The sequence below is a fragment of the Dipteris shenzhenensis genome, chromosome 10 (assembly GCF_047967505.1).
Source record: "Dipteris shenzhenensis isolate YYH24624 ecotype China chromosome 10, Dip_SZ_1.0, whole genome shotgun sequence".
Classification (NCBI taxonomy): domain Eukaryota; kingdom Viridiplantae; phylum Streptophyta; class Polypodiopsida; order Gleicheniales; family Dipteridaceae; genus Dipteris; species Dipteris shenzhenensis.
In genome coordinates, this window is record NC_141605.1 from 43,018,700 (window position 1) to 43,090,788 (window position 72,089).

General features: G+C 42.7%; 1 protein-coding gene across 1 annotated transcript; it reads left to right on the plus strand.

Moving 5' to 3' along the window:
- Positions 1–18,202: 18,202 nt before the first annotated feature.
- On the plus strand, positions 18,203–55,961 carry LOC147897861 (Transducin/WD40 repeat-like superfamily protein). The gene is made up of 9 exons (XM_087380217.1): positions 18,203–18,616; positions 23,707–26,757; positions 26,992–27,095; positions 38,594–38,663; positions 49,366–50,181; positions 50,275–50,462; positions 53,737–53,860; positions 53,978–54,184; positions 54,813–55,961. Exons 1-9 carry the CDS (start codon positions 18,449–18,451, stop codon positions 54,954–54,956), a joined length of 4,872 nt encoding a protein of 1,623 aa, XP_087236343.1. The 5' UTR covers positions 18,203–18,448; the 3' UTR covers positions 54,957–55,961.
- Positions 55,962–72,089: the final 16,128 nt, after the last annotated feature.

Sequence of the window (72,089 nt, forward strand, 5' to 3'; positions counted from 1 at the left end):
ACTATCCACATTCCCTGCATAACCTAAATATGTGTACCCAAGCACATGCATCTATCCTCGGCCAAAGTAGATGCACATCTCCATGGTACCCTTCATGTACTTCATGATGCACTTAACTTCCTCCCAATGCATCTTTCCTAGATTACCAACGACTAACAACTCCCATTGCAAATGCAGTGTCTAGTCTAGTAGAGCTACCATAGCATACATAAGACTCCCACCACCACTGATGCATAAGGAACCTTGGCCATCGTGGCTCTCTTCTCATCTGATTTGGGACTATCTACCTGACTCAGTTTCACATATGGAGGCAATGGAGTACTTACTGCTTTCCCCCCTCCATATTAAAATGTTGTAATACTTTTGTAACATGCTCCTTCTGTGAAATCCAAAGGGGTTTCCTACTCCGATCACGCATGAATATGACCTACAAATCCCAAATCCTTCATGTCAAAGGCCTCATGCAACTTGTACTTCAATGCATCTAGCTCATAAGTGTTCTTGCTCGCCAATAGCGAGGTAGTTAGCGATAAAGCAAGTGACAAAAATCGAGCGAGGTAAGAAAAGCGAGCAGTGAAAACCAAGAGAGTACACTTTACATAGTTAAAGTCATGATTCTAACATGCAATTGAAAACATGATGTTGCATGCCTATCCTATCAAGTAACACATTTAACATGGTCCATCTAAGAAATACATGGTCCATTAACAAATTAAACATTAATGTTTTGACTAGAAGGACATTAAGATAAATCGTGATGTTGTATGTGAAGTCATGCAAAAAGGCAAAATTAATAAAATAAAGCAAACATTTGCCTTCTTGCAAATGGGAAAATAATAGTCCCATCATCACCAGCCCCATGTGGCTATATTGTAACTCAAGTGTTCCTTTATGACTTTGTTCCATGGAGGGATCCCAACATTCCCTTCCATCTTAAAACTATTTAGGAAGACAAACAATCCACCCAAAAAATTTGCAAGTACGATCTTATTGGACCTCTATGAAACAAAGGTTTAAAGTTGAAATAGGCTATATCCATTTCATTCCACCGGGCATCATTTTTACATTCATAGTGGCCATATAGTATTTACAACAATAGCCATTCACCCTTCAAAATTTTTCTATCCAATTTATACAAGAGGAAAAAAGGATGCATTATAGAACATTATTTGGATGTTGACATCTGTCCTTCAAGCATGGTGATGGAACTCCATGAAACAAATTGAAGATAAGAAAAAACCTAGAAAGATTGATCACAAACTATGCTAAGGCCAAACTTATGCAAGATATACCATAAAGGATGGTATGCTAGTTAGAAATGGCAAGGTTGTAGTACCTGGTCAGAATGATCTCAGGCAGGGACTCAGTATGAGCACCCGAGAAAAAAGGATGAGGAAAAATCATGAAAAAATGTACGTATTGAGACGAATCCTATCTGGAGAGTTTGGCTGGGTGGATAAATGAGTTGCCAACGCCCGTGACTACATGAGTCTAGGAATTAACTTGGAGAAAGTGCAAGAGTGCACTGTCTCAGATTGGGACGCCCTTCGCAGTGTGGCAAGAGGGGAGTATTTTTTTTATTAGAGGCCATTTTGGGACCCATTTTGGTGGCGGAAGTTTTTCATAGGCACTCAGAAAAGTGCCCTGTTTTTTGTTGTACGACCACTATTTCGCAGGTCGATGAAAACTTGCCGCAAAAATTGCATCATATGCCTGTGCGCAGAGATATTGGGAGTCACAGAATCATTCTTATTGCCTATTGATGCAAAATTGTCAGTAGGAAGTGACTTGTGGTCAAATACCACTTTCTCAATTTTGCAAATTTGCCCTTGTGAGGTAGAAGTTGTGTTTTTTGTAGTGACAGAATATTTTTGCAGTGTTTTGTAATGGCGTCTGATGCTCTTTCACAGATAGTCACTGAAAAGCTTGCCAAGAACAACTTCCAAGCATGGAAGTTTAGAATGACGAATTTCCTTAAGGGAAAAGGCTATTGGGAGTTCATTACTAGAGCTGAACAAGAACCAGTTATCCCTAATGTTCCCAATCAACAGGAGTTGTAGGCATTTAAAGGCTATCACGAGAGAGCCATAAAAGTTATGTATTGGCTCTCTATCAGTATTTTAGATTCTATGATTGTGCATATTCAAGATGCAAGCACGCCGAAGGAGGCATGGGATACTTTGACAAAAATGTATAGCACAAATACGCAAGCCAAGAAAATGCAACTCAAGCAGGAGTTGCATAATGTGCAGAGAGAAAATATGAGCATCAATGACTACCACATGAAGGTGAAGAAGATTGCAGATGCTTCTATTGGGTCGCCAGTGGAAGATGATGATTTAGTTTCTATGACCTTGAATGGTCTAGGAAAGGATTATGCACAATTCCATACATCCATTGCCGTCCGTGAGAATTTTCCTGATTTTGAGGAGTTGATTGCTTTTCTAATTTTTAAAGAGCAAAGAAATGGTGGTGCATCTTCTTCAAGAGGAACTTCAAAAGAAACTGTCTTCTACTCAAATGCTAGAAGAGGTAGAGGCACAGGTAGAGCAGGTTGATCTGAAGGCCATGGCACAAATCAGAACATGCAGCAAATTCAAGAATACCAATCCTATGGAGGAGGACGTGGTAACTTTAGAGGCAAGGGGAGCCAAAGAGGTCGTGGTGGATGGCAGAGAGGCCAAAATGCAAACAGCAATGTTGAATGCTACTACTATGGTAAAATGGGTCATATGGTTAAAGACTACTATAAAAAGCAAAATGACATCATGACTGGAAATTTGCAGCAAGCCAATTATGCATCCTCTAGTAGACAGGGTGATGACAGAAATGAGCATTTGTTTATGGTGCAGCACATGACCAATTCTATGACAAGTGCAGAAGAAAGCAATGATGTGTGGTAAGTTGACTCAAGTGCATCAAACCACATGACAGCTCATGCAGAATGGATGCAGGATGCAAGGAAAATGGAAAGACCAGGGTTTGTGGAGACTGGTGATGATACTGCACATCCTATTGTGTAGATTGGTAAAATTCCTTTGTCTATGCAGGATGTGTTGAGAGTTGTGGTGCCATAAGCACATGTAGAGCAAAGATATGAGTAATGGGCAAGCTGCCACATGGGATGGAGGAGATATCCCACATGTGAGCAAGCATATGGATGTAAGTACCCTCACCTATAAAAGGGAGGTTCATTTGAAGTAATATCAATCAAACACTTTGCACTATCTCAAGATTCTCTTTATGAGTCCAAGCTTAATCTATCTTGGAACCTAATTGACTTGAGGTACATGTCATGAGCACTCTCTTCATCATGTTTGCACTTAGGTTGCATCCACCTTAGACTAGTGTTGTATTAGGATATTGTCTCATGACTAGGAGAGCTCGATCCCCCGATTTGACATGGTATCAGAGCTTAGGTCTAGTTCTCCTAGATTAGTTTTAGATTGAGAAAACCATTCAATGAAAATTATGTTCATTGCTTTAAGATATTTCCATCATTCCTAATGAGAGAGAGAGACAGAGAACTTCATTCTTGATTGAAAACCACGAGTGGCACTACAGCGATGACCATCTACAACTCTACACTCCTATTAGTGCTCCAGCCTGCATGTCTAGCAGATGCCTATGACTCGGACTCCCTCTGTGTTGAAATGTGCAATGTCCAATTGTTGGGATATTGTGTTGGTACCCTAGAGGGCTATGTTTGTGGGAATTATGGTAGCCACACAAGAGGATGTGGACTACATAAATGGATGTGGGACATTGGTCACCACAAGTTGGATGTGGCTCAGAGGATGCCACACAGTAGGCTTATGCCTTGAGACTCTCTATATAAGAGGTCTATCATTGTATTGTTCATCAAGCATTGGAATACATTGCTGAGTGTTGCCTACATTGTTGTGTTTCCGTTATGGATTTTCTTGTATGGTTCAATCCTCCATGATTGTTACACTAATCTCATGTAGCCCTAGGCTTAGTGGCGGTCTCATTCAGTTTCTTATCATGGTATCAGAGCTGATCATCGCTAAGCTTAGGTAGATTAGTGTGTGTATACTGTTATTTCTGAGTTTGAGTATGATTAGTTGAGAAAAAGAAAAATGGCACACTCATATCATTTTAGGGAGAGTTTATGTGAGAGCTTATGCTAGAACTGAGAATCAAGTTGCTGCTTATGATGAAGACCATTGTTGAGATGCTACAATGAAGGTTGCTGGAAACAAAGATTACTGTCAAAGAGGGTTGCTAAATATTGGAGCTGCCCATGGAGGAGGAGAACTGATGCTGCAAAGGAAGGAAGGTGCTTGGAGAAAGCACAAGATTGTTGCTTTACAAATGGAGTCTATTGCAAACGAATTGCTATCATGGTATGGTTAATCCATTATTTAGTTGTTGGCTATGTTACTAATAGTCGTGATAGTTTTGTCGTTGGGTTGTAATCCTCAAAGAGTAGAGTAGGCATGTCTTCATGATCGAGGAAGACACATGTTAAGATTCTCTCATGAAAAGGAGAGCACAATTTTGTGAGCAAAATGAGGAAGACCAAACAAGCGAGCTGGTGGATACGCTACTGTAGACAAAGACCTACAATTTATGAGCAAGAAGAGAGAGAAGAAAAGAACCTGTCGAAGATTGCCACTATTTGAAGGAAAGATTGCTGGTGCAGAGAAAGTAGAAGCTGTGAAAGCTATTACCATGGTATGCTAACTGGTTTCATGGTTATTGTGGTTTTGTTGTTCATGGAATACTTGGACGAGAGAGCAAGTGTTTTTCATATGAACACTGCCACGGTAGGAAGTAATGATGATACTTATCTACCATAAGAAAAAGTTGCTGAGGCAGTTGTGAATCCCATCTGTGAAGGTTTAGTTGTTGATAGAGAGCGAATGAAAGAAACTGAAGAGTTTCGACATGCAGAGGAGGAAGAATGGGCAAAGCGGCAACTAGAGCTACACACGCAGGCACAAGAAACTCGACGTCAATGGAAAAGGAGGAGAGTTGAAGCTGACAATCCAGCTGAGAAGGCTGTATCCGTCGTTGAGAAAGCTGGAGGCGAGAAATGGAAAGCTCTGAGTGAAGCGGAAAAAGCTCCTTATGTCGCCAAAGCTGCTAAGAGGAATGCCGAGTATGAGAAATCCATGCACGCTTACAATTCAAAGCAGGACAAGCTGCTGAAGAGGAACCAGTAGAGGAATCAAACAAATCCAAATTTGAGATCAACGACGATGAGGAAGAAGATGAAGGAAAGATTGAAGATGATCGAAAGCAACAAACGAAAGATGCTCGAAACCGTAAAGGGAGAAGAAACCCGGTGAAGGATGAGGAATCTGTAGATGTCATTTCAGAGCAGGTGGTAAAGCAGGTTCATGCTTCCCCTGAGGAAATGAAGCGAGCTGCACTCGATGCTGCAGTAATCTTAGCAAAGGTGGCTGAGGAGTTGAAGAAGAACAGAAGCAGTTCTGCAGACGATGGATTCGTGATGCAGTCGAAATGACAACCTAGAGAATGATTATCTTCTTTTTGGGGCTGAAAACATAACTTGGAAACCCTATTTTCCATGGCCGACCTAACTTGGTGTGTGGTCATCAAAAGAAGCTTTATCTTTTGAGGAACATATGACAATTATGTAAACCCCATTCTGCATGGAAATTTTTTCTTTCCCCATATGCATTGAAATTTTTTCATACGCCTTGAAAAAATGGCACAGCATTGGCTTATCTGGCAAGCTGTGGATATATTTAATTTGTGACTAGCATTTGCGGGTGCTCTGCCCTTGCGTTGACATAAAATGGATGTAATTTTCTCTCACCCATGTTTATGAGGTTCCTCTGCCCGAGCCCACGGGTGCTCAAAAAGATATTTGATTGTGGTGTGTAGGAGTAGTGTACATTGATGCACTACTTGGGTTGGTTCCTTCTCCCTGACACATGGGGTGTCTAAAAAGCACTTGGGTGTCTCGCCCGCACAGCATGATGTGTAAAGTGGATGATAAGGTGTCTAGCTTGCTAGACACATGCACACACATTTGTTGAACACTCCAATTTGTCATTGAGGGGGAGTGTTGAGAGAGTGAGTTTGGCAATGCCAAATCATTGGGGGTGAGAGGTGAGATGGTCACATATGATTGTACATTGAGGAGGGGTGTTGAAATGTGCAATGTCCAATTGTTGGGATATTGTGTTGGTACCCTAGAGGGCTATGTTTGTGGGAATTATGGTAGCCACACAAGAGGATGTGGACTACATAAATGGATGTGGGACATTGGTCACCACAAGTTGGATGTGGCTCAGAGGATGCCACACAGTAGGCTTATGCCTTGAGACTCTCTATATAAGAGGTCTATCATTGTATTGTTCATCAAGCATTGGAATACATTGCTGAGTGTTGCCTACGTTGTTGTGTTTCCGTTATGGATTTTCTTGTATGGTTCAATCCTCCATGATTGTTACACTAATCTCATGTAGCCCTAGGCTTAGAGGCAGTCTCATTCAGTTTCTTATCACTCTGCTCCATAGAGCCTTCAACCATCCACAACATTAAAGCCAACAATCCATCGACATGCATCGGCTCCTTCAAACAACCCTTGCTTCTCCAACAACCTTAGCAAACACTACGATGGCCTCCCAACGGCTGGTGGCTCAGGCAAATTGTCGACTCCTCAGCATCAATGCATGACAAGCACAACTGACTGTTTCTTCTACAACAACAACCAGCCCCGCCTTGCGTCCAACTCTGTCATGGCTCACAGCCAAGGTAGCCTTGAGCTGCAATAAGCAAAGCTCCCTGAGCCCCAGCAACTCCAAGCCTCACAGGCGGGCCCACGAACTGCAGTGACTCCAAGCGTCTTGCCAAGACTCTCCGTCAAGCCAATCTCTAAACCTACGACCTTCAACCAGATAGAGCCTCTCCTTCACAAGCGATGCCTCTACAAACTACTGACAAAGCTCAGTGACTCCAGCGAAGCCAATAGCTCCATCAAGATCCAAAGCACCCAGCTTCAATGACCGTATGCAACACGGCACCTATGCCAATGCCATAGCCTGCAAACCAACCTCAAGGAAACTTTGCATGCCTCCTCAAACAACATAGCTCCCATGTTCCAAGACTCCATGTCCATAGCTGCCTCATCTCCGCCTCTGACGACCAACAAGCATCGGACCCGGACACTTGATCAGCAGCTTCCACGACTCGCTCACAAAACACGCTCCAAGGTGTCATACGCACACACAGCCCGCTCTGCGTGCCACCGGCCATCGATCAGAAATGACATTCACAGGCTTCTCTCCTCCAAGGTTCTGCCAAGGTTCCATTGACTGCCACATGTCAAGATTGGATGTGACTAGGGTTAGGTTTGTTAAACTTTGGGTTAAACTCATTTGGTTAAAAAATAGACACATGGTGGATAAGATTGTGTGTGGGTGTGGCTAAGTTAAACCATGGTTAAGGCTTAGGGTTAGGCTAATGCCACATCATCATGCAACCACATAAGCACACAGTCCCTTCATAAGCACAGTGTGTCTGCAGCATATGAATAGCCTCTGCCACATCATCAAAGCCCCCTCTTCTTCACAAAAGCTTCAACAAGGCGTAACTTCCAATCCAGGAAGAATTTGGACATGCTCCAAAAAGAGAAAGTGATCATCTTTTTGAGCTCTACGCGCCTATTAGATCAGAATCATTGTTTAGCAATTAGACACTGCCATTGAAGCAAAACAAATCTCATGGTAAGACCTTTGCAACAAATGACAAATCAAAGCATGAATGCACACATCATTGTCATAAGTATGCCAAAAGCTCAAGTGCATGAGATGACCATAGAACAAAGCATGGCATCTACACATAAAGCATCAAGGCACATGGAAGAACAAAGCATCATGCATCAAGCTACATCAAGCAACAAAGACAACGACATTGACCATGCATTGAGAAGCAACTACCTTGCCACCTTTAGCCCACATGTTTGTAAATCAAGCCTGACCACCTCAGAGTAGCTATGAAAGCACCCAGGGGAGGTATTGACACGTAAAAGCCACACTTTACCACCTTAAGTAGCAATGTATGCACTAAGGGGAGGTGATGGATTTGTAACTCACATCTGACCACCTTGCCCAAAGGATCATGGCACCTAGGGGAGGTGTTGAGAGTTGTGGTGCCATGAGCACATGTAGAGCAAAGATATGAGTAATGGGCAAGTTGCCACATGGCATGGAGGAGATATCCCACATGTGAGCAAGCATATGGATGTAAGTACCCTCACCTACAAAAGGGAGGTTCATTTGAAGTAATATCAATCAAGCACTTTGCACTATCTCAAGATTCTCTTTATGAGTCCAAGCTTAATCTATCTTGGAACCTAATTGACTTGAGGTACATGTCATGAGCACTCTCTTCATCATGTTTGCACTTAGGTTGCATTCTCCTTAGATTAGTGTTGTATTAGGATGTTGTCTCATGACTAGGAGAGCTCGATCCCCCGATTTGACAGGATGGGAAAAAGAAATATCTGTCTGATGTATTTCATGTCCTGAATATCACCAAGAACCTGGTTTCTGTTGGTCAAATGGTTGAGCAAGGCTTGCAGGTCAGATTTAATCCTCATGGATGCTTTGTTGAGGATATGAAAAATAAAGGTCGCTTGATAGCAAAAGGGAAGAAGAAGGGCAGGATGCTTACGTTGGATGCAGACATGCCTGAATTGAGTGCAGCAATGTTTGCACATGGGACTGGTGTAGTTGCAGATATTGATATCTAGCATAAACGCATTGGTCATGTTAATGTACATCAACTTAAATTAATTCAGGCCCAAAATATTATTGTAGGATTGCCTAAGTTCAAGGTTGCAAAAATGCATAAGGTATGTGAAGCCTATCAATTTGGAAAACAAGCAAGGAAACCATTTCCTAGACATGTTCAAGAGAGTAAGAGGCCATTGGAGTTAATCCACTCTGATGTGTGGACTACTAAAGCTGCATCTATTGGACGCTGTCATTAATTTGTCACTTTTATTGATGACTATAGTAGAAAAGTTTGGGTGTACTTTATGAAAAAGAAAAGTGAATTGTTTGGGCATTTCAAAGCTTTTAAAGCTATGGTTGAGAAAGAAACATGCCTGCAAATAAAACACCTAAGGTCAAATGGAGGGGAGAGTACCTTTCAAATGAGTTTGCAAGGTTCCTGCAGGAGCATGGCATAAAGTAGCAATATTCATGCAGTCATACCCCACAGCAAAATGGACTTGCAGAAAGGAAAAATAGGCATATTGGAGAGGTATCTCATGCCATGCTCAACGAAAAAGACCTACCATATTATTATTGGGCTGAAGCAGTTGCTACAGCAGTCTACATAATGAACAGGACTCCCACTGCAGCAATACATGGCATGACGCCAGAGGAGAGGTATACTGGTAGGAAACCAGATATTTCTCATTTGAAAGTTTTTGGTTGCATTGCCTATGTTCATGTGCTAGATGAGTTGAGATCCAAGTTGGATCCAAAAGCTGAGAAGTGCATCTTTATTGGTTATTCTCGGATCCAAAAGCTGAGAAGTGCATCTTTATTGGTTATTCTCTGCAGCAGAAAGGGTATAGATGTTATAACCCTTCTACTCGTAAGTTTACAGTAAGCAGAGATGTTGTTTTTGGTGAGATGAGCAGCTGGTATAAACCAGTAAATGTGATTGATGATGTAGATGCACAAAATGGAAATGCTGCACAAAATTCATAGCAGCAATCACAAAATATTAGTGGACGTGTCCTCTAGCAGTGGTTCACATACTTCGCCATGGACAGGCAGATTGAGATCAAGAGGATCTCCTCAAAGCAATGCAGATAGTGGTATGCAAGTATCACAAAAAGGAAAAGAGAAAGTAGATCAGCCCATGTTTGATGTGAATGCAGGTCACTCTTATGTGGATGGTGAATCCATTGGCTCAGAACAGAGCCTTGATGATGAGTTGGGTGTTCCTTCTATTGTTACACTTGGAGTAAGGAAGACAAGGGATGTTTTGAGAGCACCTGGTACCAGGGTTAAGGCACAGTGGCCTTTAACCCTCACACCATCATGGTACATCTTGATCTAAAAGGTGAGAAGGGTCAATAAACCACTCCTTATCCAAATGACCCACTACCTCGATCATTTTCCAATGAAGCACTTCGGGGTTCCCATCCATCTTTGAACATTGAATCGCTAAACGAGTCCTCCAAGACCCTAGTATAAAGAAAATGTCTTGGTCTTTGTGTCTAACAATAATTCTTAGGGGTACCCTTGTCCTAGAGTACTGACCTAAATAACTGCCCCACATCTACATTCCTTGCCCCACCACAACTTAGGAATGCCTTCAGCAATCTCTCTCATCCTCAAGCCTACCCGTCAAAGGTGGGAGATGGCACCCAACCATGCCTCTGCATCCTTGGGGAGCCTACTACAAGTCCTAAAAGAGGCATCTGGGCCACTATCCCACTGTGCCCAACCTATGTGAGTCACTAACCAAGCATGAGACCATCCTAATCCTAAATCTCTACATTCTTTGGCACTCAAACTCCTCTTGACATCATTGGTGAGGCCAAATGAGTCCTCTTGCCAATTATTGCTAGAGCCTATAAAGACTCTCCATCAATGGGAGGGGAGGCTCAGAAAAGATCCATTGATGAGATTGTTTCCATTGACCAGCTGTGCATGAAGCCCCCCCTGAAGTGGGAGCTTTCAAGGCTCTACACCATGGGTGGGACCACACACAACTAGCTTGCCCAGGAGGTCTTTCATCTATGTCCTTGCATCAATTATGTAGAAGGGATTTCTTCTACTACAATGATGCCCAGGAGGGATTTCTTCTACAACAATGATGCTCAGGAGGGATTTCTTCTACATCAATGATGCCCAAGCCTCCTAGTTCCTAGGTCATGATCACTATTTGTCATCCAACTTTGGCTCTAGTATTCCACATGCCATCTAATTCTACCCATAAGAAGTTGCACACGAAGCACCTAATCTTCCCCTAGGCCATGCATCCCCTGTGAAAGCACCAACAGGAGGCTATGTATCAGGCCCTAGCAAGGAGGACCTAGTTGGCCTCCAGGTCCCTACTTGCTAAGGAGAGTTTGACTAAACTCTAATAAAGAAGCTTGTGCCACACACTCTCAAAAATCGGGCAATTTGTTGCTCTGCTGAAATATCCATACCCACCTATCAACCAAGGTATCGTTCTCTTTGTACCAAAATTGAGAGCCTCATACCAATGAGGCTTGCAGCCTGTGAGCACAGAAGGTATCCTAATGTCTGGGCTACAAAGAGAAAGAGAAAGGGGCCAAGGGGACAACCCTATCACATTGAGCAAGAGAGGGAAAATGCCTGATGCATGTGGCCACCAATTAGCATCTGACAAACTTCTTGCATATAAGGTCAAGGCTCCTCTAATCCATCTATCCAAGAATACTAATCTCTACATGGTGTCCTTTAAAAATAACCACTCCACCATGAAGATGTTGTCCAAGATGATGCATTCTTAAACAACCTATTTGTGTGTCATATATGATGTCCACTAGATGGGGCCGCAAGCTCAAAATCAAGACCTTGGCCAAGATCTTGTACACGATGCCCAACAACATAATCACTCTCCATTGATGAAGATCAACCGTATCCCCCCCTTCAAAATCAAACAGATCCCCAACCTTGGCTCAGAGACTATGGAAGAGAGCTTGAGTTGAAAATCTCTTGAAAGACCAAAGAAAGGGGGGTATGAATGAGCTCCCAGAAGCTCATAAAGAAGGGTGGTCTAAATCCACCATATTCAAGGAACTTTGGTGGTTGGAGGGCCTTGAGAGCCTCCAAAATCTCATCATCAATAAAAGGCTCCTCTACCTACTCATGCTCAGAGAAACCATTTCCAAGACATGGACCCAAACCACCTATCGGTCTACATGTACCTAGGGAGACTCCTCCTCGGGCTAGAATGATTGTCAATAAAAGTATGCGCTCCTAGGGGGGGAAATAGAGAGAGGGGGGGTAAGGGGGAGAGAGAGAGAGGGGGAGGGTGGTAGAGAGAGGAGGGGTATGGGGGAGAGAGAGAGGGGGGGAGGGTGGTAGAGAGAGGGGGGTATGGGGAAGAAAGAGAGAGAGAGAGGGGGGGAGGGGTAGAGAATGAGAGAGAGAGAGAGAGTAAGAGAGAGAGAGAAAGAGAGAGTGTGTGTGTTAGAGAGAGAGATTGAGAGAGAAAGAGAGAGAGAGAGAGAGAGAGAGAGAGAGAGAGAGAGAGAGAGAAAGAGAGAGAGGGGGAGGGAAAGAGAGAGATAGAGAGAGAAAGGGGGAGGGATAGAGAGTGGGGGGGGGAGTGGTAGAGAGAGGGGGGGTAAGGGGGAGAGAGACAGGGTGTGGGGGAGAGAATGAGAGAGAGAGGGAGGGGGTGGTGGAGATGGAGGGGGAGGTGGAGATGGAGGGGGGAGGGGGAGGGGGGAGGGGGAGGTGAAGATGGAGGGGGAGGGTGGAGGGGGTGGTGGAGATGGAGGGGGGAGGGGGTGGTGGAGATGGAGGGGGAGGGGGTGGTGGAAATGGAGGGGGAGGGGGGAGGGGGAGATGGAGATGGAGGGGGAAGGGGGAGGGGGAGGTGGAGATGGAGGGGGGAGGGGGAGGGGGTGGTGGAAATGGAGGGGGAGGGGGGAGGTGGAAATGGAGGGGGAGGGGGGAAGGGGAGGTGGAGATGGAGGGGGGAGGGGGTGGGGAAAATGGAGGGGGGAGGGGGAGGGGGACGTGGAAATGGAGATGGAGGGGGGAGGGGGTGGTGGAAATGGAGGGGGAAGGGGGAGGGATGGAGGGGGAAGGGGGAGCGGGAGGGGGGAGTGGTGGAAATGGGAGGGGGGAAAAAAAGAGAGCAAATAAAAAACTTGACGGACGAAAGGGAGGGAGAGGTGGTCACCTGAACGCTCTCCAAGTCTTTCTCGATGTAACGGATTGTTGTGGAACAATGGACGGTGGGTGGAAGGCTGGGTTATCGCTGCGAGATGGGCTCGAAGTCACTTACAATGTGAGGATGGGAGTAAGGTGGTGGTCGATGGAGAGGGAGGAGTGTCTTGCGTAGGGCTCGAAACGAAGAAGAGAATGGAGGCAAAAAGTGAAAGATGAAGAATGAAGGGGTGGAGTTGGTTTTTATAGGATTTGAGTTTAGGTTTAGGGTTTAGGTTTAGGGTTTAACCCTAAACTCTTCCCGAGCCATAACTCTTTATGGATAGCTCAGTTTGCTTTTCTGCAAAAAGGTGAAATGATCGAAATTGCAAGCTCTACGCATTCGAGTCCACTACCTAGCCTGATTGTTTATCATGTGTCTTCTATTTAAGAAATAAAGAAAATTTCTTCAGGTAGTAATCCAAGGTTGATGCTTGGGGTTGATATGTTTGGCTAGAAATGGGAAAAACAATTTACTCTCCTTGCCCTTGAGTGTTATGTTCATGAAAGTTCGAAGTAGCTTGTTTTTTACACATACCTACATATGTTTACTCACTACTTGAGACGCTAGTCTCCCCGACAACGGCGCCAAATGTTGACTCTTTCCTACTGCTTTCGTAGGAAGAGTTGGGTTCTCTCAGTATGCAGGGTTCCGAGGCTTTTTGTCACCTACATATATATTGGGGTTGTCGGTTGTAGTATATGTGTAGCTTAGGACCTCGAGTCGTGTTCCAGTGAGAGACGTAGGCTTAAGTGTGGTAAGCAAACAAAGTGCATGCATGTGTAAAAGGAACGTAAATCATCTTTGTTGAGGTAATGAAGGCTTTCGCCTTCATTGGGGGTTGTAGGGTTTAGGAGGAGTTTAAGGGTTAGAAGGAGGTTCCAGGGTTCAGAAGGAGGTTCCATGGTTCAGAAGGAGTTCCAGGGTTTAGAAGGAGGTTCCAAGGTTAGAAGGAGGTTCCAGGGTAAGAAGGAGGTTCCAGGGTTTAGAAGGAGTTCCAGGGTTTAGAAGGAGGTTCCAGGGTTTAGGAGTCCAGGGTTAGAAGGAGATTCCAAGGTTCAGGGTAGAGTACATGGTGGAGAACTCGTCTCCCTCATAGATCATGGAGTTTTAAGGGTTGAGAAACAAAGGGTTTAGGGGGAGCATAGGAGTGGGAGAGGAAGAAGGTGTAAGAGCATGGGGGAAAGAAGAGAGAGGAGGGAGGAGGAGGAGGGAGGAGGAGGAGAGAGGAGGAGGAGGAGGGAGGAGGAGGAGGAGGGAGGAGGAGGAGGAGGAGGGAGGAGGAGAGGGAGAGGATGGGTTGCAAGGTTGGAGGAGAGGGGAGGAGGAGTTGCAAGGTTAGGACATGCTTTTGGACGTGGAGTGCAAGGAAGCATGGACACTTGAGACAAATGCTTGGAATACAAAAGTAGACTCAACACAATGCCCCAAAGAGTGTGGGCTTCATTCCATTATGGGGTATTTATACAAGTTGGAGAGCTTCTCTCTCTGCACAAAGTTGTATCACAAAGTTGTAACACAAAGTTGTATCACAAAGTTGTAACACAAAGTTGTAACACAAAGTTGTATCACAAAGTTGTAACACAAAGTTGTAACACATTCTCTTTCTACATGTAGAAGTTGTAACACAAAGTTGTATCACAAAGTTGTAACACAAAGTTGTATCACATTCTCTTTCTACATAAGTTCATGTGGCATAGAGTCAACACCTACCTGCCAATAGGTCCAAAGATGAGAAGATTAATCTGGTAACAGCAAACCTCCAATTGCGCTGGAGAACGTGCTAAAGACAAGAGTGAATCCAAAGGTTCTCTAGGTGGCATAGGAAGAGGTAGAGGCTTTGCGAGCGGAGAATCCCAGGCTTTGCCAAGCAATTGAAGAGGTTGAAAGCCTAAGGGGGGAAATGCTCTCCTTAAGGGGAAGCTGGAGAGTTATGCCCAACTCCAATCCTTGATTCGGCTACTCCTAATGAGCACCCACCCAAGCTGCCCCAAAGACAAGAGCTTCCAGACAATGATGATTCGGTTGCAGGCAATACGGTTGTGCACCACCTATTGCAAACTACTTCCCAGCAGGTAGGTCCCTCAGAGTAGAAGCTTGCTAGCAATGCCAACATTTCAGGAAATTCTAAGGCGGCTAAAGTTGCGATTGCACAGGCCCTTTTATTACTGGATTCACTAGGCCAAGCAACATATCTGGGTCGCGTAAAGAAGTGGGAACTCAGACCCACACCAGTTTTGTAGAGGCGGGACTTCAAGTGTCTTTTTTAGCGGAGAACAATTTTGAGATGCGGACCCAAACGTTGCCCGAGGGGGCTCTTAAAGCTGAGCCCATTTTGTTAGGACAGGATCTCCTAGATGTTGTGCCGCTACCCCAAGTCCTGCACCGAGTACCCAGCCACAAGCTCTTACCTCCTGCTTGCTATAGGGCTTGGTGATAGATTGAGGATATTGAGATCAATCCCCTTGCTCCACCATAGCCTCTCCACCAGGGTGTATTAGGGACAATCCAACCCGAAATCTCAGTATACAACCTTGCCATACGTACCTTTAATCTTTTTGTTCAGGACCAAGTAGCACGCAACACAATGCTTTCAAGGTTGAGTGATGCCTTATTGTTGCCTAAATCTGTGAGTTCCCTAAGCCCTCTATGCCCGAGCTATCCCACTATTATGCAAAAATACTCAAGGAGTTCGAACAATTCATTAGTAGCCACACCACTCAGGCGGCAGCTATGCGGAACAAGATACACGGTCTATGTAATGATATACTTATGAAGTGGCAGGAGCGAGTCACACCCATTTGATGGTATGTGACTCATTTTGATAACGCATTGGGTATCTCCAACCCCGACGAGGACCCCATCATTGAGTTGTGGTCATGAGTTGTGGTCAATGGATCGGCTAACTCATCTAGATAGGCCACCACTGGGGACATCAGTTCACTCTACCGGTGGCCTTCCCTTGAGTAATGCCGAAGGTTCAACCCCTTCGTCCTCCCAAGCTCCTACCCCTAATGACCCTGGAACCTCATCTGCACTAGGTCCATTTGCTGCCCCTTCTCGAGGATGTTGCAATCCTATGCAGGATGACCCTGTGGCTTCAACCCTCGTGCCTCAGCATTCGAGCAGCGGCTGCTACCTGAACCATGAGGACCTAGTTCAAGGAAGACGAGGTGAAATGTTGGCCCTCAAGTTAAGGCCAACAAAGGAACTTACCAATACAGGAGCGAGCATGGTACCTGTAGGTGGTGTCAAAGCATCTCATTGGCTAACTCTTGTCCGCAAGCAATCGTCACAGGCGATGCAACCTTAGTTAACTTCTGAATGGTGAGTACCCATAACAGAAAATGGTGATCCCTTTAAGGGTTGTCGCCCAATGACGAGCAGCAGCGGTGCAATGGGCCGAACACACCAACTTTAGAAGGCAATTTTGTAGTCGTTTAGAAAAAGCATTGTAACAGGGAGAAGCGAAGAGAGAGGACATTGCGAGTTGACGCTCTCTCTCTCACCTAGCTTGTTAGGCTAGGAAGCTTGTCACTGAGTGTACATTGCAAGTTGAGGTGGCTTGGTTGTACTAGCTTCTTCAATGTGGTTTTCCATTTCTATTTGTCTATGATGTGTTATATACTTGGTGTGGTGTTAAGTTTCTGATTGTTGGTAACTCGATTCCATTGGGTTTCTCCTTCAACAACAACCCCGACCTCCGAGTTTTCTTGTTGACATTGTTTTGTCACCCCAAGTATGCACATTCTCGAGTTAACGGATTGCAAGAGCGAGCATCTTCACCTGAGCACTGCACATGGTTGGGTTGTTTACGAGCATCGAGCATCTATAAGTGAACCTATTAGGAGTGAGCAAACCAGAGCGCCAACATAAGACATGATGCAGATTGCTTTGTATAGAGTACTTTCCAATATGTGAGACTAGTTTGCATCATGCTCTTTGCACACTCACAAAAATGGTGTAGTTCTTCCTTTCCATTACACCATTCTATTGTTGTGCATTAGGCAATCAAAGGGAACTCAATACAATTGTGGGGTTTCTCCTTTTTGCTACACCATTTTGCTGTTGTGCCTTAGGCAAACAAAACTCTCTATTGATTCTCCATTGCCTACAAGACTAAAAAATGTTTTGGAAACATTTTCTCCCCCACTGTCAAATGAGTTCCTACCATTGTCTTGAACTTAGTTTAGACATTGTCTTCATAAAGTACACAAATACTTTTTGTTATGGTCATCAATAAAGGTGATAATGTGTTTGTTACCACTAAGTAGTCATGTACCTTACAAAATCATTGTCCATCATCTCTTGTTGTGACCTCTTGGCTCTAGTAGATTGATTCTTGGGAAAGTGCTCTCTGTGTTATTTCCCATAAAGGCATCTCTCACATAAAGCTCACTCTTTGATAGCTTGGAGCCCCTTGGCCACCAAGTGGGATACAGCTCTTGCAGAGGCAGTATGGATTGGACATGTGTCTCTGTTGACCTTGAGTGCTCTTGTGTAGTCAAGTCTTAGAACCACTATATTGTGCATTTTTGTGTAGTCAAGGCTTGGACCCAATATGTTGTGCATTCTTTTAAGACTTCTTGCAAATGAAGTGTGCATGACGCATCTTTGCCACTAATGCACCTTTTTCTCTGATCCTCCACTTGGATAAATAGGCTTATCAATTCATCTAAGTTGATAGGCTTTCACAAGGGATGGCGGTAGACTTTGGAGCATGCGTTTCACAAAATTAGAGTCCTCCATTCCAAAGCCATTTTAAGACTACTAGCCAGCTTGTGCTACATATGTGGATTCATGGTCTTTTGCTGGAGCTGGTGCATTTTCTATTGTGCATCTTGTATCCAATGATTAGCATTCTATTGCAGCAATTGACTTTTTGTGCATTGTGTTCCTACCTATATGTGGAGGGCTTTGTAATCTAGCAAACCTCCCATCTTCTTTCATAACAAGGGATGTTGGATCCCATAAAAAGGTTCGATGTAGACAGGGTGGATTATACATATAAACCACACCCCATTGCCAACTACGAGGGGCAAACTGCCGTGGCCTACACTAAAAGGCAGCACAGGAGCTTCCTTAGGAGGTGGATGGAGCGATATTGATATAAGCTTGGGAATGAGCCGTTAAAGCATGGTTGAGGTTAAGATCGTTAAACCAGGGTTAGTGTAACACAAACACGAGAGAATCTGGAATCTAGAAATCACGATCTAATTGGACGCTTGAGAGAATCTGGAAGAACCCAGTTTTGTTCTGCAATCGATTGCTCAAAGCGAGCATTTTTGATGCAGATTGGATCATCATCCTGCTCAAAGCGAGGATTTTGCTGAGTCGATTTTGCTTGGATATGGTTTTCCGATCTTCAAGCTTTCCTCCCTCCCCCTCGAGCTCTGTTCAAGTCCCTCGTTTTCCCAGCTCCAACGCCCGATCTCACTGTCTGGCCACTTGGTCGTACTTTTGATACCCAAATTCAGATATAGACGATTTGGGTGATTGCCCTTCAATAGAAGAAATGCGGTGCCACTGTGTCCAGGCTCTTTGGGCTCCTACTCCTCCTCGGCACGAGGTTGTTACCATGGTGGCCTTGGACAACCCGCCTTCGCTCTGGACTGGAGGTTCTCGTGGCGATATAGTCTACTGGAAGCTGCCTTCTCGTCCTCCTGACGAGGATTCTGAAGAGGTCAGTTCTTAGCTGTTCTTGTACTGTTCTTGTATTAAGTCAAGGATTATGCGGTGTGATGTGTATGTATGCGTATTTCTCGGGCGTGATATAGAGAGAGTAATGAAAAAGTAATAGCTTACGGGATTTTTGTTTCCTAACGCTCATCATACGTCCACTATAGTGTCGTCTTACACTGTGGTTGCCTAATTAAACTGTGATGTGATAACGTGAGAATATCAATGATAGGTAGAACCGTTCTATAGGCGACTAGCCTTCGTCACCTTGAATTTGAATAGTTCTTTGGCTAGACTTAGCTTAATTTACTTAGGTAAAAGAACATGACGATTTGAGCAGTGCGAAAAGCTAGGAAGTCGTTCACATATAAGATCCTCAAATTATTGGATTGAGAGAACTGAGGACCTCCAGTGTATGCGAATTTCATCTCGTGACGTAATGGCAATCCGTATATCTGGTAAGTGTAACTTACTGTTAAGGACGCTTAGTGGTAGTGGTTTGGATGGTCAAACTTTAGAGCACACCTTGCATAAACCGTGGAGGCTTTCCATTTCGGATGAAGGAACAATATCCACTGATGAAGGCTGAAAGTTATTGCTTTTTGTTAGGGTTTGCATCTCCAAACGATGAACCACTCTGTTAGGGCTGTCTTGGAAGTGACTTGTGGTTGCTGAAAGTGAGGCCAAAAAGATCACATCTGGAACTAGAAATTGCACTTTACGGCTTGCTTCTTCGCAAAGAAGATAGATATAGACGTTATGTCTATTCACAGATTTGGCTTCTGACTGATAAATAGAAAGAGATAGTTGTCAACAGAGTAGCTTCCCATTTTAGTACTCTAGCATAAGTAGTATTTCTAGAAAAAGACGCTTGTCAATGCGGTCCTGACAAGATTTCACAGCACGTCATAGTCTTACTTAGTGTGATTTAATCACACCAGCTAGCTAATTCTCTCTTGAGTACATCAATGTCAAAACTTTCAAGTTGAATTTGTAGTTATTGATGGACATTCACTCTTAGTACTCTAATGTCAAATGTTCAGATTGGATTGGAATGAAAGGAGGGCCTATTTATAAGGTTATGTACTCGTCCTTGTATACTGCATAATCTATATTTCATTCTACGTGTAGTTAATCGTTGGACATTTTCTTTATAGTACTCCAGTGTTATTATAACACCACAACCAAGGCATATAACATGTAAGGGAAGGGAGGGGTATATATTGTTTTAGAAAGGTAGAGTCATACTAAATTTGGGGGTCAACTTTGTTTCAAAATAGGTCATCAATGAGGCCTCCTTTGCCTTCCAGCTGGAAGCCACATAACATGTTTCAAGCCTCATGAGGAGCAGTTCCTAGCCAACTGGTGATTGAAGACTAGCCTCAAATCGAGGAATCAGTGCGAATGCAGGACTGAGCAAGAAAAGTATAGCTAGTATACCGCAGATTTCAAACTGTATGGAGGAACAATGCAATTCTATTCCTGCATACTTTGCATACCTACCTTGTCTTTAGGACTCTCTAGGCTAGTCCTGGCATGCAGCAAAAGGGAGTCACCCTGAACTCTGAGCTGGGTCAGTAAGGCCCTCTAGTTCCCCGTAAACCTATTATAACCTACCGCAACACAGCCATTTACTGAAATTAGCTCATAGTTGGATCTGGTGCTTGACTCTAGCCGTAAATGTCTTTGTAGCCTTCCTAGTATGCCTCTTACCTGTTTTTTCTTCCCTTATTTTCCTCTTACCTGTCAAAGGCCCCTTACAAGATCATGCTCTTACATGTTATTGGCCTCTTACAAGATCATGCTGTATCAGGTTAAAATATTATGCTCTTACCTGTTAAAGTATTACCTTGTTTTTTGGAGTCTTGAAGGTCTCCTACATGTTAGTCTCTCTCTCTCTCTTACCTGTTACAGGTTAAATATTATGCTCTTACCTGTTAAAGTATTACCTTGTTTTTTGGAGTCTTAAAGGTCTCCTACATGTTAGTCTCTCTCTCTCTCTCTCTCTCTCTCTCTCTCAGAGAACACCGAAACAAAGTACTTGGGCTAGACGAACTAGCCCAACAAGTACTAACTAAATAGCAGTCTATAGTATTCTATTTCACTGGATGTAAAAAGATCGTTGATAGTAATCACCAGTCTCATAGATCCGAAAGGTCTCAAGAGGACTTTAATACAGTTATATCATGTCATCTCTCTCTCTCTCTCTCTCTCTCTCTACTGATTGATCAAAATATTTTTATGTGTGTTAAAATCGACTCTAATTTACTCCTACATGCAAAGCAATAGGGCACGCTACTGTGTCAAACCAAAAAGAAACCATAGCTTTATTATCGTGAAAGAGATCACTCCACACACAAGATCTCTCTCAATGGTCGATCCTCCTCATCCCGACCAGGCTTGTTGGAGGATCAAGATTATTACAAAGCATGTATGTCCAAGAGTGATTCCTGCTTCTCGGTCACCGCAAGGGATCACAGAGAGATTCCAGGAGAGGTAGCCGAGTGATTCCAGGAGACATAGGTGCCATGATCGTTGCTGGGAACACAGAATTCCTTTGAAGACTTTCACCCTAAATTACCACATGTAATATTAGCTCCATGCAGTCGCCACATGGCAGTGATCTTACTTACCCCTCAAACTTAACCTACACACACTAACACAGTCGAAGTTTGCCTGCAACACCCCCCTCAAACGGAGAATGGGTGAATCAAAGGTCCAAAACAAAGGACCAAAACAAAAGATCATCTGTGAAGACTTCCTGCTGACAAATTTACAAAGATCCAAAACAAAGAACCTTGCTTTCAAGACGACACTTAACCAATTCGGACAGCTACCAAATATTTTTCACAAAACTGAGTGAATGCCCAGAAATATTCACAGTTATCAAACTGAGTAGATGGACATCGACTGTAAGAGATTTGAACAGACAAACACATGACTGACTAGATAGCCTCAACCCTATGGGGTATTGTTGGCTTTATTACAACTGTTTAATTTTACTACTACCATCCGAGTCCTTTTCACAGCTCTAAAATGCATATTCATCATAAGGTAAGTCTTCAACTTCGCACAATCCTGCAAAATGATCTGCTACTACATGCGCTGCTTCTTTTGCTTTTCTAGCCTCCTTGTTTCGTTTCTCGGTATCCTCTCTTTTGCGATAGCAATACTCTTCACGGTGACCCAGCTTACCACAATAGTTGCACTTAAGTTCCGTGTGATTTTCCTTGCATTTGCCTTTTCCAGTGGTGGTGAAGTTTGAAATACAGGCATGGTCTATAATTGTGAATTCATTGCTTATATTGCGACAACTTCATCATCCTGTAGTGTAGCAATCAACTCGGCCAGAGAGATTTCACTCTTGACACGCAAAATCTTATTAATATCGTCAAACGCTGGAGTCAGACTAGTCAGCAGCACTGCTTTTGTGTCTTCATCCTCCACACGGACTCCCACATCAGCGAGTTGAGGAAGAATCGCTCGCATGTGATTGAGATGTTCTCCCAAGGTTTGTTGCTCAGACATTCGCAGACTATAGAACTTTTGCTTTAACAACACCTTCGAATTTTCGAGTCGTGAACCAAAAAGTGTCTCTACGACCATCCAATTCTCGCTTGCGGACTTAGAGAGGTCGAGATGGTGATTGTAGCTTCCGCCTAGGGCACGGCCAGTAATGCTGATAGCGCGTTCATTCCTTGTCTCCCACTGAGTCGATGTTTCTGGAGATTCTTGCTTTGCTTTCCCTGTGGGCTTCTTCTCTGTTCCAGTGACCACAGACCACAAGCCTTTTTCCATCAAGTAGAGCCGCCACGCAGGAAAGTTAGAACCGTTGAACGTCACCAGCTTCACCTTTTCGGATTTCGACTCTATCCCCAAACCTGCTCTGATACCAACTGTTGATTTTCGACTCTAATTTACTCCTACATGCAAAGCAATAGAGCACGCTACTGTGTCAAACCAAAAAGAAACCGTAGCTTTATCATCATGAAAGATATCACTCCACACACAAGATCTCTCTCAATGGTCGTTCCTCCTCATCCTGACCAGGCTTGTTGGAGGATCAAGATTATTACAAAGCAAAGCACAAACTCATAGCTACTACAACCATGAGAGCTCACAATGAATACCGAGACACTGAGCAACATATGTATATCCAAGAGTGATTCCTGCTTCTCGGTCCGCCTTGATCACAGAGAGATTCTAGAAGAGGTAGCCGAGCGATTCCAGGAGACATAGGCGCCATGATCGTCGCTGGGAACACGGAATTCCTTTGAAGACTTTCACCCTAAATTACCACATGTAATATTAGCTCCATGCAGTGGCCACATGGCAGTGATCTTACTTACCCCTCAAACTTAACCTACACACACTAACACAGTCGAAGTTTTGCCTCCAACAATCTGTACATTTAAATATCTATCTATCTATTTCCTTTTTTTAGAGTAGGAGATGCCATTCCCCCCTTTGTTGCAGAGGCAGCATTAGCGCAGACCTACTCTCAATTCACATTTGATAGTGCCTTTTTCATCCTGTTATGGATCATCCATGCAGACTGTCTCTTGCAGGTAAATATTTCCTAGCTGAGATCAATCTGTGACTGGTTTCATATGTTTATGCCTTTAATTCTATCTTATTTTTTGTTAGACATATTTGTATAGTACTTTGAGGGTCAAGGATGGTTCTAAATCTGGGAACATTTTGATGAGTGATGTATCATGATGCTTACAGGTTTAGGCAATCAATTTAATTTAACACCAATTCTGATAATAGGTATATTGCATTTGCATCATGTGCTCCAGTCTTTGAGAGTTCTTTGCAGCTTCCCAATCTCAATGTCTGATTCTTGTTGTAGTAAATGTATGCGTCACAATTCTGTCACCCCAGGTCAATAAGACAGCAAATAGTTAGTTGGTCATTTTTTTGTAACTTCAGCCTTGGTTATGTTATCAGATGGCTGCAGGTTTGGATGTCCCTTCATTAGGGTGTATTATCGAACTTTATTTTCCTAAAAGGGGGGAGCCTCTTGTACGCTAGTCTCTGCTGGGTTTTGATTTGATGAACCCTTATGCAGTGGATTTGGATGCATAGCAGGAGTTGTGGCCGATTGCAATACTTTGTGGACATGCAGCTGCAATTGCTGGTCTTGTGACATGCAAACTTCACGAGGTCAATAACAATGGAGTAGAGAGTAACAATGCTTTGGGTGATAAAGATCTGTATCATCAGTGTGGAGCCTCTGATGCCAATGTGATTATCGTGAGTGTATGTGTTGAAGGATGGCTTTGTGCATGGGATAGCTTGACTGGACGCTGCAGGCGGAGGAGAAGATTGCCACCATGGGTGGGTAGTCCTTGCATGATGACAACCCTACCCAAAACCCAAAGATATGTCTCTATTGCTTGTGATGGGGCCAACACAGGTCTTTCAAGGAATTCATCCATTGTTGATGACGGGGATAATGAAATAAGGAAGCTTGTTGACAATGCCAGAATGCTGGCTCTTGATAAGTCTGGAAACATTAAAAAAAACGTGAGAGGCAATATAATAGTTGTCGATTCTTTAAGCCTTGGCATTTTGCAAGTTGTATATAATGGTCTTCTTGGCATGGGACCAATAAAGTCAATCATAGCTGTGGCAGAGGGAGATAAAATGCACAAACTGATGCTGGCAGACCTGGTTGGGCAAATTCGGACTTGGGTTGTAGAGGATGAAAAGCATGGGAAGCAGGATTCTGCTGGAATCTCTGCTAGAAGTGAGCAGTTGGAACAGGCTACTGTGTCTTATCATAAAAGTGATGAAACAGCACAAACTATTTCTTTTTCACCAGATGGAGAACACGTACTGCTGGTTTTCACTTCATATTGGGTCATACAGTCAACAAAGGACCAGACTATTGTCCAAGAATCGGTTCAGCAAGAGGTAAAATCCTTGTGTCCTGATTGGGTTGGTGGATTTTTTTATATTGATTCTAGCATATCATCGGACAGTACACACGTCAAGAAGGCAGGCTGTCATAACTGCATGTTCCTTGTCTGGGATGCATTTGGAGGTGCAATGCTTTATTCTTTGGAGAATAAACCCGACCAGACCTTTACTACAAAAGATATTTGTCAAATACCTCCTGTTGCTTTCAACTGTGATATGCATTGTAACATCAAGTTCTGTCAGCTGCGTCACTTTATTATCTGTATAGGGTACAATAAGTCACGCTTGAGAGCTCGTTCCACATCAGACACATGGGTGAGATTATGGCTTTTGCCATCAAATGTTGTGACTAATTCAATTTCTCAAACACCAGGTGTAATACTGAATGACTCTCAAACAGAGAATGGGTTTTCGATGCAGGATCTGGCTTGCTCTTCTGAAAAGCCCTCTATCTGTGGGCAAGGTGGGTTGAGAGCTCATTGGCTTAGTCTTTCTGATGACGGTTTTCCAGAGATGTCAAGTCAGAGAGAAAAATGGAGGGAGCAATTTCAAGCAGAGCCAGAGAGTGTTTTATCCGCTGAGGATTTGAAACTCCAAAGTCTGGACGTTAAATCTGCCTCGGATTCTGCGAGGGGCAAATGGGTCACAGCATCTATGCTTCTTTTTGAGAGGCTAGCCCTTCCTTTGACGTTGATACTGGGCTTCAACTGTGGAGAAATAAGACTTATTAAACTCAAAGTCTTTAATGATTCACTTTTAGAGAAAGAAATCGGTGATGTGTTGAATGATGGATACACCGTGCAAAGTTTGTGCCAACATACAGGGCAAGTCATTTGTCTTGCAGAACACAGTATTGCTGGTGACACTTCTAGTTCAAACTCCGGTGGAACTATGGAAAGATTGCTCATCTCTGGTGGTATGGATTGTTTGACATGTATATGGGATCTGCAGAAGGGAAACCAGCTCCTAGTGGTTCTGCATCATCATGTGACACCAGTGCATGAGATTTTGTTGCCACCACCAGGTACTGATGCGACCTGGTCAAATAGTTTTATTACAGTAGGGGAGGATGGATGCGTTGCATTGATATCACTTGAGACTTTGCGGGTGGAAAGGATGTTCATTGGACATCCTGTTCGACCTAAGATGGTAGCTTGGGATGGGATTAGAGGTTACCTTTCTTGTATGTGCTCTAGTATTTCAGCTCAAGAAATGTCAATCGATGTTCTGTTTATCTGGGATTTAAAGTCCGGTGCACTTGAACGCGTCCTCCGGGGAGCTGCTGCACATTCAATGTTTGATAATTTTTTGAAACAATTACAGGGAAGCTCAGCTGCAAATAATTTACTTCCTGGCAAGGCAACTTCCATATCATCACTGTTACATGGAGATGCAGACTCACCTAATAGACACTCTATCCAGAGCTCTTTAAATGATCAGTTTTCAGGAGTTCGCACCAAAACAGACACAGAGCACTTGGCATCTAGTGCATCTATAGATAAACATCCGGGAGATTCCATGCTGGCTTCTGTAGAGGGTGCTTCCAATAAAGTTATTGGAAGCCTAGAGAAACTATCTTCCAGGCTTACTCAGGCACTGACACAGGGAGCAAAGGCCATACCATCTTCTTTGAAAGAGGGCTATGGTGGAGGCAGTTCTTCTCAGTCTAGTTCATACCGCAATCTTTTTCATAAACAACCGCCAATTAAGGGAGCATCCCCTTTTCCTGGCATTGCTGCTTTGCAATTTGATCTCTTTACTCTGATGGCTCCAGACTTGGGACATCGAGGCAAGAAAGAGAAAGAGTTTGAGCAATCAAAGATTGATTCTGTCAGACATGGAACAGCCAATAACAAAGCCAATGGAAAGATTGATTCTGCCAGACATGGAACCGCCAATAACAAAGCCATTGGAGATGTAGCAGAAAAAGGTAGTAAAGGCAGTAATAAAGACAATGATCTAGCACTGCAGGAAGTACCTCTGGCAGCAACGTCAGATAAGTGTGAACTTGCCAGCTCATTAGGCTCATTTGAAGGGTGTTTATTACGTACGAGCTTGGCATTCCTACATTTGTGGGGGGCAGATGTGGAGCTTGATAGATGCCTTCAAAAGGAGCTGCGGGTTTTCCAACCAAGGAATGTTGGTCCTGCTGCAGGCTTTGCTGGAGACAGAGGTGCCACCACCCTATGTCTGCCTGGCTGGCGTCCTACCTTTGAGGTATTTGTAGATTAATGCACAAAAAACTGGATAATGTGCACATGATGAACTCAGGTCATTTGTGTAGTATTCACACATTGGTTAAAATGAAAAATATGCCCTGGCTGTTTCTGTTTTGGTTCTTATAATAACACACGCATGCACATGTGTTTGACTATGCACACGTGTGTGCGCGCATGCGCGTACACACACACGTGTATACACCCGTAATATCTCTTCTCTCATCCCTTCCAGCTGTGGACAATATCACCGGATTTTTGTGCATTGAGATCTCTCACAATTGTAGCTACAGCTCTGCGCATGACAACGCTTTCACGACTCACCTCGACTGCTAGCAGGTATTATCTTATTTTCTTTCCCATCCTGCTGCGAGTCTACTTGATTTTGCCATGTTTCATTGGAATTTTGAAATTTGGCACAAAGATTTCGATTACTGAATATCTGTATTTGCATCTATCTATCAAAGTCAGATCTGCATAATAGTATCTCATTTCACACGATGATTTGAATATGCCAGCTGTGGATTCAACCAATATATTCCGGATCTTTTGAAATCTAGATGGCAGCTTATGCCTGCGTCCTGATGAGAACATAAGCGTAGCCTTGCTTACTATCTGGTTCTCTTTTCTATGTTTAGTGTCCTTTTATAAAGATGCTGTCCTCTCTCTTTCTCTCTCTTTCTCCCTTTGTAATGATTATAAAGATGCTCTCCTCTCCCTATGTGATGATTTGAATATGCCAGCAATGGATTCAGTCAATACATTCGCGAATCGTTTGAAATCTAGATGTGTACTGATGAGAACATAAGGGTATCCTTGCTTACTATCTAGTTCTCTTTTCTACGTTTAGCTTTGTGTAATGTCCTGCTATAAAGACACCCTCATTAGGGAGTTTAAATCCAAATTAAGAAGACCCTCAGTCTTAAACTGAATGTACTTTCAGACTACAACATAGATACTTTAAATAATTTGGAGTTGCTCCTTCGCACTCATTGGGAGATTCCCTTGTGACCTCCCTCAGTGGATTTATTAGCTGGTTTTTTGATTGTCACATAGACTTGTTGGTCTCCCGTGGACATTAATAGACATTTGTTAAAGAACCATACGAAAGAGGAGAGGAAAAGGTTAGACACAATTTTTCTGTCAAAGCAGCATACCCATAACGGAAGAAGATGTGGAAAGTGGGCTGAAAAAACTAGCAAATGGAAACGCTCCAGACGGTGGTTGAAATGCTTAAATGGGGTGGGACAAAGACAAAGAGGATGCTTACCTTGATCATGAATAACGCTCTAGAAGAAGGTTTTCCCACAGAATGGCAACTAAGTAGAATTGTACTAATCCACAAGGGAGGGGATCGTAAGATGGCAAAAAACCTATAGGACCATCATGGTGAGCAGCCTGATGGCCAAACTATATGGAACCAGCAAAAGTGGGCAGAGGCAGAAGGGGTCAGAGCATTGTCATAGGCGGGGTTCCGTCCCAAACACTCGACAGTAGATCATCTAGTAGCCATAAGAGCAGCAACTGAGGGTGTCACCACAATGTAAATATCGTAAGTCAAAGTATAGTTGACCATTTATTTGATCATAATCAAAGAGTTTTCCATCTGAGTTAATTATGATCAAAAGAGTTTTTTTTTAATGGTCAAAGAATTGACTACGGTCAAAGATACTTGACTCTGGTCAAGTAAACCTGACTTCGGTTGGGGAGACTTGGTTTATTACCAAGAGGGTTAATTGCGGTTAACCAGAGAACTACAGAGCTGGAGAGTGTTGACTTCGGTCAACGAGACTTGGCATGCGCCAAGAGGGTTGACTACGGTTAACCAAGATGTGCCAACTTCGGTTGGAGAGACTTGACTATCATTAAGGCGCCTTGACCCTTGGTCAAAGCCCCTTAATTATGATCAAGAGCGTTGACTTCGGTCAACCAGAGAATAAATATATATTTTTATATTTGTTGTGTGTGCACATGTGTTCAGTGGGGATGCCCACCGTGACTAGAATTAGTCCACAGTGTGTTATTTGCATGCAAAGCGCGAACAATTAATGGGTGCCATGGTGGTGCGCTTTAATTAATTGTTGCAGGTACTAGGAAGGGTTATTTTCCTAAGCGCTACGGAGCCTAACAAGAGTCTAGGAGGCGGTTCGCGTGACCAAGTGCTTCGAAGACTCCAGAGTTACCCTTAGTGGCATGTAATTAGGAAAGTAATGTAGATGCCTTACGTGTCAGAAAGTGAAGTATGATAGACGAAAGGCACCTGGCCTACTTATGCCTCTTCCCGTGCCTCAAGCACCGTGGGAAAGTATTACAATGGACTTCATTTTTGATTTGCCAAGATCAAAGTCAGGGAACGATGGGATTTGGACTATCATTGATAGATTCAGCAAGCAAGCTCATTTCATTCCGGTTCGCAAAACCATAAAGGCAGATCATATGGCTAAGATTTTCATGGCACAGATCTTTAAGCACCATGGTATGCCTAAGTCCATTGTCAGTGATCGAGATCCCAGAATGACCAATCTATTCTGGAGTGCTTTATTTGATAATATGGGGACGAATCTGAATTTTTCTTTTTCTTTCCATCCCCAAACAGATGGTCAAAGTGAAGTAGCAAATTCTACAGCATTGGATATGCTGAAATGCTACGTGGGTGACCAAGGTTCAGACTGGGAAAAGTACCTACCATTGGTAGAGTTTGCTTACAATAATACAGTACACAGCTCTACAGGGAAAGCCCCCTTTGAGGTCATTTATGGGAAGGTGATTCTGCCACCTATCTTGAGGACCAAGGATGAAATATTTGCAGCTGATCAGTTTGTGAGAGACCTCCAGACAGCTTACAGCCAAGTCCGGACAGCAATTGAAAGGTCTCAAGAGAAGCATAAAAGAGCTGCAGATAAGCATAGGAGACAGTTAAATCTCAAGGAAGGGGATTGGGTACTTTCAAAGTTCGAGAAAGCTAGGCTCCGCAAGTTTAAAGGCAAACAGAAAGTGTATGCAAAGTTATCTTTCAGATATTATGGCCCTTTCAGGGTTACAGAAAGAATAAATAAGGTTGCATACAGGTTGGCATTACCAGAGCAATGGAGGATTCACAATGCATTCCATGTGAGTCTTCTAAAGAGATTCCAGGGGCCAGATCCTACAGAGCCAGTATCAGAGGATCCACCAGAAGTGGATGAGCTAGAGGAGGTCCTTTAGCCAGAGCAGATTGTGTACCATATTGTACGCAAAGGCCTTCAGGGCAAAGAGTTTTACAGATATCTTGTAAAATTCAAGAATTATACGGCATTGGATGCCAAGTGGATGGATGAAGACATGTTGTCCGATCATCCACAGCTTTTGGATGTTTACAAGGAAGCTTTTCAGTTGAGGTCAACTGAATAGAAGCCGAGGGGATGTCACCACAATGTAAATATCCTAAGTCAAAGTACAGTTGACCATTTATTTGATCATAATTAAAGAGTTTTCCATCTGGGTTAATTATGGTCAAAAGAGTTTTTTTTAAATGGTCAAAGATACTTGACTCTGGTCAAGTAAACCTGACTTCGGTCGGGGAGACTTGGTTTATTACCAGGAGGGTTAACTGCAGTTAACCAGAGAACTACAAAGCTGACTACGGTCAGAGAGTGTTGACTTCGGTCAACAAGACTTGGCATGCGCCAAGAGGGTTAACTACAGTTAACCAAGATGTGCCAACTTCGGTTGGAGAGACTTGACTATAATTAAGGCGCCTCGACCCTTGGTCAAAGCCCCTTAATTATGATCAAGAGCATTGACTTCGGTCAACCAGAGAATAAATATATATTTTTATATTTGTTATGTGTGTACATGTGTTCAGTGGGGAGCCCACCGTTACTAGAATTAGTCCACAGTGTGTTATTTGCATGCAAAGCGCTAACAATCAATGGGTGCCATGGTGGTGCGCTTTAATTAATTGTTGCAGGTACTAGGAAGGGTTATTTTCCTAAGCGCTACGGAGCCTAACAAGAGTCTAGGAGGGGGTTCGCGTGACCAAGTGCTTCGAAGACTCCAGAGTTGCCCTTAGTGGCATGTAATTAGGAAAGTAATGTAGAATTTGACAAGTGGCTTGTTGCCAAGAAAGAGAGCCTAAGAGCTCATGTAATTTCATTCATGTTTTGAATCTTGTATCAGGCAGCTCTACGCTGAACTCTTGTAGCAGATTCTCTCTTCTAGAAATAAAATACCTTGGGGGGGGGTCCAGCCCGACATGTTGTCCTGGGCCCTAGCTGTGTGTAGAGAGAGGGAGAGAGAGAGAGCTCTTATGAGAGTGCTTCTACAGAAAATTATGAGTGTAAGGTTCCACGAGAGAGAGAGAGCGATTGCATTGGTCATAGCGATTGCAGAGGGAGCAAAACATAGAAAAGGGGCCATTTACTGCTGTTTTGTAGACTTCAAGAAAGCATTTGACACAGTACCACATAAAAAACTATGGGAGAGACTCCAAGCTCCCCTAGAACTGAGAGAAGCCACGGATAGACTCAATGAGAAGGTACTAGCTGAGCTAGCACAACCACGTAGATGGATCCAATTCCAAAGGAAAGGTCATCATAAGTAGCAATATAGGGGTCAAGCAGGGATGCCCCTTGTCACCAACTCTCTTTGGTCTCTTCATAGACGAGTTGGAGGATTGATGACAAAAAAAAGCAAAGGAGGAGCTTAGGTGGCTAGCTACGCACTGCAATTGCTCATTTATACGAATGGCGTGGTCTTCTTTGCAAAAGATAAGAGCGATATGCAGGCACACTTGGATGCCTTATATAATTTCTGCCAATATTCAAAAATGCAGGTCAACATAGCAAAAACCAAAGTAATGGTGATCGGGTCTTGAAATAAAGACTTTGGAAGTAGTTGCTTCATACAAATATCTAGGGCTGGATTTTGCAGATAATTACAAGTGGAATGCATGTGTGGAACGTAGGATTCTGGGAGGTTTAAAAGCATTGTACAGCTTCCAAAATAAATGCAGAAAGGCACATTTGTGGAATTGGGAGATGAGGAAATTTTTATACACCATGCTTGTGCAAACAGTGGTTCTCTATGGATGTCCAGCACGGGTGCCTGGGCTCTCCAGGGCTTATTGGAAAAGGATAGAAACAGTGCATAAATGCTTTATTGTAGGCAAGTCGGGAGTTAAAACATAGACACCATATCCCATCCTGTTAGCTCAAACAGGTATGATACCATTGGAACATGAAGCACTATGCCATTATCTGGGATACCTCAACAAGGTTAAGAAGATGGATGCACACCGGATACCACATAAAGCAATGGAAGCCACTAAGACCACGGGCTGGTACAAAGATGGGGAGGAGTGGATGGAACTATGGGGGATAAAGGCGGCTGATATACCTGAAGAATCATGTGAAATCAGAGACTTAGTGATGCTGAAAATGATACAGAAGATATGGCACAAATTACAATCCAGGTACAAAAATGCAGTTCTACAAATGGGAAATCAACCTGATGGACAGCTATGCAACGCAGAAATATCTTGGGGAGGACATCTCAATATGCAAACTAAGGACCAGCTTAATGATCTAGAAGTGGAGAAGGGTAGATGGATACAACCCTAGATGTGAGGACATACTAAATCTGCCCTACAGGGGAGGTAGAAGACTAGCAGCACATGCTCCTAAAATGTCGAGCATACGCACACATAAGGGAGAACCAACAATAGTTGTAATCTGAAGAATCTATTGGAACAGCTAGCCCACAAGTTTGGAAGCTACTTAAAAGAAATCTTGGAACATCGCAGAAAAATTCTCGGACTAGCACAGAAAATAGTCCAGCAAATACTCACAAGGAGGGTCTCAAAAGGACATTAATACAATCGTATCATATTATATCATCTCATCTCTCTCTCTCTCTCTCTCTCTCTCTCTCTCTCTCTCAACTTGCTGCCGTGCTCAGCCTCAACTCCGTGGGCACCCCCGCCTCAGCCCCACCCTCGCGCTAGCCCTCAGCCCCCGAGGGCATTTCCCTTGCTGTCGCGACCTGCCACAGCCCCCCCACGGGTGTCCTCCAGCCTTTTGCAGCCCCCACGGGACCCCCCTTGCTGCCGCGATCTGTCACAACCCCCCTCAGGCCTCTTCCAGCCCTCAACCTCAGCCACGGGCACAGCTCCTGCTGCCACGACCCCCTGATTGGAGGGCTGTCTTGCTGTGCACCTACCACCAGGCCCCTACCGAGGGGCTGCTCTTACACACCGCTGCCACAGGCAGCCAAGAAACTGACTTAGGCAGCAAGAAGCTGCTGGGTGTCTGCCCTAGGGTGTCACGACCACTCTAGGCGCTGTCCAAGTCACGCGAGGCTGCAGGAACCTGCAAGAAAGTCAACACAACAACACTCAGTAAAGCTGCTTCCTTCCAACAACTTCGTGGGCATTCCATGGTAGTACTTCCCTCAAATACTGGGACAGTCCATAGGTAATGGAAGGTATGGAGGGCTATACGCCCTCTCCCCCTCCATGAATGTCAGCAAGACATTCAATGTCATTCAAAATAGCAGATATTAGAAAAAGAAAATGGCCAAAGGGAAAAAAGGGGAGATAAATAATGTGATACCCAAGAAGGAAGGGAAACCACAAAAGCAGCTCACTATGGATGATGCGAACCAGCGTAGCAACCGTAGTGGCCTACAGGTTGACAGCACTGCCACACAAAAGGCAGCCAACGGACCCTCTTTCCAAACAGTTTCTAGCTCCACTTTGGCCTCCACATCATCACAGTGTTTGGATCAGGAGGAGCCCCTCTCAGCTCGACTCACTATCCTACCACTACACACACATAGTATGCCTCAGTTTTGTCACCCCTACCCCTCACTCAGCCATCTTTCTCCTTCTCACTCGGTCCTGCCGCACCCACACTCCAGATATCCCCTCACCATGCCCCACATAGTCCAGAGCGCCCTTCACCTATAGTCAGTGGATATACATGGGAGATAGTGTATTCGCCAGGGACCTACGCGAGGAGGTTGAGACCTTGCCATACATAGCCCTCTATCCTGACATCATGGATTTTTTGAGCTGCGAGGAAGTTCTCCTTGTTACAAACTTCATCGCGAGGACAGGTACACGCCAGGTATCACTTCTGGATTTCGATGATTCTATCCGGTTACCATATGTTGATATAGATGAGGCATGGGTGTCTCAAGTCTTCGTAGACAAACAGGCCCCAATCACAGCTTATAGACATGCACTACTAGACATGGGTAGGATACATGATCTTATCATCTATAATGGCGTGAGTTGTTGGCCTTCCTCGGGTGGGTTCACTTGTTTTCCCCACGGAGGGGGGTCTAGCGAAGTTGACTATCTCATGGGATCTCTTGCCTTCACTTCACACATTATTGATTTCTCTGTCTCACCACCACCTCCAGGAGTAGATCACAATTATATTTTTAAAGGTATTTCCACACCATTGCCCCCATCACACACTACGTCATCATTTAAATACACACACTACCTATCATGACATATGACCACACTAATACCTGCGTGCTCCACTCGCCTCCTCTCCGACTTGTGCAGAGACATTGCTCTTAGAGTATCAAGCCACCTTGATCACACGATCTCTCCATGAGGCTATCCTACACACTTTTCCACACACCACTCGATCCACGCACCCTCCACCTCTTGGCTCGGTACCCTGCAATTGCTGGTACGATGACGAGTGTAAGGCTTTACGCCGACAACTCCGACTCAAAACCAAGCATCATTTTTTGGGAGAGGCAGAGACGATATGTGAGTACGGCGGCCTAGTTCGTCGGAAGAAGTAGGCTTTCGTCCACCGGAACGAAGAGAAGTTATTAAACATTTTGTTTAGTAACAACTCTAAGGACTTCTTGGGCGGAGGTTCCTCGAATGGAACCCCATCCCCTCTCATAGTCACCAAAACCTGGCACTCCTATGCACACACATTGCATGATGCCCCTAACCAGCCATCACCTGATCTCTCACATGTGCCATGCCCACTTCATACAGACTTTTCACAGCCACTGTTGTCAAACGTGCAGCCCAAAAACTTCATAATGGCCGAGTGAAAGATCGTGAAGGTCTACGCACTGAATTCATTGCATACGAGATGGATACCTTGGCCCCAATCTTAGCAAAAGCGGTTTGCATAGGCTTCCCACACACTTGGACCCTTAACACCCATACTAGGTAGGAGATCCCATGAGTCCTGGAAACTTCAGGACCAGTGTGATTTGACATGTTATGTCCAAGATCTATGCATCGGTACTTGACGCAGAGGTTAGCCTACTCGCAGAGCTTCAAGGATTCAGAGCCATGGGATAGGCAGGCTTCTAGTTAGATCTGGGTAGATCAAGGGGATCATTGAGGAGGCCAAGGCACGGAGACAAAAGCTGTATTCTTGCTTTGTGTATTTCCGCAAGGCTTTTGACACATTGCCGAGAGCCCAACTCATTGGACGCTTATAGGATTTTGGATATGATCAGGAGATCATATGGGCAATCACAGGAGCTTCATGTCAGTATAATCCTGATGTTCATGATGCTTGCATGACAAATTTTTATGTATCTCATGCCTGGTTCTTTGATAGTTATTACTTCGTGCACGAAGTTATTCAGCTCACTTGAGCATACATCTAAGGGGGCAGTGCCACATGTGCCAATAATGCATCATATACAGTGAAAGGTATTGGGCAAGTTGCTCTTACTTCTGTTTCTAGTGGTCTTGTCACTCTAGAGAATGTGCTTTATGTTCTAGGCATTCGCAAGAACCTCATTTCTATTTCATCCATAGCTACATGTGGCTATCCGGTTCTTTTTTATGGTGTACGATGTGCAGTGTATGATGCTACACATGCCTTTACCATGGTCTTGACTGGCACATTGATTAGAGGTATGTATAGACTTGATGCTTATGACATATGTTTGGATGATTTTGCACTTGCAAATGCACATGCTTTTGCTCTTGATTCCTCTACCATGGCAGATACCCATTTGTGGCATGAGAGGATTCGTCACCTCAACTCTGGGGCTTTGGTGAAGTTATATAAGGATGATATTGTTGTTGATCTTTCCAAAATGCATATGCCTTCAAAGCATGCTTGTGAACCCTGCCATTCTGCATTTCCCAAGGATGGGAGAGTTGGTGCCTCGCGCAAGCTTTATTTGGTTCATAGTGATGTTTGTGAACCCATGAGAATTGCAGCTTTGGGCCGATTCTATTATTTTGTTACATTCATTAATGACTTCTTTAGGTATACTTGGTTTTTTGCCTTGCAATCCAAATCTGAAGTTTCTACATGCTTCCGGCATTTTATTGCCTTGGTTGAGAATGAGAGTGGGCTGCACATTGCTCACCTTAATACAGACAAGGGGGGTGAATATATATAAAAGGAGTTTGCTGTTTTTTTGGCCTCATGTGGCATTCATCATCGGTGCACGGTGCCTTATACTCCTCAACAGAATCTCGTGGCTGAACGGAAGAATAGATGAGTGATGGAGATGGCCAGGTGTATGTTGAAAGGCAAGCATTTGCCTAACAAATTGTGGTTGGATGCCGTTATGTGTGCTAATTACATTTTGAACGGATGTCCCACAAAGGCATTGCAGACCATCACACCTTATAAGGCTTGGATAGGTCATAACCGCGGATTTCTCACATAGAGGATTTTTGGATGCTTGGCATATGCTCAAGTGCCTTCTCAGACACTTAAGCTCTACTAGCCCCGCATGGGCAAGTGCCTTGTGAGTAGGGATGTTGTATTTGATGAATCCTCCACTATGCCTTTGCTAGACTATCAAAAACAGCCCGTTGTTGATGCCTCAGATATCTTTGATAGCTTGATGCCTTTGTTTCCCTCAGATGCTCTTGATGATGTCACATCTGAGGTTGTACCTCCTCCATCTGTTGGTCATTTGCAGCCACATGTGCAGCCTGATATGCCTCAGCTTGATCAGGACATTGTGCACAGAGCTCTTGAGCAGGAAAGAGCTGAAATACAGGAGCCCAGAAAGGTCCCCCGTTGGCTCCTTGACACAATAAGAGACATCAAACAAGATACTCCTCTGCCAGCCCGTACTCGCGCAGCTGTCCGGAAAGACCATGCATGGGTTGCTAAAGCATGCAATTAAGAGCCCTTATGCCGTAAGGATGCCTCTCAGAATGATTGTTGGTTGAAGGCTATGCAAGCTTTATTTGGATTCTATCTATCAGATAACACTTGCGAGTTGTGTGACTTGCCTCCTGGCAAGAATGCCATTGGAACTAAGTGGGTTTATAAGATTAAACGGAAGGCTGATGGTTCAATGGACCGTTACAAAGCCCGTCTTGTTGCTAAGGGCTATGCTCAGCAGCAAGGGCACTTTCATTGGGAGGTACATCAGCTTGATATCAAGACATCTTTCCTTCATGGGCATTTGCAGGAAGAGGTCTATGTTTCCCAACCTCCTGGCTTTGAGGTTGAAGGTTTTGAAAGCAAGGTATACCACTTTAAAAAATCCCTCTATGGATTGAAGCAGGCACCTCGGGCTTGGTATTCCAAGATTCATACTCATTTTCTCACACTTGGCCTTTCAGAACAGGCCTACAGAGGCTAGCCTTTACATTCGCAAGAGTGGGACAGATTTTACTGATTTTAGTACTCTATGTGGATGACATGCTTGTGACTAGGAAACATGCTGAGCAAATTGCAGCTTTCAAGCTTGACTTGCAGAAGACATTTGCTATGTTTGATCCTGGTCTTTTGCATTACTATTTGGGCATCCAATTTGCTAGCAGTGAGGGGGACATTTTGATGTCACAATGCAAGTATATTGGACAGCTTTTGCAGCATTTTCAGTTTGAGGATTGCAAGCCAGCATCGACACCATTAGAGCCTGGTTTTCACATCTCTTTAGAGGATGGCAATGGTGCATGTGATATCGCTCTCTATCAGCAGGCAGTTGGTTGTTTGATTTTCTTATGCCATACGAGACCCGATCTTCAGTATGCTGTTTCACAGTTGAGCAGATATATGCACAGCTCATCCGCACCATTGGCATGCTATGAAGCATGTCTTCGGGTATCTCGAAGGCAATCAGCATTTGAGCCTTCTTTATGAGGCTGATTCTTCACTTCTTATGCATGGATTTACTGATAGTGATTGGGCTGGCTGTTCGGACACCCGTGTGTCACATAGTGGCAACTGTGTCATGCTTGGTACTTCATGCATTTCTTGGTTCAGCAAGAAGCAGAGTAATGCGAATTTCTCAACATCATGGGAACCTATAGAAGTATCTGAAGCAAGAATCCGGCTAGAGAGCAATCAGTCCCTCCTAGGGTCCCAATAAAGGTCACAAGCTCATCTATGTAAAGGCCGAACAAGGTTGGTGATAATGGAGAACCTTGTTTGATCCCAATGGTGCTCATGATCTCTTTTGTCCACCTTACACCTCTCCGAATCCTACCTAAGACTCTCTCATAGAGTGTACATTATCATTCAACAAGAGCAATATGGCTCTTTGAAATAGTATGGAGTCAATTACCCCATTTCGGAAGGAATTTCATATCATACTTGTGCACTTTAGTCTTAAATTTAATTTACAGTTGTGCTGTGGTTTATAAATTTGCAGGATTATCCTGTTTCTGACTGTTTATTCTCTCAGAGCTTTCCTTCAATGAGGAAATTTCATACACAACATACACAACTTGTGCAATAAACTGGTATCTTTGTGTTGTTGGAAATGAGACCCTCTCAGAGCTTTCCTTTTAATAAATAAAGAAAATTTATATCATGAAATGATTAGTTTATAAATTTACAGGGGTCATCCTGTTTCTGACTGGTTATTCATTGCTAGTGCAGTGCTTTAGCTGCATTCTATACAAGGGGCCTTGCAGAGAAGTTTCCAAGGGTGAAGGCACCTTCTTTAGAGGTTAGAAACGTCATTTTGATACAAACATGAGTCACTTGAACTTAAATTGTGAACATCCTTTAATTTCTTTGTCAGTCACTGCAAGTTCATGTGCTGCATATAAAAAATATTGCCATCAAATCTTTCCCAACTGAATCATGATAATAGGGTATTCACCCAATTCCAAGTACAATCTTTACTACACTGAATAGTGACTCATCTGGATATATGCAGGAGTTATGTGTAGTCTTTCAAATGCATGCTGTGTTTTGTCTCAATTGACTAGTGCTAAAAATGTAGGCTTATTGAATTAATGTGATTTCTCTATTGTGTTGGAGTCTGAGGTCATTTTGATTAATGTACGTAGTGATTAACTCTTGAATAAATAACATATAAAAAGATTATTAGCGAATAATAGCATATACGACATATACGAATATCCCTAGCCAAAATAATCAGTTTGCATCTTTACGCTCTTCTAAGAGGCTGAAGAGTGTGCCCACAAGACTTGGATAGTGTTTCTCTCCTCTTTTTCAAGCTCATTTGTTCTTGTGCATTGGGGTTTTCTCCAGTGTACAATGCATTCCTTTTGTATGTTGTGGGATTGGATCAAAGGATTGTAGCCCTTCCAGTTCTTATAAGGTGATGATCAGCGGATGCACGTGTTGGATACTTTTTTCCCTGCAGCTGTTTTTTGGAAATTGAAAACGATACATTTTCCCCTTTGTATAGAATTTACATATGAGTGTACACATCCCTCTGCATATCAAAATACACTATGATTGCAACAACACGATTATGTTGTAATGAAAATGATTGGCTTTCAGGAAGTTGACACAATCTGCAGCATCAATGTAGTAACACATATCATGCCTATCCTAAATCATGCCTATCCTGTATTCCACAATGCATTCATCATTTAGTTGGGTTTTTATAGGATCTTATTCCCCATGCTTTTCTGTTTGCCCCTTGTTCTTCCAGGTTCTTAACTAGACCCATTGCAGTACTTACAACTATGTCGTTTCTTTTTCCCAAAGAAAAAGAACTTTCTATTAATGCTTGAAAAAACCAACCATACAAAACAGCAGTCCCTGAGGCGCTGATCTTGGGAAATAAATCAGAAAAACCTGCAGAGAGGTGGAAAAAGGAGGGAACAAGGCGGGAAAAAAGAGGGAGCGAAAGGCCAGCCAAAGAGCATAGGCAGGGGCTGCATGAAGCTTGGAGGGCTGACAAAAAGAAGACCAAAAAGCCACCGATAGGCAGGGAAAACAGTCTTGGGGGCTGAAGACACCCACTGACCTCAATGAGCTTCTCCTAAACCCCCTGACCAAAAAAGAACTCCAAGGAGGAGGCCCAATCCAAAACGGGCAGGCTGAGAACTCTTGAAGGCATTCCAAAAAATCAAGACTGCTATTGCTATCTCCTGCAAAAAAAGAGGGAGCGAAAGGCCAGCCAAAGAGCATAGGCAGGGGGCTGCATGAAGCTTGGAGGGCTCACAAAAAGAAGACAAAAAAGCCACTGATAGGCAGGGAAACAGCCTTCGGGGCTGAAGACACCCACCAACCTCAATGAGCTTCTCCTAAACCCCCCGACCAAAAAGGAACTCCAAGGAGGAGGCCCAATCCAAAATGGGCAGGCTGAGAACTCTTGAAGGCATTCCAAAAAATCAAGACTGCTGTTGCTATGTCCTGCGAATTCTTCGGGGCTGAAGACACCCACCGACCTCAATGAGCTTCTCCTAAACCCCCCGACCAAAAAGGAACTCCAAGGAGGAGGCCCAATCCAAAACGGGCAGGCTGAGAACTCTTGAAGGCATTCCAAAAAATCAAGACTGCTGTTGCTATCTCCTGCGAACAGTCCCACGGCTGGAGTGCCTGGAAGATCTGAATCAACTCTGAGGACAAGCCCACAAGAGTAGGGGCTGCTAGATGCGCAGAATTCGCCACGTGTGCAATGGGTACGGGGGTTCCCAAACCCCATCCCCTAGCCATGCAACAGAGCCTCTCTCTCCTCCCAAAAAGTCCCGGGAGGGATGGGAGAGAGAGGACCAATTGAATAACTGAGGAAAATGTCCATTGAAAGGACCAAAACATAGGTACAAAAATGCACTCACAACCTACACTACATAGACAATGGGAACGCTGCTCCACTAGTCCTAAATCGGAGGCCATGAATTGTCGGCCAATCTGCTGCTTACTCCTGTGGTGTGCCTCTCAAACGAGGTCTTCAGTGGTTTAAGGAGGAGCCTCTCAAACCTGTGTCAGCTCCCTTCTGCACCTCTGTGATCTGCTTGCCTTTGTTGGATGTGCTGGTTCTTTTACTACACCCCTGCTGCTGCTTTGGTCCACCTTTTGTGCACATCTGATGGCTTGAACTGCTGGCCTGATTCTGAGCCTTGCTGCTGCCTTTCAGTGTCTTCTTTAGTGCTTTTGCTGCACTTCTGAAGGGCTCTTCTTGCAGTCTACAATGCTGAACTGAATGCTTTTCTGTTTTCACAAAGGGGCCCTTATATAGCGTCTAGAAAGCCCTACAAACCGAGGGTTGGGCTTACTGAGTTTATTGGATGGCTGACCGGCTCTAGGTTGGGGCGTATAAAATATCCCACCCAGAACTCCATTTGGCTGGGCTTTGCTCCAGCACACCTGCCCACAAACGGGCTAAATGTCTGCCTAGTTGCAGTGCTCTGCAGAGCCTTATCTGCCCCTCGAAAGGGGCCCAAACTGGGCTGCTGTCCCACCCCATATGGGGGCCGAGATGTGTGGCCCAATGGATGGTCAACACCTGGTTGTCCTATGGACAGATCTGCCCATGGGTGGATCCAATCATACACAAGAACAAGAAACCCAAGAAAGTTGAATATGTGATGCTGTCACGGGCATCCACAAGCCCGTGGCCATGCTAGCTGGTGCCAATATAGCACAGGTCAACAGACAGTAAACGCCATGCCATCGCAGGTCAAAAAGCACAGAGTTGACTTTGGTCAAAAGCCAACGTTGACTTTGTGGCCGACATGGTCAACGGTCAGCATTGAGCAAGTCGGCCAGGCTGACCTAACTAGTAACAACTATAAAAGGGCAGGCTTTGGTCCTCATTCTTCATCCCACAGTTGGGCACTTCAGCCTTCAGAATAGCAGCAACAAGGCCTCCCTGTAGTAGACCAGCAGGGTGCCTTAGCCTCTTTAGGGATCTAGTGAGGATTCACCTCCTCTTGGTAGTCTAGTCTTCTAGTTTTGCAGTGAGGGTTTCAGCCCCTTCATACAGTTGTATTTAGCCCTTCGGGCATTCATTATTCAGTTGTATCTATTTCCTCTTCGGAGGTCCACTACATTCTCTCCCTTTGATTCTCTCACTCACATCCACAGCATCACTTTGTGTATTGAGTGCATCCTCTTGTAGTTGTGGTTAGTATTGAGCAAGAGAGAGAGTGAGCCCTCCTTCCTTGGGAAGCTCAACTTCGGTATGACGGTAAGTAGGAACCTTGGCGTTGACTTTGTGGCTCAATCAGTTTGAAGTTATTTTTCAGTGATGCCTGCGAAGGACAATGAGCGGTGCATCTTAGTATCCATGCACATCACAAGTGAGTCACTTGGTGGCTCAAGTGTAGAGAGACCTCTATGATGCAGACGAGGAGACACCTCTTTACAGTTGGACGGAGTTCGTGAAAGACCTTAAATCACGATTCGTGCCACCGCGGCACCTGGACAGGCTCCAGAGTCAGTTCTACGAGCTACGCCAGGGAGACACCGAGACGGTAAATCATTGTCCCAATAAGTTCACCCACCCAGGTCTTTATACAGTTGCAACTGGAGGACAATCAGAAGCTAAGCATATTTCTCCTTGGGCTGCGTACAGACATCCAATTGTATGTCAGAATTTTTAGGCCATGGGATTATGAGTGTGCTTATGGGCTTGCTCAGAACTTTAAGCTCATGCACAAGGGTCAAGGATCCAAGCAAGTCAATAGTAAGAAGTCCCAGGATTCCATGCAAGGCGATGATGGGAGCTTCATCTTGCAGTTAGCAACCAGCAAGGGCTATCCGCAACAGACCAATAGGGTGCCTCAGCCTCTTCAGGGATCTAGTGAGGATTCACCTCCTCTAGTTAGTCTAATCTTTTAGTTTTGCAGTGAGGGGTTTCAACCCCTTCATACAGTTGTGTTCAGCCCTTCGGGCATTCATTATACAGTTGTATCTATTTCCTCTTCGGAGGTCCACTACATTCTCTCCCTTTGATTCTCTCACTCGCATCCACATCATCACTTTGTGTATTGAGTGCATCCTCTTGCAATTGCACTTAATATTGAGCAGGAGAGAGAGTGAGGATAGTCTATCTCCCGCTACAACTGCCCATGTGGCAGCCTATGTGCTACGCACACGTAGCCCCTCTCTCGCTCTATAATCTCCTACGTTCTACAGGTGTCAATTCCCATGCTTTCCTCATTTAGGGGTATAAGCTGTGGAGTTGACCCTTTCTAACTTGCCCTCGTAATGAGCCATTGTGAGTGTCCACTCCATGAAGCGTATAGTCCATCTACTCCTGGGAAGAGCGCTCAGGAACTAGATCCTGTGGTTCTTCAAGGCTGGTCCAAATGCCGGTCCAATACTAGAGCAGGATCCTTGTGACCATATGGCATTCTCTGGGTTGTCACGATCACATTGGCAAGGGAGCTTGGGGGTTCATCAGCAGGTGGAGGGGATGGACTTTCTGCAAGCCTTCTTGATTGCTCTGCACCCTCTGCTTGGAATTAATGCAGTTGTGCATGGCATGTCTCGCTCCTCAGTTATTGCCATGACATCTGCAGTCGTCAGCCTTGCAGCTACCTTGGCCTAACCCAGTGCTGGGCAATGTGGCAAGCCACCATTGCCGATTGGTTGGCTTCTCGAGCAAGCTGTTCCCAAATTCCTTGCAGTTGGCTTCTGGTCAGGCCTTTCAGAGAGAAGTAGAAATAGTCTACATCATCATAAGGGTCTTGGGGGGGGTTTGTCGAACATACATTCTGATGAGGGTGCTTGCTGGACTTGTTGCTCCAAGGTCTGGGGCACTTCCTCTGTACGTAGCTGCTAGTATGGGGCACTTCCTCAGTAGGGGGATGCTGGTCACTGGTTTATTCAGTTGGGGGATATGGTCCCTTTATCTCCTTGGCCTGTGCTTGTTGAATTGGAGGTGGGAGGGGAGTTGTTTGGGGGACCTATTCTTCTTGAGGCTGTACTTCGTGGTCCAGCTGGCTACTTGAACCTGTGCTCCGTTTGGTGTTTATCACTGGAGGGGGCATCTTTAGATGCTGCAGTTTGTTTTTACATTATTAATTTATCAAGAGGCTTTTATTTTTCAGTATAGTCAGCTTGCAATAGAGAAGATGGGACCTGAAAATGTGGTCAAGATTACCATGATAATCACTCTGCGTGCAAAGAATATGGGAGTGCATCATGGTAGATTCTCTCTGTTGTATGGTTGCCTTGTGCACCTCATTCCACTAGTTTAATAAAGGAGGACTTTGGCAACCTTTCTTGGATTTTGGATGTGAGAAGTAAATCAAATATAGTGTTTAACATCATCACTCACACGCTTGGGGTGATTGCAATGTTCAGAGATCATTGAAAGTGAAAGCTGAAAAAGCAATACAAGACACAGTTTGGCTACATCTACAGCCTTTCCAAGTGTGTGTATTGTTGGACCAAAGGTGTGGGGACTAGACACATAGTGTGTTCTTGAGTATGTCAGTGTGAATGCGTCCCTAGTTTGATAGATGAGCCACTTGTGCCACTCAATGGACGGTGGACTAGTTGTGTGTGTGTGAGACCGCATGTGATGTTAGTGAGATCCTCTCTTGACATCACCTATGATTTTTGTATGTGTTGAAGAAGAGAAGGCTTGGGCAGCAACGTAAAAAATTAGGGACTCGTGTACTTGATAATCTCAATCAATCACATCATTTGAGTCATGCGATCTCTCTCTCTCTCTCTCTCTCTCTCTCTCTCTCTCTCTCTCTCTTAGGTCAGTCTTCCGACGACTCATGCAACCAAGCAAGGCTCACATGAGGGCAGGGAGCTTTGGCTCGCTTAGAGAAACAGTGCTTTCAAGCACACCTCCAGGACTCTTCGATGGCTAGTTTATACACTTGTGAGGCCGACGGCCATGTATGCGACACCCTTTTGGGGGAGGAGTGACCTATCGGTCACAAAGTGGCGGAGATTGGAGAGGCTACAAATGATTATGGAATCCAAGATGTGATTCGGAGTAAGCCCTCTATTCCTCGCTGGATCGTAGAAGCAGAGCTCGCTATGACACCACTCTAGATTGATGCCATCATCTAGATGGTGACATATCACCATAGGTTTTGGGCCTTACCTAGCTTGAGACTGCCAAGGGTGGCACTAGAGTCATCTAGACGACTAGCTGAGAGCACGGTTTGCACTTCTTGGTATGCATGCATATCCAGATGGTTTGCTAGTCATGATATTCGATGGACCGCCTTCTGCTCTTCCAGTACAGCTTGGATATCCCGTCCCTTTAGATCTCACGAGATGAGATCAACCGTATCATATGGTTGGATCTACTCTAGCTCTATACATCGTAGACTTGGGGGGGGGGGGGGACTAGGAGTTCTACCAAGATCTAGCTCTTGAAAGTATTCAAAGATGGGGCGATTTTCATACCCATGACTCTATTGCAGTAGAGCAGATAGTAGGAGGTGATAGTGTCGCAGGAGGCTGACCGTGCGCAGCAACATGTCATAGACTTTTATGCTTTCGAGTTAGCCCCAAAACATAGTTGGGTAGAGGGAGGAGGAGATAGCGGACTTGGACAACATGGATCAGCGGGAAGAGGAGCGGTTGGGGCCAGGGATACAGAGACCACACACGAAGCAGAGGTTGACCAGAGCACGCAGGATGGAGGTACAGCCCATCCCAGCTGTACTCAGAGGGTAAGGTGTGAACCATTTGTTGAAGCATAGTAGAGCAGAGAGTATTCCAAAAGCATATGCTTGCAGCTTATATTTTTCCTCTTTCAAAATCACCTTTAAAAATCCCTTAGCAGCATAATGCACTTTCTTGACAAAGCAACCCCCCAAAGTCCTCATCAACCGATTACCAACATCTGAGGCCATAGGCATACGTCCTGGAAAGAAGATAATCACAGCATTAAATGCATAGACCCAAACAGGATTAACAATTTTATCCACTTCAACCGAGATACCCACTGAAGCTACATGATTTTTCCAATCCTTCATGGTATCCTCAAAACCTTTGTGCATAACATCAAACACTAAGTGAGCTTCCTTTGAGACATGATTTTGATTGTCATCAGATACCATCAGCTTCTGTTTCTTGTGCTGAGACGATTTGTTCCTGGTGTATATTTTTTCAGCCATTTGTAGATAAACTAGAAGCACATGATGTAGAAACAGGGAGAGCACTCCAAAAACTAATGCAGAAGCTGAGGGCAAGAAAGGATTATGGACAGCAGAAAAGGCAGGCGAAAAGATAGGTTGGAAGCGGAGAAAACAGTTTTGATCCCAAAGCAAAAACAAATTTTAGAGATGCAGCAAGCATAATGAGGCGTATTGACAGGTTTATATAGAAAATTGCAAACGAACAGAAATATGATATATAAACAGGCGGACGATTGGGAAGGAGATTATAGGAAGTCGTGAAGGCTGGTAAGAGGAAACACCATTAAAAGAAACACACTTAGTACCTGAAATTACAGAGCTTGCAAGCAGAAGCCAAACGCAGGAAATTGAGGCGAGAGGACTGGAGCAGCAGCCAGGAGAGATTTCACGACCGTATTTAAAAAAAAAACACACACACACACAATTTATATGTATTTCATTAATATTTATTATTGTATATTCAAAATAAGTAAATAAAAAGCAAACTAATATAATGATAAGAATTGTTTCCTTGTGTTTGCATTGGTGTTTTATTTGTTTTCTTATATGTATGTTGGTTTATCTTTGCTCCCTTTTGTTAGCATTAGTTGTTGTTTCTTTTCTTCTTCTTCTTCTTTTGGTTAGGTTCTGTTGTGGTGGAATTTAACCTATTTTCTCTCTCTCTCTCTCTCTCTCTCTTTGTATTTCTTATTCTTATTTTCTGCTTTGTTTCTTTCTTTTTGCTATCGAAGTTGTTGGTTGTTTGGTTGGGATTTTAAAGCTTAGTAAGCATTGGGTTTATCAAAAGATTGCGAATCTTTTGAAACCCAGATGGCAACTCATGCTTGGGTACTGATGAGAACATAAGTGTAGCTTTGCTTACTAATTTTAATTTGTAAGATTGGATGTATTATACTCTTATGAAGGTGTATACCTAATGAGCTTCTTAGATCTTTGTGACCTCTTGGATCCGTCATTTGTTGTCTTTAGAAGCTCTTTCACTTTTGAATCTTTCATGTGATCCAAATACCATCTATCTGGTGTGACGGCAGAGTCTCCTCTTCAACCACCTTCTTCCATTTGTCCACATGCTTATGCTGTTGTACCTCTGTCCATCCTCTTCAATTTGAAATGCAAGTGGCTGTTGGTTGTGTTTTCTAGACTAAGAATCATCTGACTGATCAAAGACAAAATCTCAGCTGATTATAAGTTTCCTCCTTTGCATATCATATAATATGTATGCTTTTTGCTCTAACCACAAATATGCATTTGACAGGCTTTGCATGTAGCTTTCTTCTCTTCTCAACCGGTACATGCACATAAGGTATACAGACAAACACTGCATTGTTTCACCGGAGACTTTATGCATGTGAATGCCTCCTCAAGTGTCATATCCTTGATAGGCTCAATATCGTGGCCCATAGTACACCTTTTATTAATACCTCATCTCCCCATTCGGAGGAAATATGGGGAGATCATTGATTCCTTTATAAGTAGTTATTCACAACTCTCCTCTGCAACCTCCATATTATTCAGATGAATGTTCATACAAACATTCATTTGGATATTATGGAGGTTATTCAAATGACTAAACCAGCCTCTTATGGGTGTCATATGGCATAAGAAATTCGAATTTACAACCTAGCAATCAAATGTAGAATATTTAGAAAACTCGGATGTGTACTGATAAGACCTCCCTATTGGAGTGTCCTTCAAAGTTCACACAGCCACAGGAGATGTAAAAAAAATTATGAAATTATTGGAGAAAGGTCACATGACCTAGTTGTGGTATGGTTGATGATCCTATTTGAAAGAGAATGAGTCTTTTTCGACTTTGAATTACCTATATAGCTTTTAACAGGCTTTAAAAACAAGTACCCTCTTCCTTGCATATATGGTCTTTTTGATCAGTTGGTACATGTCAAATACTTTTTTGAAATTTTATCTCATATGGCTACAATTAGATGAAGGTGACAAATACAAAAATTGTTTTGCATGAAACATGATGAATTCCTTTTCATGCCCCTTGGGATGACCAATGTCCTTTTCACTGAAGCTCTTTTGGCACATGTGCATATGCCTCACACCCAAATATACACAAATGAGAGTAAGAGGGCTTTTTGACACTCCATGCCTCTTCAAGAATACCACCATCCAAACTCTTACTAGGTGATCTATTGATCACATGCACCACAGTCTTCATTGCTTTAGCCCAAAAACCATCAAAAAGACTTGCATTGGAAAGCATACATTGCAACCTTTCCTGAATGATGCGATTCATCTGTTTTGCAACTGGATTTTGCTCTAGAGTACGAGGAGACATGAGCTCCCTCTTGATCCCATGTGTATCACACAAATGTCGAAAGTCATGAGAGATATACTCTCTACCATTTTCAGCCTGTGGGCATTTAAGTGTTCTACTTGACTGATTTTCAACCAAAGACAACCATTTTTGAAATAGCTGGAACACATCGCTCTTATGAGCTATAGCATAAGCCCACACTTTCCTCATTGGATCATGAATGAATGCCACATAGTATTCAGCCCCACCTAATGACCGTGTAGGCATGGGGCCACATGGCATATGACTGCACCAGATCAAGCTTTTCAAGCTCTTTCTTTCCCCTTCTTTTATGGGATGATTTAGTCTACTTCCCATAAAGACAAGTTTACTCAAGGGTTTGTAAGCTTTCCTACCCTTTCAAGGTTCATGTTCTTTGTTAATCTCTATGTCCACATCTCTTGTGATCCTAATTGATTATTTCATTTCTCTATGAAATCTCCTAATTTATTACATTCTTTGACATCATATTTGTAAGCTTGGAACTGTGTTTTTATAGGAGTACATACTTCAAACTGTCTTAGTATATTTTTATTCAATCAACTTAACTTTAAGGAAATCGCTGTACAGTATGGACTATTAGTGATTATCTTGATGGATGCATGCTTTCTCTTTCTTCTTGATAAATTTCACCTTTGGCTAGAAGGACCACTAAGAGCCTAAGACTGCTCTTCTCAACATGGGCCAAACAGAATTTATTCTAGGATCCAATGCACTTTTTGGAGGTTTCCTTTAGGACATCTTAGACTTTGATGATAGAGTCTGTCAAGATATGTGTCAAGATGTGTGTATATCGTAATTTGTATTTTCTAATGGGCAATTGACATGGATCTCTTTTTTGTATGAGCAGAGGTCTCAATTATAGTTAAAAATTTTGGTCTATTAGGATTAGTATGTAGTTGTTGACCCAACTACTGTTATTTGTGGAGCTGATATGCATAGTGGTATCTCCTTTCAACATCTAGCACTGCTGGGGAGGCTTGGGTGCTAATATGTCTGTCTGCATGCAGCTGTATGCTTGCTTTTGGCAAGACCCGAGTGAGCATGTCCGGATGGCTGCAAGATCTTTGTTTCATTGTGCTGCATCCCGTGCAATTCCATCAATTTTACGTGCAAAGAGAAATATGACTGTTTCTCAGCATGAAACTAATCACAGTGAGTTTGGGATCAATAATAAAAATTCTTTATTGGGACTAGAGCAACAATTAGTCAATGAATGCTCAGCTGAGAAAAGAATCTGGCCAGAGTCTGTCTCCATTTCAGCTGAAATAATTGATTGGCTAGATTCATTCGAGGGACAGAGCTGGACAGCTATTGTAGGGGGCACAAGCCAAGATGCACGAGCAGGGAGGATAATTGTGGGTGCTGCCCTGGCAGTATGGTATCCTGGCCTTGTGAGACCTGAACTTGCTCCTTCAGTTGCTCCTTACCTTGTCAAACTTGTCAAGGCTGTCATTGATAGACATAGTGCAGTGGCTGCAGAATTGCTGGCAGATGGTATGGAGAGTGTCTGGCGACATTTAATATTTATGGAGATCCCACAGTTGATCTCTGATATATTCTTACTGATTGATTGCCTGAGTGGAGGTGGGTCAGCCGGATCGATTTTGGTCACTAACCCAGCTACTGCTCTTACAATTCGAGAGGCCTTAACAGGCAGCCTCTTGCCAAGCTTGGCCATGGCAGACATTCCAAGCTTCTTACGAATTGTGCAGAATCAGCTCTCAGTTGCATCTGCAGATTCGTCAGTCCACTTGGTGGCATTGATGACCATCATCAGGATTATCCGTGGTGCTCCAAGAGCAGTTGCTTATCACTTGACTCAGGTATGTTTCTTAATGTGCTGGAAGCAGTTATAGTGGAACAATGAATTTTTGATGAATTGAAGGCGTAAATCAGATTTAACGATTACTGTGCAGGTCACATCGATCATTTTGCAGACTATGAATTCTGGGAAACATTGTTTTCAAAGTGCCATGGCAGCAGTGAGAGAGATGGTTCGTCTTTATCCTATGGTTGCAGTGCATCAAGGTTCTGCAAAACTTGCTGTTGGTGATGTTGTTGGTGATGTACATTCACTATCTATACAAGTTTATGATCTGAATAGGTTTGCTCGAAACCAGTGTCTTCTGGCCTGTCTTGGGATTCCCTATGAAGATTTGAAGTGGTTTGTTTTCTTGTCTTTGGATGTACTAGCAGAGTTGATTATTTTTAGTTATTTTAATAGGATTGGATTCCCTGGATGGCTATCCATATGTCAATTTTCCTCACTTACCAAGTACATTCATGTAAATTACCCTTCTCTTTTTTTATACCAAGTATATTCACAGAAATAACCCTCCCTTACCAATACCACGTGACCAAGAATAAAGGGGCTTTACTAGATTTGAAACCCCTTCCCAACACTAGCCGTCACCATTATTTTGGACCAACAATGATCAGCATTCCTTGTTTCTCCTTCGCTCTCTTTCTTTCGTTTTGGCCCCAATTCTTGGTTGTGATACCTTCGAGTTTTTCACTTCATTGTAGAATACCTTAGTGACAAATTTTTTATTGTTTTGTTCATGGCTCTCACAGGGTTCCACACTCATGCTTTCATCTATTAAGATTTGCATGTCCTTTTTAATTTCTTGGCTACTTTTATATAGAGTACATCTTAATGAGGAATAACAGTTGCCCTTATGTAAGTTGGTACACCATCAGAATTTTTGTTATCCCTTTGTGGGAGAAGGCTTTTATGTCTACATTGTAGGAATTTACCAGAATATATAAAAGAATGAAGGGGGTAGCTGGCTTGTCACAAAGTGCTTGAGAATTATTGGAGTGCAAGATAAAAGTATCCAAGAGCTAATTGGAAGCCTCACTGTGGAACAATGGATGCACAATAGCTTCTTGAACGATTTGTCACCCAACCTTGTGGTCTCGCAGCCCCCTTCTATGCTCCCCCCTTCTTTTCTACATGGAGGAGGTTCTTGGAAACCATAGGTCCCTACCACCTCCTGTGCCCTTGCCCCATGGGCTAAGTTCACTCACATGGGTGTGGGTTGGCATTATGTATGGGTACTTAATTGGTACAAGTCCTTTTCCTAAGATACTGTCTCACCAAGGACCTAACTTCACATTCCTATGCTATAGCCATAGGTTCTAGCCCATGGTTTGCTATACTAGGCCCAATCCTTGGATGTAACAACTTCACCTTGGATGTCAACCATGAACTTTTACATGGACAGGCCCTTTTCTTAGCTAAACTTCCATTTCTCACCCCAAAACCTAGCTTCACAGTCCTATGCTAACTTATAGGCATAGGCCCATGGTTTGCTACCCTAGACCCAATCCTTGGAGGTCTTTGGCCATTTTTAGAGAGGTTTTATGTTTCTAGATGCAAAAACCTGTAACTTCTGAATTTGCGGGGTTTTCCTAGATATTTTCAAGTTTGGGGAAACATAACTAAAACAAATATTTTTTTGAAGGTTTTCAGAATTCATAAAATCAAAAATGTAGATAAAGTTGAAAATCGGAGTTGCATTGTATAGAGTTTGCTACTGAGGACCTTCTCTTGAGACAGGACTAGTAGAGGACTAGGGATACCAAATGTTGCTTCATAAAATGCTTATTTGGGTGCATGTAACTTTACTAAATGGTGCAACAAACATGATAAATGTCTAATTCATGTCTTACCATGTGATTTGATATGCTAGATGACCCATATTGTATTTTTCAAAAGATATAGGTTTTCAAAGTTGGCAGCTTTTGGTGATCAACATATATTTAAAAACAAATAAATTGGCTGCCTTGGTCACCCAACTTTTTGTTGCCGTTACTTAAGGGAACTTGCTCTATACAGGCCCTTTTCATAGGTACCTCCTCACTAACTTCCATTTCTCACCCCAAGACCTGGCTAACTTATAGGCATAGGCCCATGGTTTGCTACCCTAGACCCAATCCTTGGAGGTTTTTGGCCATTTTCAGAGAGGTTTTATGTTTCTAGATACAAAAACCTATAACTTCTGAATTTGCGGGGTTTTCCTAGATATTTTCAAGTTTGGGGATAAAATATAGCTAAAACAAATACTTTTTTGAAGGTTTTCAGAATTCATAAAATCAAAAATTTAGATAAATTTGAAAGTTGGAGTTACATTGTATAGAGTTTCCAGTGAGGAACTTCTCTTGAGGCAGGACTAGGTTGAGCTAGTAGAGGAGTAGGGCTTTGATACCAAATGTTGGGAATGGGGGTGAGATGAGAATACCAAAACATGGAGACATATTGAGAATGCAAGACTTATGCTACAAAGAATGATCACATTGAGGAATATAAACTGTGAAAAGGAAGCTTACCCATAATCCTAACCCTAGGGAAAAATAACTCCTTCAAGGAAAAAGTGTCCCAAGCGTGTGTTCACACCCACCACTCATAATCTAACAAAGACAGCGCATAATAGTTCCAGAATATTTGGTCAAGCAGACGGATGGTTCATAAGAAAATGCTACACGGGAAATTGTATCCAAACTTAAGAAAAGGGTTTCAAATATGGTTTTCGGGGAAGTAATAAACTTTAAATTTGGCCACACGTGGGCTTTGGATTAGGGCAGGTCTTTATCAGATTGGAGGCCCCATAGGAAGGGCACAAGGGCCTCTTTAGCAAATTTTTTTCTCAGAAGACCCACTTGAAAGAGGAGCACCTAATTGGGCTATCCTACCATCCTCACCCTTGAGAAATGATAGCCTAAAATGGGCGATCGTGCTCTAAGCTTGTGGATAAAATTAGCCATAGCTTCATAAAATGCTTATTTTGCTGCATGTAACTTTACTAATGGTGCAACAAACATGATAAATATCTAATTCACGTCCTGCCATGTAATTTGATATGCTAGACGACCCATATTAGATTTTCAATCAAAAGATATAGGTTTCAAAGTTGGCAGTTTTTGGTGATCAACATATATTTAAAAATAAATAAATTGAATGCCTTGGTCACCCAACTTTTTGTTCCAAACGCAAATGGGGGTGCAGCAAGGCACTCGCAAAGGTTCAGCAGACCCTAATACGTGTGAAGGACTCTGGCAGTGAGCAGATCACGAGAAGTGTAGAAGGGAAGCTGTCAGAGTTTTGGGCTCCTCCCATAGCAACTGAAGAGAATGCATCCTGAGTTGTGTTGTCTTTTATGAGCCCTGAGGAAGTATAGTTGAAAGATTAGAAATTGGGGGACTGGGAGGGGATTATATAAAGAACTGGAGCTGGTTTAAAGAAGCATCTAATATGAACTTGCAATGACCGTAGGAGTGTTCTTGATTTCTGCTTACATTTCGAAATATTCACATATCAGTCCTAGCACATGGTTTGTTATGAGCCTAAAGAGCTTTTCTTCGTTGTGTTTCTCAAGTGCATCAAGACTGAAGGTTTTGGATGCGAGTGGACCTCCAGGTCATCCAGCACTACTTGCAAGTGATGATGCATCAATAAAAATAGGTGGCATTTCAGCATTGACCTTTTCTGAAGATGGAGAAGTGAGTACTGGTTTCTAATCCTTGTGATTACTGTCATACAGATAGCATACTTAAGTGTCTTCAAATTAGCCACAAGAATCTGTAAAATAGCATAGCATTTTTTGAATATGTTCACAGGGTGTGGTAGCATTCTCCCAGCATGGTTTGATGATTCGATGGTGGTCCCTTGGTGCTGTCTGGTGGGAGAGGCTTAGAGTGGCTGCTCCTGTGCAGTGCACAAAGCTTGTCTTAGTACCACCATGGGCAGGATTTTCTCCTAAGTCATTGCGCTCTAGCATCATGGCAACAATTTCCAACAATTTCGAGAAAAATGATATTTCTGAGGTTGGTCTTTCTTACTCGGGGATCTCATGATATCTGAATAAAAAGTCAATTTCGGGTCTGGTTGAATATCCACTGGGTTCTCTGAATGCCCATGTTTCCTTTCTTTCTTGAGGGTTCTCTGAATTTTTTTCTACAATTATTTACATATAATTGATCGTTGTATGTGGACATATTTCGAACAGTCATGTGGAAACTGTGAGAGATAATTGTATGCTTGTATGTGGACCCATTTTGAACAGTCACCGGGAACTACTGAGCATGAGAAGACCGGCAATGGCCACTTCGCATGCATGCCTTGCATGTACACATGAGTAATATAGATGAAAACTCTCATTCAATATCAATGAGGTGCTCTCATCTTCAGTTTTACAAGTAGGAATAACATTTGGCTATTCTTATGTCGCTGTTGCAGAGGCCGTTGGGTTGGTTTCGGTTTTTGTGTACTGCACCCTATTAGGCTTCACTTTTCTTCTTCTGTACCGTCAATGGTCATGCTTGTCGGCATTCAACTAATGTGCTCTTTCTTCCAGTGTCTCAGATATGTCATGTGATACATTTTTCTTATGAAAAATTCAGACAGGCATTGCCATATTTAGGAGCATAAATGACTAGTTTCTAATGGTTGCAGGAAACAAAGGGGCATCTAAATGAAGATGCTCTGGGAAGAGCATCTGGTCAAAACATTGACCTTTCCTTCAAGCTTGAGTGGAAGAATGGGAGAAAAATCTCTTTACTCCACCATGGGCAGGAATTGGGAGTTTTTCAACTATAAGCAGCATGAGGACATGCATATATTTTGATCTAACAAGGCGTATACATTAGTCATGCGATTTACAGGATTGAGCCCCACGTACACTCAAGCATCAGTCCTTGACCAGCAGTCTGCTATTGACTTTATGTGCTATTAATGACATGACTGAGTCAAATTCTTTGAAACTTTATCCCCAATATAAATTCAAGGACCCATGGTTCTGGATCAGCCACTCGATTCGTTAAGATGAGGATTTTGCATGGTTGGCAAGCCACACAGCGTCACTGATGGGTGGACTGTTGTGCTGTCCATGGTATTTTCTTTACATAGATGGCAGCCATCAATTTTTTAAAGGTAACCAGTGCTTATTGTTACTATTGATACCAGTGGGCACTAGATTCATTGATGTAAAGGTATTTATTGAGCTAATAAACAGGCATTGCTGAAGTCAAGAGTCTTCGCAGATTCATTTTGGGAATTAATGAGATTACATTTTTTTACTGGTCCATGTACTCTGCCAAATGCTGGTTGTTCAAGGATCAGATTGCCTTTGCTACCAATCATGAGGCGCATACTTTCAAGAGTGCTTTGAATGGGTTCTTTGATGAAGTACACCTCTTTCCTTAGAACTGTGCTCTTTTCAAAATGTGTATGCCTCTCCAAGTGTGGTCTGCCCCAGACATCTAGAGAGGGCATCCATGGTCTGCTTTGGAATCAGGTGCACAAGGACAACTCTAGTAGCTGATATATGAACATGCTTAATGCTCAGTCCTATGGGGATGTGATCTTCAGAAGGTTCTTAAGTTGTAATGGTCATTCATGATCTGATACACAACTATTCAACGGTCTGCTGCCATTCCCCACCACGATTACTTATAAAAGGTGCAGTCAATTCTCAGTTCAGCTAACCTGTGAAAGACACAAAGATGCGCACACACAACACCACACATATATGATATACATATCATAGTTTATTTGAACTTTTCTGTCCCATACGTGTTTATCAATTATTGATGACATCAGTAGTAATAAGGCCTATCTTCAGCAGTACTTCATGCTCGGTTTAATTTGTCATGACTGGTTGAGAAGGTGGTAAGTGATCATACTCTCTTTGGTAACATGAGAAAACCTGAAGTACAAAACATTTAACAGTGTTCTCCTTTTGGGATATTCTTATGGACTAAGAGGTATATTTGATGGTGGTATCAGATCAGGGAAGGATGATATACAGCATAGCATGGGATGATAGGGGATTGATTAGGGCTGCCACATGGGCAGCACATAGATCTCCATCTTAGTTTAGATGGTCAGCATGGAGGGCTGATCAGTTAGGGCTGACTGTGGGGCTGCAAACAGCCCAGCCATGTGCCCTAGAAACGGGACAATGGCCTGGGGAAATGCGCAGCAAGATGAAGGAGCTCTATAGGCCCCTTGACCACCTGCTGGCCGGCCTATGCAGGTCAGCCAGTAGGGCTGCCAAAACTGGTTTGTAAGTCTGGTTGGCCAGGCCAGGCGGCATTGTGCCCTATAAATAGGCCCTTTCATGGGCAGTCCAGGCATTCAGTCTGCAGGCACTAAAGGCCTTATGGGGCACACAAACAGGGAAGATCTACACCCAGGTAGAAGAGCACATATTATGGTGCAAAGAGGGTGAGCAGGAGGACTCAGTTTTGTAGCTCCTGAAGCCTGCATTAAGGCATGCTATGAACAGGAAGGGTCTGCCTCACTAGGCACAGGCATACGGAGCTGATATTGGTACCCTATCTAAGCTCAATGCTTGATATGTGGCTTTCTCTGTTTCAGCATCGGGACAGTCATGACCTTCCTTTTTCTCCTTTCTGGGTGTTGATGTGCTAGGCCTTTCTTCATTTTGCTTTTTTGGTTGCCACACGCAGTCTTTCAACACTAAAGATACATGTATTGGCAGATTTTGTACTTGGTTCTTGACATCAATACATATTATTTTGGCTGTACATCTGAGTGTTCTTTTAACAGTTCTGAAATGTCTTTCCATATATGCATGTATATGGGGTGAGTTGGTTCCTGAAATGACATTGTGCGATCCCAATCTAGCTCTTTCCGCTGTGTGGGAGTTGGCTACAGCAAGCAACTATCTTCTTTGACAACATGCACGTGTGCACACGTGCACTTCTAGAATACATATACAAGGAACTTTGGTTCTCAACAGTTGAGAAAATATTGGGATGCTTGTTTAATTGTTGCTTTAGTAAGTGACGAATCTCCCCCTCGTTGATTATTGAAAAACCTGGGAGGCTTGCTCTCTACTGGTGGTGCAATATCCACTTGGACATTGATATTTGATGGTACATATAAACACACAACCATCCTGCATGTACTGGAGTACTCCTAATCTCTCCCGAAGGTAATGAATTCGTGTGTAGTGCTGCACTAGCAACCAAAGTGGAATATTATGCATCAATCCATGGTTTGAAGAGAGCTTGTAATTATCAAGTCTCACATCTTGAAGTGTTAGATCACAGTGGATATGGACCTAAGACCTGAATACCGGAAGATGCTTGATGATTGGATTCTTTCCTGTGTACTCAACTGTCTTTGTTATAGTTCAGTTCAGATATGACAGTTCCATGAACTGCCTCTATCCAAAGCAAATGTGGAAGATTCTTCCCTCTGAACATGCTCACCCCCATCTCTAGAATCACACGGTTCTTCCATTCTGCACCCTGTTTTGTTGGGATGTCCTTGCCATCTTTAGTTGCCCCTTGATCTCAATTCACTTGTAGTACCTCTTGAGAGTCTAATTTGTTTTATGTGAATTCACCCCCTCTGTCTATACGAAGCATTTTCAACTTCATCTTGGTCTCACGTTCTACCTTCGCCCGCCATTCATTGAATTTGTCAAGGCTTGGTGATTCTATCGGCAAGTGTAAGGTAATTGGAGAGTACACAATGGAGGACTTATTCCATGACACAAGTATTTCGACTGCATCAGGAGTTTGAGAAGGTATCTATTCAACACATTCTATAAATATTAGAAGGCATAACAGAGATGGCCTCCACGATGAACGAGCCGAGCGACTTCGAGGGGGTCTTTCCCTTTGCTATTCAAAATGAATTCATGAGCACAAAGACTAAAGAGTCCACAAGATAGACTTCAAGAATGGGCAACACCTACTATACTGACAGGCATTCATAACTGACAGGTGAGGATTCTGATGAGGCAAACATTAGTTTGCCTTAGACGGGTTTATGCTTATGAGGGATTGATTAACAGATTCTTGCATTGAAGGTTGGCCATTGGATTCTATCTTGACAAGTAATTCGAAATCCAGGCTTGAAGATTGCAAATTAGATCTAGGTCTTTGCAAGTGGCTGTTAGATGCGGACTCTGAAAGTTGGTCGATGGATCTAGCTAGACCTTTGAGAGTGAGCGCATCAGATCCAGCCTATGAATGACCACTGGATCCGGGTCTCGAATATGGCCTCCGGAGTTTGGACTCAATGTGTCCCTATTTTCTTTGATCTGACATAAGAATGGAAGCTTGAACTTGCAACTTAATCTTGCAGCGCGTGTAGACCAAATGGCAAAAATGTGGGGGTGAGTTTGGGCCGATTCTATGTTCAAACCTCAGGACCTTATCTTGGTCACCCCGTATGGGGCGCTATTCGGCACTTCAAGTAGAATAGGTCGAAAAAAAAGAGGACTCGCAGCTTAACCACATTGGGTTCTCCGAGATTGCATGAGAGATAAGTACATTATTTTTATTTGAAATTAGAATTACGTACCCCCCCTCCCCCCTTCAAGAAGAGAGAACTCTCTTACTTTTTTAGCTCAACAAGAAAATGCACTATGAGTTATACGTTTGGCCTCAGATTGCGTCAAATTACTTGGAAGGACCATCACATACTCCTACTCTTACGCCAAGTTTTGGTGTGAAGGGACTTGAAGTGCAAAAGTTTGAACTTGTATGAAAAGGATGTGGATTTCTAGCACATGATTTGCAATGGGATTTCCTCCCAGGGATCATTTTGGATGAACTCGAATGTACATTGGATTAACAATATGCAAATGGAGTAAAAAAGTAAGAATGATCATATGCACCTAAAGTTTGGCTATCATCCTTCATTCCAAATTGCTCTCCATCCCTTTAGGTGGAGTTTTCTCGACTATAAACTCGCTCTCACTTGGCTTCAACTTCTCTTGAATTTTTTATATCATTAAGCCAATTGAGTCCATACCACCAACGTTTTGTGCTGTGCTCTTCCTTGGAGTTTTTAAAAACAACACTCCATGTCCTAATAGGAGTTAAAGACTCCACCTCCTCTTCTTTGAAGTACATAATGATCTCTTTGAAGGCTTATGAAGGCCTTCCATCTCTTCTTGTTGGCTTCCTTTCTCGATAATCATATTAGAAGTCTACTAGTACCTTGTGTTCTAACTTTAAAACAAAAGTGAAAGGTCACACAGATTTAAAGCAAGAAGAGGATGAATTAGCTCACAATAAAGGGACGAACTGTGAGGAAGGTGGTTCACTAAACTAATGACACCATAGGAAGTCCGGATCAAGCTTCAAGAGCATCCACCATAGCGTTGATTGAGCGACATCAGAGGCAAAATACTCGACGCCAAGCATCAAGGGCGAGAATGATTAAGGAGGAGGAGCTTGTTGCTGGAAGATGTTGTTATCATGTGGGTGTTGTCATTGCTAGTGCATATAGTTGTATGAGTTGTTTACCAAAAGTGAGAGTCGTTATTGCCACAACTTATTGAGGCATAGGTTGACAACAGGCCCTACACATCAAGGCTACCTCTTCTTTCCTCCTTTTCAACAGGAACAAGATTGTGAGGTTTGTCTCCACCATTGTTTAAGATTTCCAAGCATTCCATCTTGTTAGAGGCCCTTGCATTTTAAATACTTAGACTTAGAAATGTTGTGAATCATAAATTCATAAATAGATCAATGACACAAGCCTATAAAAGATATTTTCTAAACATGAATCTCTTTTCAAGAATCACATAGGAAGTTCCAACTGCTCTAATTATTTGTGAAACAATGAGGCTTATCTATGGCACATGAAATTTTTTTGTCACAGGTTGAGACAGCTTCCTTGCATTTAGGACTACTTTTGATTGGCCCACCCACTCTCCGAGTGTCCCTCTTAAACTTCTATTTATGCATCTTTTAGCTTCTTAGGCCTTACATTACTTTGCTTAAGATCAAATCAGTTAAAATGCCTAACTTAATGCCAAAGCAACCATCGAAAACTCATAGGTAAATTGAAAGAAAAAACACTAGGCTTACAATCCCTTGGTCTAAATGATGGAAAATACAAGATCTTGACTTGACTCTAAAGAAGGTATATGAATGACTTGAGTCTTTATGCAATCTAAATAGTTGTAGTTTATTCTAAGCCATGATCTGGGGACTTCATAGCTCACTTGATTTAGTGATTTACTCAATAAGAAAGAGACTTTTGTACGAAGTCATGGTCTTTGAAAGCAAGATATTCAATGGTTTCTTCTATGACAATACAATTATACTAGCCCTTTAATGTAGCCTATTCCTTTATTATGCTTTGTAAAGTAGTTGTTTCTACACTTGAGTAACAATAATAGTTGGATTGGTTTTTTAAAGCTACTATTTGGACTTAAGTAGTAGAGATTGCTTCAATATACTCAATTTGATTAAAGGGAAGATAGCGTCATGAGCTATCTTGACATCAAGGTACGCTAAAAGGCTACACAAAAAATGGATTATCAAAAGAGTATGTAGTTTGTTGGATGAAAATGCACATTTGTTGTGTTCATTGAAATGTAATCTCAACTTGGATGCATTTGGTTTAGGTTATTTGGTCTCTATTTGGAGCAACATCAATTTTTAGATAGAGAGAGATGAATATGGATACCTAAGCTAGGCTATCTAAAGATTGAAATTGTTCTCAATTTTTCTTTGGAGTTTAAGAAAAGTTTATGAAAAGTCTTATTGCCTGCCTTGATGCCAAGGTAGGTGATGAGTTTAGTTTAAAAACTTTATTAAACTCATGAACATTGAGGTTTACTAGTTTTATGGGTAGAAAATCAGTAGTTTGCTTTGTAGCTAGACAATTACAATTTAATGACATTTATTACTCGACTCCTCATGGACCAACAATCAATCACCTTTTTGAATGAGGTTTCATACTCTTTTGTGTGTTTCTCTTGTATTTTATTCTTGCTAAATAATTAATTTACTGATTATAATTAGGCAAGAAGGAATACCTGGGTGCAAGGTTAGCAAATAAATTTGTCTCATCCAATGAGTGTCCATTTATTTTTCTATTGCATTCTTCTTGATGTTCTAGATTTAGATGAGGGTTGAGTAGTAGTGTTAAGAGTAGCAATGTAACATAGATGGAAAACCTAGAGAAATTAATTAACCATCCTTCCTCGATGTGCTAATTTTTTATACATATGCATGCATCTTTTAATTCTTTATTACAAAAAACTTATAGGCTTTTGTAAAATGGGACCTAAAAGGGAAAGGGTGAAGGGTGACTGGTTCTAATAGAACAATGGGTGTTGGTATATGAATACAATCAATTTTTGTTGGATAATAATATGTATCAATCCCCCATCAATCCATTCAACAATCACATGAGGGTATTGAGCATTGTGGCCTTAAGAGAGAACCCCAGTTTTTGTATAAGACTTTTGCTTCGAGTTGAGGTTCTTAACAAATTTTTAGAGGATGTTAGGGAAGTTCAAGATTTGCTAGGGACATTAGAGGCTTATAGATATCCTTACAAGATAAGGTATACCTTCATATTTAAGGCACATTTTTTGTACCTACATAATCAATGAGTTGAGTGTCTGGTGCCACATGATATTGTTGTACCATTAGAGGCTTATAGAGATCCTTACAAGATGAAGTATACCTTCATATGTAAGGCACATTTTTTGTACCTACATAATCAATGGGTTGAGTGTCTGGTGCCACATGATATTGTTGTACCATGATATGGATGCAATCTAGCACATCGAGAAAAATTTGGTTGAAGATGTGGATATAAACTCTCAAATGAAACTCATTCATCCAACAAGGAAACCATAGGACACTTGCATGGGGGCAAGTCACTAAACATCTATACCCAATAGCTTGGATGCACATAACTATTTGTTGTACCATCGACGATCTCTAAATAGAAACTAAGATTGAGCCATTGGATATTGCTTCCATGTAATGAATATGTTAGTACATCTTCTTTTTCCTTTGCTACATCTATAGGTAACTAAATTAAATTGAGATAGTCCCATAATAGTTCTCTTGGAAATATCTCAATTGTGATCTTTATTTTTGTACTGAATGACCATGCCATTGTATGGATTACTCTTGGGGATTTCATGTTAATGTAAGAGTTAAGGCCAACGTAAGGAATCAAACCTCATGATTACCACCATTACTATAAATGAAGTTTAAAACATGGATGTGCACAGATTTGCAATGTTTTATGAGTTTTTTAATCAAATGAACAACACAATGTCATTTACAAGTATTGTAACATTATTTTTGTCGTATTAACAAAATTTTGTTATTTCTCATTGTGTTTTTAATTACAGCTAGTTCAAGTTGATGATATTATCATACTTTTTGTTTTGCTTAGCTATATTATTTTATAGTGAGGCTATTCTCTTTTTGGTATGGGGTTGAAGTGTGCAAGTGAGATCTAATATATCATAAAGGAAGTGTGATTAATTGGTGGTTTTGGCCACACACTCAAATCCATCAAAATATACACGGCTATCATTTTATTTCTACTTGTTACTCTTGTATAAGAATAATCCATAACAATTGGTGCCAAACTTTTACATTGATAAGGAATTGAGAGTATGAAATCATTGTTAATAGTTTATAATGAGTTTATAATAATAGAATGAATATAGGCATAGAAGGTTGTGGCATGGCTACTAATTTGGTCTTGCTTGATTTTCCAAGGGGAATGTCATTGATAGATGGGCGTGCTCTATTTTGCAACGGAATTAACTAATTAAGGAGCATGTGTAGGAATTGCTTCAATGTAACTTTTTATTTTGGTTGACTAGTTGTAATGTGCTCCCTATCAAGTACACTACAATTGAATTTTCATCGTCCTCTCTTAAGTGTGGGTTGGATGAAATATTTTGCTAGATCACAAGAGTTGAATGTTTATGATTCTCTTAGGCCCTGGGTTGGATAAACAATTTTGCTAGATCACAAGATCTTGAAACTATGCACCCCATTGGCGTTATAGGAGTTGTTTCAATGTCCCTATCAAGTACAAGATGATTGAATGTTTATGGTTCACTTAAGTGTGGGATGGATAAAAGAGTTTTGTAGATCACAAGATCTTGAAACTCTGTTATTGAAACACTATGCATCCCATTGTCATCTATAACCAAATGCCACATGGATATCAATGTTTCAATAACCTGATGGTGGCCATTGGGGAAACCTTTCAAGATCTTCTCCCTGAGGCTCATTAAATTCTTCATTATATATGTTGGATTGTTTTTTTATTTTTTGGATTGTTAATTTCTTAACATGGACTATGCTTGAGTAGACTTTTGTTCATAGCTCTAATATAGTGTTCTCTACCTGTTGCACTCTAATGGTTCATCTTCATTTTTTTTGTTTCTTATTCAAAAAATATCTTTAAGCAGATGAATATTTTCATGAATTTTGACCTCATATCCCATTGCATTCCATCTAAGTATAATAATTTTCAAAAAACATAGAGATGAGTGACGTCTTTGTGAGGTGCCTACTTGAGTAGTCATACCTACCTCAAGATTGATTATGGATATGCTTGTGGGGTGTACTAGAAAACTACATACATCATGCATTCAAGGGGTAATATACTTGGGGGGTGCACTACTAGAAAACCACATTCATCATGCATTCAAGCAGTAATTTTCAAACCTTGCCAATAATCATTTTCCTACATTCATTTCCATTTATGAAAGTTTGGATTTTGTGATTTTGTGTATTCAAATTCCCCTTTTGATTGTGTTTATGTAAATGTATTGGATTCAAATCCCACTTATGTTGAGCTCACTTTGTATGGTCACAAATTTTAGCTACGCCCTTAGGTTATTGGGGTATGCCTACCTATACAAACTAGACTAGCTTGCAAACTAGCCCAAACTTGGAAATTATACCCTTGTAGTTGATAATGAAAGGCAATCTAAGTGTGATCATAACTACGTCTTCAACAACAAAGCTATCTAAGATCATAATACTAAACCTGAGGTGTCCTAAGGACAAGGATGAGGAGATCTTGAATTAGTGACAACTTATGATGAGAAATGTGAAACCCTATACTTTCTTCTATTCCTAATACATTTTTCTACATTATCTCATTGATTCACTGCATTATTTAAGATATATATTATTTAATATTTCTTGCTTCTATTAGCATGTATTGAATCTATGGACAACCATTTGCTTCTAATCCTCCCTTTGATAGGTCTCTTAAGGTAAAATTGGAATTCTCTGAAGACGATATGAAATTTGTTTTTTTTGGGCTTAACATTATTGTCTTGTGGTTTTACCTATAATCACTCAATGACATACGCTATACATGGACATGGATGTATGGAGCTACATACCACTATAATTCTTATAATGTTGTTTGTAGCTCATAAATCACAAGTGCAGTGCACTATTTCTTCCAATTAAAAAACTTCTATTATGTATGGAAAAATCTCCAAGAGCAATGCTTATGGCAAAAGTACATTATGCGTAGCTTGAAAAACAAAACACTCTGGGGTGTAAACACCTTGTTCATCAAGAAGAGCTAGTAAAGCACCAACACTAAGGCTAAAAATGCCACCTCAAACTTGTGGTGGACTCCAAGAAAAAATGGGAGCCACTCCACTCCCTGAGGAAGATGTTACTCTTGGAAGTGGCCACCTAGAAGACACTTGTATGCTCAACCACGTGTCAAGTCCAATTTTATATATTTTGTTATCATACCCTTTTGGAGAGTTTTTCTCTTGATACTATCCAACTAATATTTGAATACAATCATGCAAGAAAAAGATGCATTGCAGTCACCTATGAGTATCATACATTATAACATTTTATGCATTTCTACATGTTGGCAACATGATTCCAACTTATAAATATATCCCCTTTCTCCTTTTTGGCATCTAGGTTTATATTTGGAGATGCTATTTAGAAATTCTACTTATTCTCTACTGCACTTTGGATTTCTAATCCTTCTGATTTATTTTATGCATTGTACTAATACAATGATAATTACAATGTATGTGGGACTTGGATAAAAAAGAGATGATGAACACAATTAGGATACAATAGGGTGTCCTCAATATATAGGACAAGATAAGATGAATAGATATTGTGGGCACTTGCTTGTCCTTACATGTGCCATGTGGTGCCACGAATAAGATTTTCATGAAGAATAGTTGTTGTTATATCACACAAGCCCTTTTCCACTCATGCTATATATGGTCCCACCATGGGTTCTCCCTCACATATACTCAAATAGGTGTTCCCAATAGCAATATCCCTCACATATATTCAAAATAAAACTGGGGTGCATTATCTACTATAGATCTATTCTACCACTATGAATTCAGCCATGGACTCTAATTCAATGTTGTCCATTGTGGTAGAGCTTGCACAACACATAGAAAATTCAAAAAAGAGAACAAATAGATTTATTAAATGCTCCACATTGTGGTAGAACTTGCACAACATTACAAAAGCCAAGAAAAATAGCCTAAATTAACACTCTAACATCCATTCTCATCCCTAAACACTCCCACAATTACATTGAGACTTCCAAACACCTAAATTTGATATGTTACAATGAAACACTTTATCCTATTATTTTGAAATTTAGTTTCACCCACTATTCCAATAAATGCAAGTCCAAAAATTACATATGCTATCAAAACAAGTGAAGCCAAGTAGTTTAAAGAAATAGTGTAAGTATAAAACCTCACACTAACTAGAGAACATGGAAGATAAACACTCAAGAAAGGAAAAAAACCCTCCACTCTAGAATTTTTCTAGGCAATAGGTAGTTGAGATCCTATTATAAAGAAATGCATAGTTGTGCACATCAAGGAATTTCAAACAAAGCAATATATTGGGGTCTTCAATGAGATATCAATGCAAACTAGCCCCACATGGTACATTTGTGTGTTGCATCTTGTGTATGCAGATATTGTCAAGTCTACCCCACACTTGTTCCTATTCATACGATGTGTTCTTCTTTTTCATTCCTCCAACTAAGAAAACTAGAAACTGCACGATATTCCAAAGGCGATCTATTGCAAGCATGCTTGACCTCTCAAACTTAGGGCCCCTATTGGAGTTTAATCATATCAAAGACAAATTAAAAAATCACTATAAAATGAGCCATATCTCAACATATACATGTAGGAGTTGATGCACAGCTAAGGGCTTGTGAAGTTTCACAACTTGTGCATTGTTAGGGAAACCATGGCACCATTGTTAGAATCCAAACACACTAGTCACTGACTTGCCTACTTTGCATGCTATTTTGCGACATGCTCTTCCATCAACCCATGATTGATCTCAAATAACGTACCGCGGTTTTCCTTTCTAACAAACACACCCCCTCAAACCGAAGAGAGAGATGAACACAAGTTCTTTCATGTCACAATAGTGAATACTCAGCAAAAAGATTTTCATAAAAAAAAGTCAAGATAGAAGTCCAAAAGAGTATGAGTAATCAAAATAAATCTCCCTTAGATTCACAAAGAGAGTATTTCCACAATGAGACTCAAAAAATTGACAATTTGTTGAACCAAAATAAAAGGTTAACCATCTAAAAACTAAAGCCAAAACAAAACATAAACTTCTTGTGTAGACAAGCCACTCAAAAAGCATAATCATCACATAGAGGGGGAGAGAGAAAGGGAGAGCAAGAGGGAGGGAGAGAGGGGGGGAGAGGGAGAGAGAGAGAGGGAGAGAGAGAGAGAGAGAGAGAGAGAGAGAGGGGGGGGGGGAGGGAGGGAGGGAGGGAGGGAGGGGGAGGGGGAGAGGGGGGGAGGGGGAGGGGGGGCAAGGGAGAGGGAGAGGGAGGGGGAGAGAGAGAGAGAGAGAGAGAGAGAGAGAGAGAGAGAGAGAGAGGGAGAGGGAGATCAAGAGAGGGAAAGAGCGAGAGTGAGCAAGCGAGTGAGAGAGAGAGAGAGAGAGAGAGAGAGAGAGAGAGAGAGAGGGGGGGGGGGGGAGGGGGAGGGGGGGGGAAGGGACGGAGGGACCGAGGGAGAGAGGAGGATTACCAAAAAGTGAGCGACGAAAAGCGAGCAAACCCCAAAAAGCAAGCGAGCAAGACCCTTCCAACTTAGATATCTAGTTTTACAAAACATGACATCAGCATGCAAATCTCAAAAGAGATAGAGAGGTTCGCTTAATGTTTCCAAACTTAGATAAAGTAGTGAATACATATGGACTCCATACTTGGTTGAAATACTGAACCCTTCCACCATCCAACACACTAGTATGCAATACATAGAAGAGTAAAAAAGGATTCAAACTAATGCAACTTTCCATCCAAGGGACAAAAGGATCACCGCATGATATTTTATGGCAAACCAAAACCGTGCTACTCTTTGACATAGAGCAGAAAATATTCATCTATTTGGTTATATTTCCATCTACTTTTCAAGGTTTCTTCTAGCACTCAAAGGCCTAGAAAAGTTCCATGATGCATGAATTGATGGATTGTTGCACTCAATCCAAGAACAAAAATGAATACAAAGTATATGTGCTTACAAGGCATGTATGCACTCTTCTTCGCATCACGTTGTGTAAAGTCAAGACGTGTGCAGCGTGAAAAGTGTGCCAGAGTGATAGAGTAGGTGAGGCCTTTAGACATTGAACCTGCATCTCGTATATGAAACATGTGCACCTCATTAGGTATCATATTATCCTCCTTCACAACATCACCATACTCCTTTGTTGCTTCTCTATCCTCTTTGAATTTCTTACTCAATTTTGATCTCTATCTCGCAATCTTTCCATCACAACAAGGAGGTCGTGCATGATTAACTACACTACCTTGTCAACTCCAGTATCCTCGAAAACATCATCCAAGGTAAACCCTACTTTGACCAAATGATCTCTCTCCTCCATAGTTAGAGAGGGGCCCCGTGCAGTCTTCCGCACTCCTGGAGAATTATCAGGCACACCTTGAATAGAACGATCCACACTCCATGTGTGGGTAACCATGGTATTGCAAAACCAGATGAATTGCTCCGTGATCCCTTTTGGATGTTGTTGTCTACCATTGAAGTAGGGTGTAGGAACCCCTTGTGCAGCCCCTCTACCAAGTGGATTAATCAATGCTCCACACATCCTATGTGCATCTGCCAAGTACCAAAAGCATGTGACTCCACTATGTGGTTTAGTTCTTTGTACTGCCCATATGGCATCATGCACATCCTCCTCTTTATAGTTGCTTCTTATTGGATGACTTGAATGGGTCCCAATGTAAGATTTCCTTTTTTTACCAAGAACTCTGTTTATTGTGATTGATATGTACTCTAATCAATGACTATCAAGCTCACTTCCCTCAACTGGTAATCCCAAACCCCTCTTTCTACGTACTGTAAGGGGTACAGACATTGGTCTCCTCATCTTAAAGAACTTAAGTCAACCTCCACAAGTGTGGCCTCTACCAAGTCCACAAGTTTATTTCTCTGCGCTAATATGTGTTGCCTGAATCTGGATTAGTGCTTCCAGAATGCATTCCAACCCAGGCTCCCTTTGTGGAGAATTTGTCTGCTTCTTGGCATGGTTAGCCACTAACAAGGGAGCTGCTTCGACAGCCTTCGGGTCGTTCCCAGGTACGTGAAGCATGAACTTGTTGCCTTGTGTTGTCTCTGACTTTGGTTGAACAACCAGCTCCGCGAAGTGCAGCTTGCGTGCCCCAATGGGCACCTTTGCGGACTCTGCCAGCTGCATCAAGGGTGGCTCCTTCATCACCAACTCGTGGACTTATTGTCATACTTGCTCCTGTACTGGCCAATTGTCGCCTTTCTTGAGGGTCAGCCCCTGCAGCTTTGTACGTGCACAAGTGATTATACTAATATTCGGGCACACCAACAGGTCATCCTCAACAATGTGCACCATGGACGTGCTGGGCATTTTCATCGTCATCTCTTGCCGCTCCACTCGTTGTTGTCGATCCCATTCCTGAGCATCCAAGCATTTGTTCTGCCAATGGCCTTTGCCCAAGCAAAACAAACAAGTTTTCGGTCAATTTTGACCACGACCTCCACCTCCGTGTCCGCGGATCCCACCACCACCGCCTCGTTGGAATGACTGTTGTGGTTGGAACAAGTGTTGTGGTTGCTCCTCTTGCACAAAAGACGCACCCAGATCCTACTGCTGACCAATTGCTCTTTGGCCACACCCATTATAGTGACATCCCACTGTGTTGTGGGTATTTGTCAAGCAAATCGTGCACCAATTCGTATTAAGGGCACACTTGACTGTGGAATGACCAAGATTGCAGCAATGAGTGCACCAAATGCCTTTCAACCCTTTGGGAACTGATCCTTCTCCGGAAGCCACTAGAGCACCCTTACCCCCTTTAGAGGCTCACTAGGTCTTCGTCTCCGCTTCCGAGTCGAATTCCTCTGAGCTGGTTTCTTCAAAGCTTTCGTCAGAGCTAGCCACTTCCGAATCTTCATCGCTATCATCTGACTTCTTAGATTTTGGCAATTTCTTCTTGGTTTCGCTTTTTGAGGATTTGTGGTTCTTGGCTATCCAGTTGTGCAGAGACTCCCCTGCTTGCACTGATTGTGCCATGACCGCCGTGAGCGTCGTTTGTGTCTGATCCACTACAGCCAATGCCGTCCATAGATCCTAGGACAGCCCCAAAATGAAGTAGTCATTGAGCACCTCCTGAGCAGGCCGATTTGCTTGTGGCACACGTTGCATAAGTAAGTTGAATTTGGATGCATAATCCTCCACATCCTGATCTCCTTGATCCAAGCACCGCAATCTATCCAAAGTTTGCGGAATCATTTTTTCCTTACGAAACTGTCTCAAGAATGCATCGCGGACGAGATCATATGTGGCAAACTAATCCACTACATACTCTGTAAGCCACCTTGAAGGCTTGTCCACTAAGGTTGACTCGAAAACTGCCTCCTGTCGGAGTGGTACCATAGGTGGCGGATTGTTGACCACATACCCCTTCTCAAACAGTCGGACATGAGCATCCGGGTCATCAAAAATTTTCCCCAAAAACTTGGCATACTTGACTTGGGCCACCATCGCGGTAGTGCCTCCAACGTTTGGTGCTCCTCCTCCTAATGGTACTCCTTGCCCGAAGAGTTACAAGAAGCTACCGAAACCACTATTGGAGATGAGGATGCACTCAACACCCGGTGCCCATCCAACGAGACCCACACCTGCTCCGCTAACTACAGCCATGGCAGTGAAAGTGAATGGAAGGCGTCCCTTGATGCCGGTCCACTCCTCTCGAAGAGCCTTGCAACATGACATCTCCATGCTTGGGAGCACTCCTTCGTCACTGTAACCACGTCGTTGGTGTCAAAGGGTCAAGAGGGCCTTGCGAGCTTGTGCGCATGCATGCCTACTGGAAAGATAGCAACTGCAAAATGCGCTGCCAAGACCACCGGATGAGGTTGTTCACTGGGATTTCTGCACTCGCTTGACCGTAAGCAGGGTGCTGGGGATTGCGGTTCGCATGCGTTGGAGTTCATCTTGAAAGCCGTGGATGTGACGCCTCATTGCTACAATCTCCTCCTGAATCTCCATCGAAGTGTATGCCACTACGTGCAAACCTCCATGTGAAGTGCCTCCGTGGTGACAGCAAGGAACAGACGACATGAGCTCGCCAAAACACCTTGCAGGAAGTAAATCAATCTCTAGATCGTGAATCCCTTTCGTGATTGTAAGAATGTGCATCATGATCGCCAATGTGTAGCATCATAACTCAGGTTAGACACTACGGGAAATAGAGATAAAATGATATGTGCAACATCTACAGATGGAATACAGAGAATACGAATAGAGGAACACAACACTGTGGACTCTATATTCCTGAAGCAAGAGCTCTCTCAACAACTGCATAAAGAACAAAGATGGAATGCTAGTAATAGCATGTGTACAAGAACCAATTGTCGGTTAGAGACCGTTGAAGACTCAACCGCTTGGAGGACTAAACCGCCAATCGTTGTTGCAACTAGCCTACCCTCGCACACCCCTCATAGTCATTGCTGCTAACCCGCATGGTTATGCAATAACAGCTAATCTCTATGGTAAGATGTCTACAACTGCTTTGGGTGGATCTCTCTACTTTATGCTGATAGTTGACGATTATAATAGAGAGATGTGGCTGTATTTTCGTCAGGATAAGGCTCAAGATCTTGAAAAGTTTAAATTGTGTCACAAGCTTGTAGAAAATGAAATAGGAAAGAAGCTAAAAAAGTATTGCACTAATCAAGGAGGAGAGTTTGTACAAAGGAATTTGATAAGTGTTGCAATGAGCATGGCATTAACCAATAACTTACTACTCCCCATACACTTCAACAAAATACTGATGTAGATTGTTGGAACCAAATAGTCGTTGAGATGGGACACTGCATGTTGAAGGCAAAGGGATCACCCAACACATTCTGGGTTGAGGCATTAAATACATCAATCTATATTATCAATTGGTGCTATACAAAGGCTCTCAAAGGGATGACTCCACAAGAGGCCTACTCGGGTAAGAAACCTTCAATTTCTCATTATCGTACATTTGGATGTGACTGTTATACACACATTCCAAATGCAGTGAGACCCAAACTAGATGCCAAGAGCAAGAAATGTATCTTCTTGGGATGTAGCATGGAGTCAAAGACCTATTGACTCTATGATGTAGAGGCAAAGAAGATCATCATAAGCTGAGATGTGGTGTTTGCCGAGAGACCATACTCAGTGGTTGATACGGTTCCAACCACTTCATCATCAACCGAAAAAATAACTCACCATTTGCTAACCCAAAAGTATGAAGAAATTATCAAGGAGGAGGTGTTCTTTGATAGTGAGGACCAAGAAGTCCAGCCTGTTGCACCAATCACACCTCAATGAAAGCCACAACCAAGGTGGCTACATCAACTCTTTGATGATCAAAACCCAGAAT

Excerpts from the sequence above, each read along its gene's own strand:
- LOC147897861 (XM_087380217.1), top strand. The coding sequence starts at position 18,449 with ATGCGGTGCCACTGTGTCCAGGCTCTTTGGGCTCCTACTCCTCCTCGG. Across the intron at positions 26,758-26,991 it reads GCTGGCGTCCTACCTTTGAG|CTGTGGACAATATCACCGGA; the intron begins GTATTTGTAGAT and ends CATCCCTTCCAG. Across the intron at positions 38,664-49,365 it reads TGAAGGCACCTTCTTTAGAG|CTGTATGCTTGCTTTTGGCA; the intron begins GTTAGAAACGTC and ends GTCTGCATGCAG.